General features: G+C 34.8%; 8 protein-coding genes across 9 annotated transcripts in view; 3 read left to right on the top strand and 5 right to left on the bottom strand.

Annotated features, from left to right (window-relative positions):
* Nucleotides 1-1,750: 1,750 nt before the first annotated feature.
* Nucleotides 1,751-5,894, top strand: LOC121254664 (protein argonaute 7). The gene is made up of 3 exons (XM_041154786.1): nt 1,751-2,367; nt 2,865-4,101; nt 4,242-5,894. Exons 1-3 carry the CDS (start codon nt 2,028-2,030, stop codon nt 5,701-5,703), a joined length of 3,039 nt encoding a protein of 1,012 aa, XP_041010720.1. The 5' UTR covers nt 1,751-2,027; the 3' UTR covers nt 5,704-5,894.
* A 5,272-nt stretch (nt 5,895-11,166) lies between these two features.
* LOC121254663 (LL-diaminopimelate aminotransferase, chloroplastic-like) lies at nt 11,167-17,235 on the bottom strand. The gene is made up of 10 exons (XM_041154785.1): nt 16,801-17,235; nt 16,461-16,540; nt 16,082-16,149; nt 14,983-15,099; nt 14,431-14,493; nt 13,637-13,741; nt 13,419-13,469; nt 12,181-12,501; nt 11,879-12,085; nt 11,167-11,687 (listed from the first exon to the last, which is right to left on the bottom strand). The coding sequence occupies exons 1-10, from the start codon at nt 16,878-16,880 to the stop codon at nt 11,394-11,396; spliced, it is 1,386 nt and encodes a 461-aa protein (XP_041010719.1). The 5' UTR covers nt 16,881-17,235; the 3' UTR covers nt 11,167-11,393.
* Nucleotides 17,236-20,127: 2,892 nt separating this feature from the next.
* Nucleotides 20,128-20,993, bottom strand: LOC121255029. Its single transcript, XM_041155325.1, has 3 exons — nt 20,863-20,993; nt 20,454-20,549; nt 20,128-20,247 (listed from the first exon to the last, which is right to left on the bottom strand). Exons 1-3 carry the CDS (start codon nt 20,974-20,976, stop codon nt 20,128-20,130), a joined length of 330 nt encoding a protein of 109 aa, XP_041011259.1. The 5' UTR covers nt 20,977-20,993.
* A 2,956-nt stretch (nt 20,994-23,949) lies between these two features.
* Nucleotides 23,950-25,647, bottom strand: LOC121254662. Its single transcript, XM_041154784.1, has 2 exons — nt 25,422-25,647; nt 23,950-25,315 (listed from the first exon to the last, which is right to left on the bottom strand). Exons 1-2 carry the CDS (start codon nt 25,427-25,429, stop codon nt 24,175-24,177), a joined length of 1,149 nt encoding a protein of 382 aa, XP_041010718.1. The 5' UTR covers nt 25,430-25,647; the 3' UTR covers nt 23,950-24,174.
* A 2,918-nt stretch (nt 25,648-28,565) lies between these two features.
* LOC121254661 lies at nt 28,566-30,816 on the top strand. 2 transcript variants are annotated; one of them, XM_041154781.1, is made up of 2 exons: nt 28,566-29,806; nt 30,543-30,816. In XM_041154781.1, the coding sequence occupies exon 1, from the start codon at nt 28,776-28,778 to the stop codon at nt 29,793-29,795; it is 1,020 nt and encodes a 339-aa protein (XP_041010715.1). In that variant the 5' UTR covers nt 28,566-28,775; the 3' UTR covers nt 29,796-29,806; nt 30,543-30,816. The 2 variants fall into 2 exon arrangements, with proteins under 2 accessions (XP_041010715.1, XP_041010716.1); XM_041154782.1 differs by having other exon boundaries at nt 28,568-29,806; nt 30,547-30,816.
* A 6,395-nt stretch (nt 30,817-37,211) lies between these two features.
* Nucleotides 37,212-44,371, bottom strand: LOC121254660 (probable protein S-acyltransferase 22). The gene is made up of 9 exons (XM_041154780.1): nt 43,672-44,371; nt 43,452-43,565; nt 41,643-42,044; nt 41,257-41,325; nt 41,095-41,166; nt 40,329-40,457; nt 40,046-40,126; nt 39,606-39,794; nt 37,212-38,425 (listed from the first exon to the last, which is right to left on the bottom strand). The coding sequence occupies exons 1-9, from the start codon at nt 43,711-43,713 to the stop codon at nt 37,649-37,651; spliced, it is 1,875 nt and encodes a 624-aa protein (XP_041010714.1). The 5' UTR covers nt 43,714-44,371; the 3' UTR covers nt 37,212-37,648.
* A 16,267-nt stretch (nt 44,372-60,638) lies between these two features.
* Nucleotides 60,639-66,239, top strand: LOC121254659. The gene is made up of 11 exons (XM_041154779.1): nt 60,639-61,045; nt 61,878-62,041; nt 62,572-62,975; nt 63,315-63,398; nt 63,488-63,802; nt 64,133-64,268; nt 64,358-64,520; nt 64,789-64,917; nt 65,012-65,206; nt 65,608-65,730; nt 65,909-66,239. The coding sequence occupies exons 3-11, from the start codon at nt 62,693-62,695 to the stop codon at nt 66,020-66,022; spliced, it is 1,542 nt and encodes a 513-aa protein (XP_041010713.1). The 5' UTR covers nt 60,639-61,045; nt 61,878-62,041; nt 62,572-62,692; the 3' UTR covers nt 66,023-66,239.
* A 683-nt stretch (nt 66,240-66,922) lies between these two features.
* The window catches only part of LOC121254658 (probable WRKY transcription factor 4), a 4,802-nt gene continuing 4,795 nt past the window's right edge, over nt 66,923-66,929 (bottom strand). The window contains exon 4 of the mRNA XM_041154778.1: nt 66,923-66,929. This exon is cut by the window's right edge and continues 600 nt beyond it. The gene's annotated coding sequence lies outside the window, so the exon portion shown is untranslated.

The raw sequence follows: 66,929 nt of genomic DNA, 5'->3' as shown, positions 1-66,929 counted from the left end.
AGAAGTATTTTTGGGGGAAATGCAAGGAAGCACATGTGGTCTTTTTCATTTGTCACAATGATGAAAGTAAAGGGGAGAAAGGGTGGGAAATAAAAAGAGATGAAGCCATCATCACAACTTTTGGGGGGGCTGGCTAGCTGGTGATTGAAGTCTAGGATTTTCCACTCTTAATTCAGTGTGGATTAATTAACAACTACTGCCTAATTTCATTATGTTGGGTAAGTTTCTTTTCCTCTTGGCAGGTAATTGTAATAAGCACATGCAATAGTGAGGCACATTGTGAAACATGTTGCAATGTCAGCAACTGTTTTGGGCTGACTAATTAATATTTCCAAGTCTTTTGTCAATATATATATATATATATATATATATATATATGCTGTATGATTCATAAAACAAAAGCATTGGACATTAGTGGATATGATGTGGTCCAAATCTTAAAAGGAGTTGAATATCCTTGAGGCTCCACACTAATCATACTGTCCCATTACCGCATTCCAACAATGTTTATCCTTAAAAATTCAAGAGAGACCCACCTTCCCAAGTGCATCAATGGCCCCTTCTCATCTCCTTCCACTAGTCATGTTGACAAAAGATGCGGCAAAAGGTAGGCAAAAAGTAGTAGCAGACTAGCAGTGGTATAAATTAATTGTGGAAGAGAGAAAAATAGCTAAAATAGACAGGAAAGAAAGACTTTTTTCTATATCTTTTTTAGGAGAGGATGGTTTTTATCACCTGAAATCTCAGTTTTGGTTGGAGATTGGGTCCATGTAAAGGTGCCTCTAAGGAAATAGCTAGGCAGAATAGAAGATTCTCAAACTTCAGTACTTAACAGTTTTCACACAGATCAAATGATACATATATAGGGGCTTTAGGTAGGCTCATTAGACCCTTATCAAGTAGGCTTTGAAAACAAGCTGCAAAAAAACTTTAGAAGATAATTAAGCAAGTTAGCAGAAATGCTATGCTTGTTTAAGCTTGTTTTGGATTATTAAATTTCCCATAACTAATGATCCCCAGAATATGAATGAAACCTCGTGATGATGAATTTCCCAAAGTTGAATACTACAATTGTAGGCATGTATCATGTTCCTATTACCCCTTGCCGACCTACCTTTGTTGATGATGTTATATACCCTTTTCTTTTACATATAGACCTAGAGGATATATTCTGTAAAAAAAAAATTATATTTATCATCTCTTTTCTTATTATCTTCTTATCAATTCATGATGTAGTATTAGATGATAGGTTCACAAATAAAATATAATAAATAGTTTCTAATCATTCAATACCACATCATAAAATGATGAAAATTAAGATGGTGAATAAAATGACTCTTCTACAAAGTGACTCATGTAAAGCTGTCTATATTCAAAGTTCTTATCTTATTTTTATTTTTATTTTTTGTGAAGGCAAGGGGGAAGATGAGGATAGTGAATACGATGGCGTTGTATTAGAGTCATTTGACCACAGTAGAAAATTTGGAATGAGACCATGTCAATGACAAAAAGGATAAGCAGGATTACTGTGCTCTAAGATTCTTAAGCAAGGTAGGGGTTGAAGGTCCCATCGCTATCAGCACAATGCTAATTTTCTATGGCAATACCTTTATTTATTTCCCTCCTCATTTGACTTGACAAGCATTTTGGAAGGGAAAAAAATAATATATATGGGATAGCCTTAAACGTTTGACAGGTAGTCAAAAGGGTGTTTTTTTTAAAGCCCTAACAAACTCTTAAAGCAAAAATATATTTCGCAACTCCAAGTAGACAGTACACCTTCATTGATGTTCTTTATAAAGCAATATATATCCAGGCGTTCCCACATTCCTACAGAACTAGAGCTGGACACGGTTAGGAACTAAAACCCAAACTTTCTTGCTGTAACTACAGTTTGCCCAAACACCTTTCTCAGTTCCCAGTTCCCAGTTTCCACTGATATCAAAATCAGAACCCTCTCACTCTCTCATGTCCATTACCCCCCTTCGCTTTTTCTCCATCACTCTTGTTTTGTTTTCAAGTAAGTGATGGAACAGACAGAAGAGTCCAATGCTAACAAGAAATGCACCAAAACGAGAAGTTTCAGGGACACAGCCAACCCTCACAAGCATCAGTATCACTATCAGCATCAGCTACTACAGTACTCAAATCAGTATGGGTTCTGCAACCAGAACCAGTATCAGAGATACTACCCAGCTCTGCTTCCTCTACCCACTCAAATGCCATTTCAGCTAACTTTACCTCCTCTCCCTCAAAACCACGGCTTCAGTTCAAAAACCCATCTCCACAAACCTTCATGCAAGCTGAATAACCCTCCTCTTGCCGCCTCCTCAGATACCCAGGTCCAAAATGTCGCAATTTCACCGGGTAAATATCACAACCCTCTTCTTTTATTTGTTATGTTCCCTCCCCATCCCCAACCCCCCATTATTTGCGTGCTTCTTCTTTGGAAACACAAGTCTGGTTAGGGGTTAAAGATTCTGTGGAGGATATGCACTCTGCTTACACAGCGTTTCAATGAGAATCTAATCAATAGAGAAGGCTGAGAATTGAGCAGCAGGAGCTGTTTTACTCTTTATTATCTCTTATTTTTGTTTTGTTTTGGTTCATTCTTATCTCTGCTCTTTTTGATCAAAATATGACAATAATAGTAGTTGAGCATCTACAATTGATATATACGATAATTGCTCAAAATATTTTTCCTGCTGATTTCTGATTTTGAAATCTCCTGTATTGTGACGTTTCTCTTTTGTAGTTTTAGGTACTTAACAATCTATAGCCGACTTAGCCTCAAAATATCTGAATTTTGTGGTTAGTGGAGTTGAATCAGTCTGACTCGTCTTTTTCTCTCCTTATCTAATCAGCTCCAGAGGGACTCCAAAGGCCAAAAAGCTTACCCCGTAAAGGAGATAGTGGAAGAGGTGTCATAGGTGCAAGGCAACCTCAATCACTAGTGGCTGCAAGGAGACCAGATTCTGGCGGCATAGAAGGGCCAGTTATCTCTCTCCTCGCCAACCATTTTCTTGTCCAATTTGATTCATCACAAAGAATTTTTCATTACAATGTCGAAATCTCACCTAATCCCTCGAAAGAGGTTGCCCGAATGATCAAACAAAAACTGGTCATGGAGAATCCAGTTATGCTTTCTGGTGCTTTTCCGGCCTATGATGGTCGAAAGAACCTTTACAGCTCTGTTGAGTTCCAAAATGATAGGCTTGAATTCTTTGTAAGCCTCCCAATCCCCACTAGCAAGACAACTTTGCCAAATAGAGAATTCAATGACTTGCTAGATAAGCATCAAAAGCTTAAACTATTTCGGATAAACATCAAACTTGTATCAAAATTTGATGGAAAGGAGCTAAGTAGTTACCTAAGCAAGGAGGGAGACGATTGGGCCCCTCTTCCTCAAGATTATCTCCATGCTTTGGATGTTATTTTAAGGGAAAGCCCGACTGAGAAGTGTATTTCTGTTGGGAGATCACTGTATTCGAATTATATGGGAGGAACTAAAGAAATTGGGGGTGGAGCTGTTGGGTTGAGAGGGTTCTTTCAGAGTCTTCGCCCAACCCAACAAGGGCTTGCACTCAATGTAGATTTCTCTGTGACTGCTTTCCATGAGAGCATTGGAGTAATCCCCTACTTGCAGAAGCGTCTAGAATTTCTTCGGGACCTTTCTCAAAGGAAGACTAGGGGTTTAACTGGTGAAGAGAAGAAGGAAGTGGAGAAGGCATTGAAGAACATCAGGGTCTTTGTTTGCCACAGAGAAAGTGTTCAGAGATACCGGGTCTATGGCTTAACAGATGAAGCTACTGAAAATCTTTGGTTTGCAGACAGGGATGGGAAGAACCTAAGGCTAGTGACTTACTTCAAGGAGCATTATAATTATGATATACAGTTCAGAAACTTGCCGTGCTTGCAAATTAGTCGGAGTAAACCATGTTATCTTCCTATGGAGCTTTGCATGATCTGTGAAGGTCAGAAGTTTCTCGGGAAGCTTTCGGATGATCAGACTGCAAGAATACTTAAGATGGGTTGTCAACGACCAAGAGAGCGAAAAGCCATTATAGACGGAGTCATGAGAGGACCTGTTGGGCCAAAAAGGTACAGTTAAACTCGGGAATAAATTCTGTCTTTAATTACTTGAAAATTTGATTCTTTCCCGAGTTCTTCTGCTGCTATTAGAACTTTCTTGTTTTGCCTATGAATTGGTTTGTTAGTTAAATATTTTTCTATCTTGATAGTGGGATCCAAGGAAGAGAATTCAAACTCCACGTATCAGGAGAAATGACACGATTAAATGGAAGAATTCTACAACCTCCCAAGTTAAAGCTTGGTGATGGTGGCCATGTGAGAGATCTTACTCCCTCCCGCCACGACCGACAGTGGAACCTTTTAGATAGCCACGTTTTTGAAGGAGCTCGAATTGAAAGGTGGGCACTGATAAGTTTCGGTGGCACCTCCGATCAGAAGTCCTACATTCCAAAATTCATAAACCAGTTATCACAGAGGTGTGAACAACTAGGCATCTTTCTCAACAAAAACACGATAATTCGCCCTCAATTGGAATCAACCCAAGTTCTTAACAATGTCTCTCTTTTGGAGTCTAAACTCAAGAAAACACACCGAGCGGCATTAAACAATCTTCAGCTGCTTATTTGTGTAATGGAGAAAAGACACAAAGGTTATGCAGATTTGAAGCGAATTGCAGAGACAAGCATAGGGGTTGTCAGCCAGTGCTGCTTATATCCGAATCTCAGCAAGTTGAGTTCTCAATTTCTGGCAAATTTGGCACTCAAGATCAATGCCAAAGTTGGCGGATGCACAGTTGCCTTATACAATTCATTACACTCTCAAATCCCACGTCTACTTCAGTCTGATGAGCCAGTGATTTTTATGGGTGCTGATGTGACACACCCTCACCCACTTGATGATTTCAGCCCATCCATTGCAGCCGTGGTTGGCAGCATGAATTGGCCGGCAGCAAACAAGTATGTTTCAAGAATGAGGTCCCAAACACATCGACAAGAAATCATCCAAGATCTTGGTGCAATGGTTGGGGAATTGCTCGAGGACTTTTACCAGGAAGTAAACAAACTCCCCAAGAGAATAATTTTCTTCAGAGATGGGGTTAGTGAAACCCAATTTTATAAAGTGCTCCAAGAGGAGCTGCAAGCAATTAGAGGGGCATGTTCTAGATTCCCTGATTATAAACCTCTCATCACTTTTGCTGTAGTCCAGAAGAGGCATCACACAAGGTTGTTTCCCTTCGAAACCGATCCATCTTCCACACAAACACCGTTTTCCGATGAAAATATTCCTCCAGGGACAGTGGTTGACACTGTGATTACTCATCCAAGGGAATTTGATTTCTATCTTTGTAGTCATTGGGGGGTGAAAGGAACAAGCAGGCCAACCCACTACCATGTCTTGTGGGATGAAAGCCAGTTCACTTCTGACGAACTACAGAAGCTCATTTACAATCTCTGCTACACATTTGTGAGATGCACAAAGCCAGTTTCTTTGGTGCCCCCGGCTTACTATGCCCACCTTGCTGCATACAGAGGCAGGCTTTACCTTGACCGCTCAGAGCCCTCAGCTTACATGAGAAGCACTCCCTCCACACTCTCCCGAGCTGCCCCCCCAAAAGCAACCCCTCTCCCGAAACTTAGTGAAAATGTTAAGAAACTCATGTTTTACTGCTGATTTTTCTTGCTGCAATTGCATTCAGAATTCTAACTACATATGACCTATATACACTTTGGATTCCTCAGAGATGTAGGCTAAGAAGACTCGATTCGAGAAATGTACGTGTTATGTTCGGCCCTCTTGATTATGCAAACCGTAGGAAAGCAAGCATTCTGATCATCTTTATCAAGAAAGTTACAGTTTGCAATATCTCTCTTAATGATTTTTAATATTGTTGTGAATGATTACATTATCATTTCCTCCCAAAAGAAATATCAAAGAATGTGCCATGCTTTAGACTAAGGGCAAGTTTGGGGATGGGATGAGACATAAAATTCTCATCTCATCTCATCATTACACCTTTTTCAAATCTACATACAAAATATAATAAACAATTCAACTTTTTCAAATCTCAATTCACCTTTTTCAAATCTCAATACAATAATAATATTAAAATATAATATTTTAAACTCTCAAATAAAACATAAAATTCTCATCTCACCCTCCAAACCTGCCCTTAAGTCCATGTTTGGAGAGTGAGAAGAGATGAGATAGTTTTAGATGAAAGTTAAAAGTTAAATAAAATATTATTAAAATATTAATTTTTAATATTATTATTATTTTGAGTTTAGAAAAAATTAAATTATTTATTATATTTCGTGTGAAAATTTAAAAATATTATAATGATGAGATGAGATGAAACTGTTTTTATATATAAACGGAGCCTAAAGCTGAACATGTGATAGCACACAAACACACAAACGCCTCATAGAGCCTAAAGTTAAAAGATAAAACCAACCCAAATGGTAACAGAAACATTACGTTTTGGCTAATTATAGTGATATTCGCATATTTGGACCCGAATTGGTTGTGCCGGATACCTACAAAGGTTGTACACACTGTCCCAGTGCCAACAACATCGATCATATCGATTGCCGTCCATGTAATTCAACGACTTGCTCTATGATATGAGCCCAAAGAGTCAGGCTAGATTAATGGAAGATTCGGAATGTAAGACCAAATCCGGTCAAGGATAACAAGAAACACATATATTGTACCCACCCAAAGTGCAATAAAGGGGATATAAGTAACCTTAATGACGTGATCATAAAATAAAATAAAAATAATAACTTTAAGGGCCACACCGCTCCTTTACCCTCAAAGTCTATGGACACACATCCTTGGTAGGTGAATATAGACAACATTATACATTATTTAGCCAAAATCAAAAAGCAGACAATTTACAAATGAGTAATGATATCCACACAATATATTTCACAATACATATTTTAAAGTAATAATTTTTTGTAAAGTGATATTATTTTTATAAAGTATTTTACTAAACTATATTTCATTTTAAAATATGATTGTGTAACATATTGTGAAAAGTGACGTGTGTTTATCATTTTTCTTTATATATATAAAACAACGACTACAGCATATTCACGTGCAAGCTGTAGTACCATCCCTAGTATTTTCAATGTTTTCTGAGAGGATGTTTCCACCTTGGATGCTAACTTGAGAACGGACAAGGAAGACATCGCTTCCTTCGTAACTCAATGGAATCAGTACTTTTTGTTGTGATCCGCATTGAACAAAGGAATAAGGATCAACAGGTCATCAATCATACACTTTTGTTTTCCCAAAAAAAAAAAACAAAAAAACAAAAAGACAACTTTAATTTGTCATTCACACAGACAAGGAGGAAGTAGAGCGGAGAAGGATCCAAGTAAAATAACGAAGAAAAGTGATGTGGGAGGAATAATATTTAGGATGTAGGGGGCAAATAAATTGGGAGTGTTAACTGTTGAGTGGGTTTCTGGAGATGACAGAGCGAGGGAGGGAGGGAGGGAGCTAAATTGCCACCAATTACATTTTAAAAAGTAAATCTATTTATTATTTTTTTATTATTATTTATTTTTTTATTATTTTATAATATGACATTAAATAATAAATTTATAATTAAAATATAATAAATAATTTTTAATCATTTAATGATATATAATGAGATATAAGAAAATAAATTATGAGTAATATTATTCATTTTAAATACCTACAGTACCAGCATATATATATATATAAAAATGTCAGACGTTTAGAATACGTATGATCCATGCATGCAACACCATTAAAAGTATAGCAGAGTTAAGGATTGAACACAAAAAGTTAAAAGGTGTTCTTGGGGGTCCCCACAGGAACTGAATGGTACTACACCAACTGGATCACTGCCCCAAGGCCAGAGCAGTGCCAGCACCATTTGAACGAAGAATATATTACAGTATGAGAGAGAAGAGATAGACGAGAGCGAGAACCAAGAAAAGATAGGATTTGAATTGTAAAGCCAGTGAAGTCTGACTTTCGACTTCCCCTTTTGTCTCTTCAGCCTTCTCTCTCTCTCTCTCTCCCGTTGGTTCTTTATTACCATCAACCTCTCTCCCCTCTCTCCCTGTGCGTCAGATACTACTTTTAAGTACTACACGGCCATGGCCATGGGAAGGGACAGAAAGACTGGAAAATAAACGTGGCCTTCCACAGCAGTACAGCAAGTGGTAGGAACCACAATATGGAACTCACCCTGTCCCACACAAGTGTACGTGCTATTGGAACATGCAAAAATGACCCCCTTTAGTTTTTTTTTTTTTTTTCTACTTTCATGAATTATATTATATTTTAATAATATTTTATTTAAATTTTTATTTTTATCTCGTTTCATCTTATAACGAATTCTGAATAATAGTTTGAATAAAGTTACGAATAAAGTTACACACAAGTTTCAAATAATTTTTTTTTAATAAGAGATAGACTATTATAAAACAGTGTAAAAACTTCTTTTTTTCTTTATAACTAATTTTTATAAAAGATTTATACATTTAGTACTTATCCCTGACGTTACTTTTATAATTTATGCCAGAAAAAAATAAATATTGAAATAATCACTATATATATAGAAAAATTTTATTTGCATTCTTGAGTGAGAAATTACGTGTGCAGTCTCATTGATGAATGATGATAAAAAAAAAAATATCATTTTAAAAATAATGTTATTGTAATTTTAAAATTTTTTTAAATATAACTGTATAGACTTGCATGAATAATTTTTATTTATAGATTATATATAGACTAACTCATATAAAGATAATTTTTCTACCTACATAATGAAACAACCTCTTAAATAATATGGACCATTCCTTTTCAAATCAAATCACATAAATTATTTTAATAAGAGAAGTATTAGTTATTACGAGACAGAAGTATCAAGTTTAAGATTGAAGTTCAAGTTCAAATAAATATAGCGTATTACTTATGTTATTTATAAATTTATTTTTATGAAATTATTAAAAATTATATTTTATAAAAATGATAAAACTCCATAAATAATACGATAATAATTAAAGTGAGGTGTGAATACGGTGGACACGAGAATCAAGGCAACGTAATGAGACTACGAAACTACATAGAAGTGGTTCCTGGTGTCTGTCTGTCATAGACCGATGCTATACGGCCTCGTTACGTCGCAATTCCCCACCAATCAAAACAAACCAACCAATTTCAACAAGCCCTTTCCTAGGGTTACCCAATTTCTTTCTTTTTTTCCTTGGGCTGGAGTTTCTGTGCTGTCCCATCCCAACAACTTTTTGGCACAGTAACCATGGCGTCCACGTTGGAATTAAATCAGAGTTTAACCCAAAGTAATTAATATATATATTTTTTTTTAAGTAATGATATATGCACAATATATTATATAATAATATTATAAAATGAAGATATTTTTATAAGACATCTATTTTTGCAGGTGTTAAGATTCTGTTTGGTTTGCCCTTATCCAGAGCACTAGCATTGGATTCATCAAATGAGTCTAATCTTTAAATTTTGATGATTTTGGCTTTAAAATCTTGGCATTAGTCTAATATTCAAAATTTGATGACTTTGGCTTTAAAATCTTGGCATTGGATTCACCATATGTTTAAATGTCAAGCTTTTAGCTACAGTACATTCATCTTCATCTTCAAATTTGAAGATTCACTATTCACACTCTATAACTATTATTTTATTTGTTTAAATTATTATTTTCTAATTTTGAGCCACAATATATTTAAGTTAGGAAATAATAATTTAAATATCAAATTAAATTATTAATTAAAATATAGTTAGTGTAATTGTAAAATATGAAAAAAATAAATTAAAAATATTATTATTAACAAAATAATATTATATTATTATTTTGATGAATCTAATAGTTAATCCAATGTGGGGTTATGGATAGAAATGTTTTTTATTTATAAACAATATATACTCTTCATCAAATTTTGAAGATAAAAATGATGAATCCAATACTAATGCTCTACCCAGAAGAAAATAGATTGTCTTTCTTCTTCTTCCTTTCCTTCCATGTCATCTCTATGGGAACCAAGAATTAGAAAACAACAGCATGGAGCATAAATTTCAACATTTTAGCAACTTTCATGTCTTTTATACCAAAGGCATCCATCAATTTTAGATACTATTATTTTTACTATGTTGTTTTATAAATCAATCACGTAATTAAAAAACTATTTAAACGTGTTTCATTATTTTTGTAATTGGAGATGATAAAATATATATATATATATATATATAATAAAAATATTTTTTACCCAAAAAAAAAGGTTAGGATTGAAATTAGAATTTCAAATCAATCACTGTTCATTCTCCTATCTCATATTAGATCCTTTCTTTTTTTTCATATAATGAAATGTAAAATGATAAATAATAACTTATAAGAAGAATTATTCATGAAACTATAATTCTCATGAGTGGATGGTACAGAAAAAGAAAAATGGAGAATGGGACTGGAAATGGCAAGGCCGGGGCCCGCACTCGGCAGTAAAATAACAACAGGTAACATGGTACAATTGTACAAAAGACCAATGGGGTTTCGATTGTAATCTGTTTTGAGACTTTGGTCCCATGTCCGGTCACTTTTTTTTTTTTTTTAACTTTCTGATCAATGTTTCACGTGTGAAAGTAAATAAAGAAAAAATATGGAACGATGGGAATGCCAAGATCAGGCCTACCACTGAAAGCAACACAGCTGTAAAAAAAAAAAAAAAATAATGAAAATCGTACACTCTGACTCCTCCCATGAGCTGTTGGATTTTTTTTTTTTTTTTCTCCTCTTTTTCTGTTTTGGTACCATCCCCAGTGATCTTTTCAGTCTCTTCCAAGTACAAAATTTGCATATGTTGACATATCTTTTCAGTCTCTACTTTTTGTTCCTTCTTAATGTTCTATCACTTCTATTTTCTTTAGGCTAGTAGCTAGACTCATGGTGGCATTGTGATGTAAAGCAATTACCTCCATGCAGCCTTGAGCTTGAGCTTCTTGATTGGAGTTTGATTCCTTTTTCTTCGTCTCAAAGTGGTTTCTGGCTCTGGACTGGATCTGCTGCATTTACTAATACAAAATTTCTTATGCTGGAACTGCACTTAGTCTTGGACCTTACCAGGAGGGAGGATTATTGGAACATTTGCTTCAAATTTATGATGATAAAATAAAGTCTAGATCACAAGGTACACTCGATTTCTACAGTTGATGAAATAGATGGTGCAACCTACTAATAAGGATCCCAAATGCTAAACGAGCTTGGGTCTAAGAATTGCCGAATTCGAAGCAAATGGTGGGAATAGATGTGTCCATTTCTGCTCCAAAGAAACTAGTTGAATCCAGCTTCATTTGTATAACTGCTTGAATCTTTTACAAGCTTCCAAAATATTGCTCCTGTGACCAAATGCACTAACCCTGACAAACCCTTCGCCAGCAGGTCCAAAACCACTGCCGGGGGTGGTAACAACGTGAGTTTTCTCCAGAATCTCACTGAATACATCCCATGAACTTCGGCCGGGGAAGTGGACCCACACATATGGTGCATTCTTCCCTCCATACACATTAAAACCAAGCGAATTAAATGTCTCTACTATTATGTCAGTATTTTCTTTGTAGAAACCGATCACCTCATGCATTGCCTGCAAATAGAATAAAATTAGCGTATCTTGTTATATAAGTATTTCAGAATTTTATTCGGCCATATGGCTAGAGAAGAGGAACGTGAAAAATGGAATAATTAATTGAAAAAAAAAAACATGATTTATAATGATAAATATTGCATTTTTTTTTTGTTAGTAAGGAATCACAGGAATGAGAACAGAAAACAGACCTTAAGACCTTCGGGTGAAAGGCAAGCTAGACCACCAGCTTGGGCAATGTTGGATGCACCATTAAAACAAGTACAAACAATGCGGCTGAAGTCCTTGGCTACAGGAAATCCATCAGAAAATAGCAGTTCCTTTGGAACTACAGTCCAACCTAGACGAACTCCAGTGAACCCTGCGTATTTGCTAAATGATGATGTCTCGATTGCAACCTACAATGTGCATAGTTATGAATTCATGGAAATAAATGTCTGTTGCATTGAAAGTGGAAAAAAACTCAAAAATGAATTTTCATCAATAAAGTTACCTCTTTAGCTCCAGGAATTTCAAAGATGGAACGGGGGTTGTCCTCCGACATGTACATGGCATATGCAGAATCATATACTATGATTGAACCGTTGTCCTTGGCAAACTTTACCAGCTGGGTCAGTTGCTCCCTGGTTGCAGCAGCACCAGTAGGATTGTTCGGTGAACAGAAAAATATGATATCCGTTCGACAAACACCTGACAGATCAGGAAAGAAACCATTCTCTGGAGTACACTTCATATATTCAATGCTCTCAAACTTTTGTACATCCTTCTGAAACTGTCCAGTCTGGCCCATGATAACACTCGAGTCCACATAAGCCTGCACTTTAACCCATCTCTTGTAAGGAATTGATCCTTAAACCTTTAAAAAGTTTTATCCCTATGAAGACATTTTCCATGCCACGTTACTAATAGCTTATCTAACAGATGGCGCCATCGATGAAAAACATTGTTTTCCATATTGATGAAAGCAAGGTAGATGGTCAATATGATTGAAATTATGAAATGACATGCTCAAACAAGCATAACATCCTTCATGTCTTGCATCTAAGTGGCAAGACCACCTAACCAACAGCCCAAGTTAACTATCAAAATTGTAAGGTAGCCCTAATAAACAACAACAGATGTTAGATCTATGGTTTTTTCTAGGGACTGAAAGTGAATTACTAGGTAGAAACCTTGTGTTACTTAATAAAATGACTTCCCAAGTAAACCACTTTTTCTTGTAGGCAACTTCCCTGGTAAACCCTTTTCTTCTAGGCGACTTCCCAAGTGAACCTGGTTTTATTCATTTCTAGATAATTATTATTGCTCATCCAAAAAATATTAATTTCCACAGTGAACCAATTAAATGTCTCTCACATGCACCTCTACCACTTTCTGTATAAGATATTGCATGGGGGTGTTCAAAATAAATACTACAGTAGATCTCTGAAGGCCTTTGGCAGGTAATTCCTGCAAAATTAAGCTAAAAGAAAAAAAATACTATCACAAATTATTACCACTGGCAGGTAATTTCATGCAAAATTAAGCTAAAAGAATAAAAAAATACTATCACAAACTATTAACAAGAAATAAAATCTTAAAAAAATTGACAAAATGAATACTGGTAAGACCAACTCAACCTTTTCACTTAATATATATCACAATGAAAATAGATAATTAAAAGAGAAAAAACGGAAGACAGGTCAACTGGAGAATAAATTTTATTCCTTATTTTGTAGAAGAATAAATTACAGGGTATGACGGGTCTTGCACTGCCATTGTAACATCAGCCCCAAAAACAACCTGCCAAGAGTAGAAAGAAAGCAAATTTAAATAGTGCTACAATTAAAAAAAATTAATTATGGAATACTTTGCTGGTAAACAAAAACCATCAGTACAAGCAAACAAATATAAACAGAGGCAAAGATCAATGCAAGGAATTCAAAACCAATGTGTAAATCTAAACAAACCTGAAGGCGGGATATATCACATTTCGCACCATCTGAAACAAATATATCATCGTCCTCTATTCCGAGGCTGGTATAAAAAGTTGAAGCAATTGCAGCTCTCAAAGACTACAGATCAGCAACAGTGTTAGTCTTCAGCTATCATGCTATAAATTTCAATTGTCTCATGTGAAACTTCAAGTAATCTACTTTAAGTCATGTCGATTCTGTGTTTGATCAGATCAATTTGAACCTAGAGGATGATTGCCTAAGGTCAGCAGCCAGAGTAGAAACTTCAACCATACCTTTTTTTATAAGTGAAACTTAGGCCATACCTTAAATCAGCATGAATTCTAAGACTCGGTGAATGGCAACCAAAAAGTACTTTTGTAGCATGTTCACAAAAACATATTTGGTTATTGATGTATTGTGAATAGATTAACAATAAGAAGCACAAAAAATGTCTAACCATATGAAATGGTTGTGTAACCATTTACAATTACTTTCTAAAGAAACAACATCAGTTTACATTTAAATCTATTCGCTTGATTCTAGATGTGGTGCCGAGGTTACGCATAGTGACCATATATACTTTGAGTTCTCATTTCAGACTAGAAACGAACATGAAAAGGCGAATCACCATCTTCAAGTCATAATTTTGAATCATAAGAATTACTTATCAAACAAAAAAATTGAATCATAAGTGTTAGTTCTTTACCATCCATGATGGGAGAATATATTGTAATAGAAGTATCGACAATTAGCAATGAAGTTCAACTCCATGAAACAGTCAATCACAAATCAAGAATGCCTCATACCTTTTCACCCTGCTCAGCTCCATAACCACTGTAACCCTCTAGTGTTGATAATTCCTGTGATCTCTGTCAAAGTGAAAACAATTTGATTCAGTAGCCAGCAAAGCAAGGATTCTACTTAATCAGATAAGCGGTAAAAATGTGCAAAATTTCATAAAGACATACAATAACATGACCATGGAATGGTTTCAATTATGTCAAGCAAAAAGCAATCCTAAAAATGTTGTTTGGGTCAGCATTTAAGCAAGGATTCTGTAAGTTGTAAACTATAACCTTAATTTTAATTTTTGAGTCAGCAATCGGGAGGGAGAGTTAAGCTTCATAAATCACACCTCTCGCCCCAGTTTCGACTGCCTTTGTTGTTATTTTTCTTCTTCTTTTTTTTTTCTTTTTGTGATTCCATTTGCTAAGTTAGTTATAGAAATATTTTGAAAGAGAAAAAAGCATAAGGAAGCATAAAAACAGAGAACATCACCACGAGAGATGTGCAGAATAAAACCAGGAGCGCGAAAAAAATGAATGAAACAGTTTACAAGAGGGGTAAAGAAGTCGTACCTTTCTCATCGCAGAAGTTATAACTTCTGGAATAGGCTCAGTAGTATCACCAATTCCAAGGCTTATAACTTGTGCATCAGGGTACTTCAGCAGGTGTGCAGCCCTCCTCCTGCCTATCTATTCACAAGAATTATAAGACAAAAATAAGATTACTAAAACACTGTTCAAAATATAAATAATGAAACAGATTTCTTCTGTGGGTTGGCTGAGGACCAGAGGTGGGGGAGGCCAGAGAGAGATAGATCATATCACTAGGACTTTTGGAGAAAATACAACAAACTGACAAAAGAATGTCCTCCGAAGTCCCGGCTTTATGCACTTTTTATAAGTGACAAAATCACTAAGAAACGGAAAAAGTAGGGCTTAGTGCACACACAAAGTATACCCAAAACCATCAAATCACCCAGAAGAGAATATCATCAAAGACACAAAACATTTGAAAGCTAACCCCAAGGGATTGGCCCAAGTGGTGAAGGTCTTGGTCTTGGGGTATCACTCTCTTCAAGGTCCAAGGTTCAACATCTCATGGGTACAAACAATATTTTGGTTATCCATAACTCCACATTGAATTAGCTATTGAATTCATCAAAATAATAATATAATATTTTTTTTTAATAATAATATTTCTTTTATATTTTATAATTACACTAATCATATGTTAATTAATAATTTAATTTGATTCTTACATTATTATTATAAGACAGTTAGAGATTAAACGTGAATAAAAAAAGATCATTGGAGATTAAAAGTGAATAAAAAATAGATTTGATGAGTAAACAATAACCCTTCAAATTTGAAAAAACATATCCTCTGTAGCTCAAAGTTTCACACTTATCTCTTTGGCTAATCCAATGCAGCTCTCTTTTGATGAAATTCATCATATTTTACATTTGGCTAAGCTTTTGATGAAGCCAATGCCAATGCTCTTAGATGAACTAAAATCCATGAAGAAGGCGAGTCAAGAAGCTGATAATATAATTCTATGGTTCTACCAAAAAAGAAATCATGTACCATAAGGTCAATCACAGTCGAGTGAATGGAGATATTTAGCAATAGTAAGATTATAATAATAGAAAATAGGCGCACGTGCATTATATACCTCTGGGAAAAGGTAACCCGCTTGAAGTTTGGCCAAGTTTCCATTGCGAGAGACATTTGTCTTGTAAGCTTCAAAAGATACAGAATATATTCAGCATTATTGAATATCAAATATCCACAACGGGCATGGTAAGAAGAGATGCTTCTAATTCCGTTTTGGTTTAAATAGATTTTTCACTAAGGTGGCAATTTTGTATGACGGGACACAAATTTTCCATGTCCAATAATTCACAATTCCAGCTACAACATGGGCCCCGTATATCATAGCTCCACTGCTACACAAACTCCCACTAAAACAAAATATGTCACACAAAATTAAAGAAAAAAAAGAAAACAATATCCAAAATTAGAATTGAAATGAAGGAGATAAAAAATGGTACCAGTCTGAGATTCTTTCGGCACCGCAGCAACGCATTTAAAAATGCTGTTTCTTTTCGCCTGAAGCGAAATGTTCTTAGTCCTGCAGCATACAAACCATAAAAGTTCATTCAATCGGATCGTTTGCAAAAGAGACGGAACACGTATATATATATATATATATATATATATATATTTTAAAGAAAAAATATTCTGTTTAGTTGCTGAGAGAAGTAAGAAACCCGAAAAGAACAAATGTGATCAGGTGATTAATGATGGGAAATAGAAGTTTACAACTTTGGGTGCGTATGATTATTTTTTAGGAACTTTCTAAGTAACCAACAGCAAAAAAGAAAATGGTACCTAGAATTAAAGTTGGAATGGGCCAAGAAAGCAGAAGAAGACGAAGAAATTGTAGTGGAAAGGTGTTGCAGTAGAGACATTTTCAGCTCAAGTACGAGGATGGCGATATCTTTTTTGAGGAACAAGAAACCTTTTTAGCAAATGAAGGCCTTATTAAACCCTAGCATCCAGTCAAACGTAAACTTCCTTGCGCAGCTTCTAAGCCCTAGCAGTCGCAGCCTAACACTGTATATCAGACTAGGTCGAAAATGGGGGAATCTTTGATTTCTCTTCTTCTGCAGGACCATTCACCGGTCGTTTGGACTGGGTTGATGAGGTTTGGGTTTCAATGGCTTAAGCTCACACAGGGGAAGCTGACGGGATTTTCTCAAAGCGGGGAAGGGGCATGCGCTTGTTTAGGGGTTTTAGGAGTTTTTTTTTTTTTTTTTTTAGGCTTTTGTTAGAAATGATAAATTTTCAAAACTTCCACCGATTTTATTTCCAAACATTTCCAATCTTTAATTTTTTTTATTTAATTATTATAACTTTTAATTTTAAAAAAATACAAAGTCAATATAATCTTTTTAAGCTTTAAAATAAAAATAATATAAAAAATTATGTCAAATAATTTTATAATTTTTAAACTTTATAATATTTTTATTTAACTATTTATATTTCTTATCTTAAGACCTAATAAAGCATCTCAATTGAAACTATTTCATTACTATTTATAGATCATTTCACTACTATTTATAAAATTCTAAAATACTTCAAGCATCAAAACATAAATCCACTAACCATCAACTCGAAATTCGGTCCGCATTTTTTAGAAAAATTCTATTCCTAAACCAGTCTAAGGATCACACTTCACACACTTATGAGACAACAAATCCGGTCTAGTATCCTAATCACTCTCCCCCTTGTTTCCTCTCCCTCTATCAAATCCCTCAATCCTGTTGACACGAAGAACTCTCGCCCAAAAATGTTGGGCTTGGTAGAGGAAGAATCCTCAGTCGGTTAAAGGCTATACATTTTGATTGGGACTCAAGAATTTCTGAAGTGGTTGGACTAAGGCATAGCGAGATGCTCGTGAGGGTTTTTCATGATGATGCTATGGAACCCATATTCACACTATCTCGACCTACATATGAGGGAGTAGGTAGACACTTTGCCCAATGTGCTAGGAATTTTTCTTCTTTTTAGAGAATGGTCTTCCCGACTTCATTCAAAGTTTCTAATAAAATCTAGATTTCGTGTCCCATGGCCATAGCCATCTCCAGACTTCATTCAAAGTCTCTTGTCCCATGGCCATCTCCTAGAAGAAGATCCCAAGATGGTTTTGATGGACATCCGGAATTGATTCATTCAAGCGGGAGGCAGCTCAGACGAAGGAGTGAACCTAGCGGCGGCCCAAACGGTGAAGCTGGTGGAGGGGTGAAGCGGGAAGGAAGAAGATGCTGGGGGAAGGAACAAATTTCGAAATGCCATCAAATCTATTTTGGATATGTGAACCAAAATGCATGTGTTTTAAAAATAAATAAATAAATGCCACTTCATCATGTGTGTGGTGTATGTAGAGTAGATGGGCAGATGAGTAGAACTACTCCATTTTTTATGCGTAGTTACTATATTTTTAAAAAATATATATATTTCAAAATTTTGGAAACAGAACAGTTTTTATCATTTTTAGTTTATACCAACTTGTAATAGCATTATCATTGGTTTGGATGAAGAGGTGCCCTAATTCGATCTCATCTCATCATTATAATGTTCACAAATTTGTATAGAAAATACAATAAATAATTCAATTTTTTTAAATCACAAAATAATAATATTATTAAAAATAATATTTTATTTAATTTTCTTCTAAACTTATCTCATTTCAACGTACTATCTAAACTCTGAGACAATTCGTGAGAGGGAATAGTTATTTTTCATTATTATTAGACCATTGATATTGAATTATGTAAAAATCTATCCAAAAAAAAAAAAAGCCACTTTTCTAGTTTGACTTACTAACCTATTAAAAGGCACCTCCACATTGGATTAGGTATAATTTTTCTTATTAAAATATTATTTCCTCACCATTTCTTTAAGAAATGGGCATTACAGGAAAAAATTGTTGAACATAACATTACGAGCAATGGAATTGGCATTATATAGATTGCTGAACATAATAAATATAATTACAAAACAATAGATTGTAAATTTGTATTCAAAATAGATTATTGAATTATAATTATAATTATATTTCATTAACTAATTAGACTAGAAGGAGATGAAGCAGAGAAGAAAAGAGTCAAAGTGGTAACAAAGTTACAAAAGTATTAATTTATCAGATAGCTGGAATACAGTAACAAATATATTTATCTTGTAGCTAAATGTAAAATTTCTTTTAACTTTTAGATAAGAGAAATGATTTGCCTACAAAAAGATGTCATAAAAGTAATTTTACAAACTGACGTGATTTGATATGAGATAATAGATTGTAAAACTAATTTTATTAAAAAATAGATATTAAATTTACTTTTATAATTTTTTTTTTTTTTTTTTTTTAGATGTAGCACTTATCTTTAGATAAACTGATGCAAACCCATTTAAACTAATTATTGGCTATATTTTAGCCTCCTGAATGTTTTACGGAAGCTGATACCAGGGTGAGAACAAAAATGGGCCGCCAAACCAAGTTTGGGTCGGTACGCCGAACGAACGAGCGAACTTGCTTCATTCACGTTGACCACCAAAGCTTGGGCTTGGAATGATGGGCCCTGTATGTTGTACCCTGTTCGGCTCAACTAGATGAGCTCGTGCCAACATGTTTATTGTTTGGCATTCAATTTCACTAATTTCTCCTCATTACAAATTTGAGATTTGTCCAAAGAAAGAGCGAAGTGTACATGACATGGAACAGTCAAAAGTGCTAGAAAAGCTGTTTCCTACATCCAAAATCATGTTTAACTCTGCTAGGGACAACCGGTGTGTGGAACCGAGAGATAACCGGTCGTATGTGAAACTTACGTGGAATTATAAAAGAAAAAAAAAAGTCAAAAAACAAAAAGTAAAAGGCATCTCTATTTATCTTCTTCACCTCAAATCCCTCTCTTCCCTCCATTCTCTCTCCACGCTGCTGCTTTGTTTCTCCCAATGCAACATGGACGCTGCCATAGTTCTATATGCCTGTGCAGGCAGAAGCCACCTGACCGATGTAGAGCTTGGCAAGCTCATATTCCTCTAGTGGCGGATTTCTTACCACCCACAAGAACCTTTGGCCACTATTTTCTATTCCTACTGCTGTTTCTTTCAATTATTCTACCAAAAACAATCTCATGCTTCCAAATGAAAGAAACACTACGTGAGAAACCAAAACCGAGCAACACCATTCACGCTGTGAGCCTCTCCTCCATAGATGAGCAACCGATGGCAAACCGCAGCAACCATAATGTCGTAAGACATGTTCCACCGTGTTCTCTGTTTCGGGAAGTAAAAAACAGAGCAAATTCTCTTGGCCCTCAGCCTAGCTTCACCTCGCACAGAAACTTCCGACCACCCTGTGGGTTAGCTTCTCAACAAACCAAGCCAATGAATACTCATGAGAAAAATCTAACAGGCAAAAAAGCAAACAATCAAAACCCAACATTCAGAGTAGGACAATAAACTCATTCAAAAAATAATACCTTAATGAAGCCAATTTCCTTGGCGTTGCTGCGGAAGCATTGCCTACAACACATGAGGCCGTACTTCCTAATCAACCCAACTAGAAGGCATGAGCCCTAAAAATCCAATCCACGGAAACTAATTCCTTTTAAATCAACATTTTTCTTGGTAGCAAAAATCAAAATCTTTTAACATCATATTTGTTTGAAAAAAAGTTATCTTTCTGATCATACTATAAGACATATATATTCTGCCAGAGAAAAGAATAAACTTTTTCAAGCGATCTTAGTGAGTTATATGATTATTTCTGTAAGTATCAGAATAACAACCAATGGCACAAAACAAAACCGAATAGGAAAAAAAAACTCTCTATAAATAAATCAGAAGCCTGACAAGGATCAGAACAAGTTAGATTTCTTTCAATCAATGATAATTTCTCGGGGACCAAACAAGTTGGAAGAGAAAAGGCGATATTCCGTACCAGGCGCGGGAGCCAGGGCCGTAGTTTTTAGGGTGAGAATTCCACACATTGGAGTGCCCCATGATCTTGTTCTGTGTCTCGGTGACAATGGTTTTGCAATGGCTCATGGTAGAGAGCGGGTGCTTTGTGTTTTGGTGGAGGAAACAGAGGCTTATGGTGGCTTGGGTGTAGTTGGTGTCGGTTTAAAGTAGGTGGTCGTGTGTGGGAGGTATCTGGGCTGAGAGCACAAAATTGCTCTATTTTGGCGCTTTAAAACAAATGAGTAATGGCAACGGAGAGGTTTACTAGGCTGTTTTTATGGAGTCTCCCGCGTGAAGTAGTGCCTTGAGATGGTTGGAGTTGCCTTGCTTGAAGGGATTCATGTGTGGTGACGGCAACTACAAGGTGGAGATGCTTCACTGAAGCTTAAAGGTTTGCAACAGTGGTGGTTTCTTTGCTCAGAAAGGGGGCCATACATGTTTGTTTCCTTAAGGAGACAAACGTGCATGGGGCACTAGGCGTCTTCAAGGGAGAGGGAGTAGTCCGACGGAGATAGAGATGGAGGGAGGGAGAAATGAAATTTCGAGCGGGAGAGGGGGAACGAAACGGAGAGGGAGAGGAAGGAAAAAATAAAACGGGTGACATGGACACGCCGGTTGCACCAGACGGTTGTATCTATCATTTATATATATATATATATGACCATCTAGTCCAAGAATCTAGAGGTGCTACCCCCATGGTGTGGGGCGGGGGCACCCCTCCTAGCCCCCCTCCCCGATACAGGGGGGTGGGGTTGAAACCGCACCCCGCCCTGCCCCCCGCTCAACTCAATGACACATCGGGTCTAAAAAAAATTTTAGACTTAAAATTTTTTTTAAACCCAAATTATAATATAATTTAAATTATAAATTGAAATTTGAGTAAAGCTATAAAGCAGCCCACTGTAGCACCTTAGCCGTAGCACCTCAGTCGTAGCACACCTAAGTTGGCTTTTTTTTTCCTTCCTATATTTTTTTCCTCTACACAGCACATCAGTCCAATGTAACACATCAGCTTTTTCTCTACACAGCACATCAGTCTACTATAGCACATCAGCTTGTCCACTGTTACGGTTGAAGCCAACAGTAGGCTGATGTAAAGATTTTTATACATTTTTTTTAAAAAAAAAACTCATTAGAGTTGTATTTTAGATTGTCTCGGCCTCCTAGACCAACCATTATATCAAAGGTCAAGGTAATACAATAGTCATACTTAAACAATGTGGAACTTACTGGCAATGTGGAACTTACTGTTAAGTCCCACATTACTTAAATATGACTATTAACTTGAATTCAATTTCAAATTTTTAACAAATTGTATATATCTATATACAATATATTTATATAAATATTAAAAATTATAATTTTTTATTTTAAAAATGGGAGGGGTGTGAAGCAGGGGGCTGGGGCGGGGCGGATGGGGGCGGGCCCCCACTGCCCACCCCTACAAGAATCTAAGAATCATACCACATTCATAGAAATGTGGATACTTAGGCCTGTTTGGAACTTGGATTGAATTGATTAATTCATTCTAATTTTAAGTTGAGTCTAACATTCAAATACTTAACTCTCAAATCACTAATTAAACTTAATTTAATTCAAAACTTTTTTACACATGGAACTCACACCCTCTTTCAACTCAACACCTTTTTACACGTGGGATCCACAGCTTTTTTCAACTTCTCATAATACATCTAAACTCATATTAGGTGAGCTCCACAAAACTCACTCCACCATCTTAACTCACTACTATTCATAAAGAACTCAACTAATCTCAATTCAACTCAATATTAATAAAGAACCCTTTAAGATTTGTAGAATATTAAAGGGTAAGTTTCTACAAACCTTTAATATTCTACAAATCAAGCGGACTAATTATTATTAGCATGTAATGGGAGGAGTTTTTTTAGTTCCTTTTTGTGATACACTTGTTGAAATCTTAGTTCTTTATTTATTAGGATGATATTGTATCATTAATTAATTTCATAGATGCATATTATAACTATGACTCACAACAGACTTGGCGTGCTTTGCTTGTTACGAGCAACTCGGGGTGACTAATGCCGGTTTGTTCTTCAACTATCATTTTGGGACCTTCAGTGCCCATTGAAAAAAAAGAACAGAAATATATTTCAATCGTGTAAGATGCATTTCAAATTTATTCCTTAAAAGGATTACAAGCCAATTTTTTTTTTATAGGTAAATAACATTTTAATTATTGATCATAAGAATAGACAGAAGTCCAAGCACACGGTCATATACAAAAGCAACGCTTAAGAGTGGTGTTCTAGTTATACAAGAAATTCAGGAATGCTCGTGCCATTAAAATCAATTACAATCGATCAATGGAACAAAGAATTAAAAATGAAAGTTCTAATAAATTCATCCATAGACCGCTCACGATTTATGAAACTTCTCTGATTCCTCTCACTAGTATCATCAAAAGAGCATTAATGAGCCATGGAAACTAGAACACAACACAATTGAAGCAGCAGAATGATCTAGTTATGTTGTCGGTAGATGACTGCAATGACTATTGTTCACAGCTTCAGACACGAGAACACAAATGTAGTAGCACACTCAAGATCTTGGACTGAAGCAGGACAACTAATATACCATTTTTTTTTTCTTCTAGGCAGCCGAAATACCATATTACTATTTAACTATATATGTTATGTGCATTACTCTTGACTATTCATGATTAGAATTATTCTATTATCAAGTTAGTGTGTAGAGCACATCATCCACGTCGCTTAAATGGTAAGATTTAATTTGTAAGATTTAAATTTTAAAATTTATCTTCTAAATCAAAACAGAGAGACAGCTTAAAATGACTTTAAAGATTACACTGTATGATGTATAATGACAGAAATATATGCATTATACATTATAAAAGCAATAATGATTGTAATTTCCAGAAATTTTCTAACATAATATAGCTCCAACAATGTAGCAATACAGAGTCTTTGATACCTTCGTTCAATCCCCATGCATTGTGATCAGCAGGATGCAACTTTATGTACTCAAAAGTCAAATATCCATCCAAGAATCAGGAGGCATTTGTGGCTACCACCTGCTACAAATTTGCTTGTGAAGATACACTCTCATGCCATTACACTGATCCTCATTAACGGTGCTTAAATGCATGGCATCAATATCATAATTATCTCTATGTGCTCCAATTTTCATGACATTCAAACTAAAACTCTTACTGATATATCATATATTTACAAGGTAATATCATTAAATGCCCACCCTTTCAGCAGAAGTAGCCATTGTTTCTGTTATGTCAGCTTCTACATTGGAAGATATACAACTGAAGTAGAAAACCGCACTCATTATAGAATCAATTAGCAACACAAATGAATACATTACCACCAAAAGAGGCCCTTCCCAAATCCTTGAAGACCCATCTCCATAGCTAAGTGTCTTCACTCTATGCTCAAACAACCCCTCAATAAAAGCCATCCCAATAGTGGATCCGAGAAATATCAAAAGACCCACTTGAGTCTGACCCTTAATCAACACACTGGACCGCAGCATTGCATGATGTCCTGAAACATCCTCCAACACTGAAATCACAATAGCAATGTTGCAAATAATGATTGCATTGGCAAAGATGACCGAGAAAACAAGCCCTGCCATTACTGCAGCGTAGACAATCATACCCGGAGACAACCCAATTACAGCAAATGCATTGCACACGGCAACAAGTAGAACACAAAACAATGTGACACAGCCAACAACCAAAATGCAGACCCACAAATAGGTCGAAACTAGACGCCTCCAAATCTTGGCAATGATCACGTAAAATTTAGACACAGAGAACTTCTTCCTGGAATAACTACAATCTACCGAATAAACCACTGCAGCTTTTGATAACAAAGACATCGTGATGTACAAGGGGAAGCACATTGCTGATGAAACAACCATCTCTGCGAAACGCTGGCATGACTGTTTCACAAGAGGCGTGAGAGGCAGTCCACTGGACTTGGCCACCAACAAAAGCTCAATAATCAGTCTCCTCACAATCGAATGATTTGCTAACACGTTGGGTAGAAAAACGGCAGCTACGGGGCAGATGAGCAATGCAGTAATCATCATAAACCCCGACAGATTGTAGCGGAGAATCTTAACTGATTCTCTTAAGATCTCCAAGGCATTCATTGAACGGAACTGGGAATTAGGCACAGTGACGTTATCAGAGGAATCCAACTCCAATTTTCGCAAATGGGTCTTTTCGGATCCGTCTTTTTTCAAATGATCCAATCTATTTCTAGGTGGTGTACCATAAGCAACTTCCATTTTCATCAATTTCTTCTTTACAAACTCAACAACTTCCAGAAACACAAAGGGCTTGAGAGAGCTAGAGCTGGCTCTGTAACTGAAAATCAAGGATGCAGGAAAAGTACATACAATGCGAATAAGATCTGAGAAGGCAAAACCAGTGAAAGAAAGTGAGTGTCACGCAATTGATAACGATAGAATACCTGAACATGTGGGTTCGCAGTGATGATCATGGAGAGTAGTTCACATGGGAGGAAGCCATGGACGGGGGCACTGAATGCGCTAAAGGGTGTTAAGGAGGGGTCTCGTGGTGGAAAATGGGTATGATTTGCGTGACTGTGTGAGGAGTCGAGAGTAGAGGCGTGTGGTGTGGCTTTGGGTTCTGACAGCCGACAGGAGATGTCGATAAGTAGTTTTGGTGGGCTCAAATCACGTGCATGCAATTGTAAAATAAGATTACGTTTGGATATTGAAGTTAGTTGAGTTGAGTTGAGTTGAGATGATAAAATATTATTATAATATTATTTTTTAATATTATTATTATTTTAAATTTTAAAAAAGTTGAATTATTTTTAAAATTTAAAAAATTTATAATGATGAGTTGAAATGAATTATAATTCTAAACGAAGCAAAATTGTCATTTTTTAAAGAAAGATGATACCTTCCAACCGGTTTACAATTAAGGCAATAAAATAATTTTATAATTTTATCGATTTATAATTGATAAAATTTAAATCGATAAAATTGTTTTTTTATAACTTTTTTAAAATAACTTTTTAACATTCATAAACATTACGAAAAAATTTTAAAAAAATATACAATTTTATTAATAGTGTTAATCATTAAGTAAAAAAATAAATAAAAATAAACGAAATACTCGGATGATAATTTTGAATAGTAATATTGAAGGGGCTAGTAGCATTTTTCTTTTACAAAATTATAAAATATTTTTTACATAATTTTTTTATTAGTATTTCAAATTTTTTAATATCTAAGTTGTGAACTAGTTGTCAACCAGTGGTAAGGCTATCATTTTTCTTTTATAAATAAGAGAAGTCGAGCAAAAGATTTTTTACAAAAATAAATCTATAAATAGAAATAATTTTATATAATATGATAAATTTATTTTATAATAAAAATAGTTTTACAGTCTAACAGTCTAACGTATCATATCGAAACATATCAGTTTATAGATTTATTTTAGTGAAATATTTTTGTACCTAAAACATTTCTTTTTAACAATAATGTACATATAATAAGAATTTACCACTCAATTATAAATAAGGAAAAATTTATTATCCTACTTTTTATCATAATCTTCTCAACATCACTTAATGTGACGTTAAATGATAGGCTCACAAGTGAAATATAATAAATAACTTTCAATCATTTAATATCATATCATGGGATGATGAGAAGATGATGGTAAAAATAATGATCAGTAGTATTATTCTCATATCCAATCACTTCACTTGAAAAAAATATGAATAAAATTGTTAGTGTTGGAATGGTGGCTTGATTTCTTGTTGAAAACATCATTCTAGAGACTTGACTTGACTATGGCTCGACCCTAGCTCGACCTTGGCTCAAGCTAATTAACTTTGGCTCGACACTTTGCTCGACATTCTGCTCAAGCAAACCCTAGACAAATTATTCGATCGACATCCACACGAGCAAACCCTAGGCATAGTGTTCACTCGACACTTGCTTGACAATCAACTTGAGCAAATGCCAGACAGATTGTTCACTTAACACTTCGACACGACACTCAAACGAATGTTCATAAATAAGAATTTCCATGTCGTACAATATAAATACATATTATTTTTCATTGTATTGGAATTTTGAGTAGCCAGAATAAAGAGAGAAAGAGATATTCTTTTGTGAGATTTCTAAGAGTTCATTGAGTGTATTGGGGCTCTAGGATTGAAGATTTTGTAATTAATCTCTTGTACTCTATCTTTATTGATGATAAATTCATTGAAACGGACCCCGCCAACAGATGCAGGCTCATATTGAGTCAAATCACTTTAATGTTGATGTTATGTGTGAGATTATTGATTTTTTTATTTGTTTTTACTATTTCACTTTAACTTAACTGCTTATAACCAGTTAATCTCAACAGTAAGAATTATTTCCTGTGTATCATTATTTTTTTAAAATAAATGATTTGATCTGGTGATTTAATATCGAGATATTTCTTTTGCCATGAAGGGGGAAATAGCGTCAAACTATAAGACCATTGATTATTGTGCTGACTTTGGATCCGATACCGCCACACTATCAAAGGTGGCTTATTGGCATATGCTGAGTTCTTTTATTTATCTACTGTTGGAAGACATATTTCATATGCCACGACAATATTTGATTTACAATAAAATCACTTTGAAAATTATGTACCTCTATCAATCTCCTATTAAAAAATTAAGGGGAGGCAAAAAAACAAAAATGCTTAGTAGATCAATGATTTGCAAATTACAATTTAATTTAAGCACGTAAAAGTTAGGACTTGTTTGAGAAGTGAGATGATGTCATCTCATTTTATAATTTTTCATAATTTTTACCTCAAACATCAGATAAATATAAATATTTTTTAATTTTAGATTTTTAATTTTTTTATCTAATCATTACCTAATTATTACAACTTTCTTAAACTTCCAAATGAAATATAAAAAATAATATAATTTTCTTCAGATTTTAAAACAAAAATTATATTAAAAAAATTTTTTAATTTTATAATATTTTTATTTAACTTTTTCTTTCTTATTTTTCAAAATCCAATATAACATATTAACTTAAACTATTTAACTATTATTCACAAATAACTTAATTTATCGATATCTTAAGCTATGATACTTTTAACTCATATAACCATGATGAGAAAATTAAAAGAAATATAATATGTTATTCTATTATAATATGGGACCATTGGTCCACTACGCATATTAATCAAAGCCATTTTCTATGGCACGTGAACATAATCAAACGAGCACATTCTAATTTTGTTGCGTTGTGTTTAAGCCCATATTTGGGAACATAGTTATTCTTATATCTTTTAGATTATTTTATTATTAATAATAAATAATTTACTATTATTTATATAAGAAAACTTTGATATAGAGATGGAAGATTATTCTTAGATTTCGAAATCAAGCCTTGTCTAAAAAATTTTAGTTATTATTTATAAATTATTCACTATTGATAAATACTACCATATAATTCTATATTCAATAGAAATATTCATACAACGGAGCCCGGTTGCGTGATGGGAACGAGGTTGTCTTTGTCTTTGACTTTGTCTTTGCTTGTGGGTCTTCTTTTTCTTTTCTTTTTATTTAATCCAAGAGACAGACCATTTCCACCTTCACAACTTAACAAGCTGATCACTGAAATCAATCCAATCTACCTTTCTCGAGAAGAAAGATAACAAACGACAAACGAATCTCGCCGCCACCGACTCGTCTGTCTGCTTCTTCTTCCTCCTCCATCATCACGCTTTTTCATTCATCTCCAAGCTCGCTAACTTTTTACACTGGGACAATCAATTCGATTCCGGCATGGCAACCCCAGCACCGCGTCTGGGCATCTGCACGGTTCTCTCTGAATCGAAGCGCATCCTCAATGCACACGCTCGTCACTTCCTCGCCCTCTCAGTCCTCTTTCTCCTCCCTCTCTCCTTCTCCCTCGTCGTCTACCCGACGCTTATACAACTCCTTACCGATCCCACGCCTAACAACTCGCAAGTCCTCCTTAGATCTCTCCCTTTTAATTTCCATGACCATCATCATCAACAGCAACCACCCATCTCCTCCAACTCCCCTATCCTCTCGCTCCTCTACTCCCTCTTCATCTTAGCCTTCTCTCTCTTCGCCTTCGGCTCCATCACCTTCAGCGTCTTCCACGGCTTCTATGGCCGACCCGTCAAGCTTGTCTCCGCCATCAAATCAATTTTCACTTCTTTCTTGCCCCTCTTGGTGACTGTCATCATTTCCCAGGTCGTTGTTTCTCTGCTTGCCATTGCTTTTGGGCTTTTCTTGTTCTTCGTAACGAGAGTGATCGAGCTGTTTGGGATTGAGGTCGAGTATTCTTCACCTTATTTTGTAACGTTTTACGGGGTTGTGTTGCTTCTCTTGGCTATGGTATTTGTATATTTGCAAGTGAATTGGACCCTCGCATGTGTGGTTGTGGTGGTGGAATCTAGCTGGGGTTTCGAGCCGCTGAGGCGGAGTGCGAGTTTGATCAAGGGTATGAGAGGGGTAGCGCTGTCGTTGTTGTTGTTTTTTGGGACTTTTGCGGGGATTGTGATTTGGACGGGTGCGGTTTCGGCGGTGGGATCGGATGGGGCAAGTGAAGGGTGGAGAAGTTGGGGGTTTGTTGTGCAAATTGTGGTGACCTCCACTTTGCTTATGCTACTTCTGCTTTACAATGCCGCAGCGAACACGGTGTTGTATATGTATTGCAAGGCAATTCATGGGGAGCTAGCCATCGAGATTGCTGAGGAGTTTGCTAGGGAGTATGTTAGCTTGCCCTTTGATGATGGGAAGGTCCCTCGTGTAGTTTCAGTTGTGATAAGTTGATTTAGGATGAGGTTAGTGACCTCTATAATTGATGCTCCAAACCTTTATTTCAATTACTTTTTCTCTTTTGGGCTGTCTTTTCCTTGCTACATTCATTTCTGGTTTGTAGTATGTGAAGCTTTCCATATGAATGAATGAATACCCTTAGATGAGATCTCAATTCTGAATTTGGTCTTATTTGTTGTTTTTGATCGACAACAGTGCGGTTCTTTTTTGTTACGCATTATAGTTTGTTTTCATTCTCATGTTCCTGATAAAAGTGGGATTTGTATTGGGTCTTATTGTGCTCGCATTATCATTCATGATACTTATTTAAAGCAAGATCAGGTATGATATTGAATGACTTTGTTCCAATTCAGTGTAGCAAGTAAACTTTTTTTTAGTCAGTGTGGTAATAATTGCGATGTCGCAGTGTCATTAAGCACTCATCCATGTAGCCGCAGTATTAAATTTACTGATTACATCCTTCTAAAGAGTAAAGACCTTGGGATCCTCTGAAAAGAAGGCATTGATTGACTCACGTGTGCTTTGATGTTCTTTTGAATTTTGTAATCCTGTATTAGCCTATATTATAAATGGGTGAGGGGAACTAGCTCAAGCGTTCACTTAAACTACTTGATGAAATAATGTGACAGAACTGACAACCCAAGATAAAAGGCCTCCTGAATTGCACTGAAATAAATGGCCCTGCTTTAGCAATATTATCCTAACATTTCTGAATGTTTATTATTCATGTTAATTGTTAAGGAAGAAATCAAGGCCAGTCACGTTTCTGCAATACCAAAGGAAGCTGCTAACAGCACCAATGCAAGCAGCAACTCAGTCACAGCAGAGGACAGCCACGCACAGCAGAGGAGCAAAGATTCTTCTAGAAATCAGAAACCATTTCTGGTAGGACAGGTGTCAATTGATCCTAAAGTAGTGGAAATTTGTTAGTTGTAGAATTGTCTATGTAAAGACTGTAAAGCCACGGCAGAATGGTATGAAAAAAAAATGAATGCAAATGAATTTTTCTCGAGTATTCTGTCAAGCATTTGGTATGCATACGGAGCAGTTATCTCATTATGGTATCTAGAGCCTTGTGAGACTCGCGTCCATTTTTTTCCCTTTCTGTTCAGTCACAGAGCCGAATTCTCCATCTCCACTATCATTACTACACAGAATGGCATCTATTGTTATTGCTTTATCACAATAACACTCTAAACTACACAGAATGGCGTCTGGTGATTCATCTCCAGTCTCCACTACACAGAATCCTCCATTTCTCGTTACTTCTACTACTCTAAACTCGGCAAGTCATTTTATCACAATAAAACTCACCATTGACTCTTTTATGGAAAGCACAGGTGGTGCCCTTTCTCAAGGGACGCCAACTATTTGGTCATGTGGATGGCTCCTCTTCCATGCCTCCCCCCATGCTTGATGATCACCCAAAAATCCCAAATACACTCGGTGGTTATTGCTTGACCAACTCCTCTGGTCTGCAATTAATTTTTCACTATCTGATCAAGTTCTTGCTCAAGTTCTTGAATGCACCACTGCACAAGAGGCTTGGAACACTCTGCAAACCTTGTTTGCCTCCCAGTTCTCTGCCCATGTAATGCCAACTCACTATCAGCTAGCTACCCTAAAAAAAGGTTCCGAGTCGATTACAGATTATTTTCATAGAGATAAAACCCGTGCTGCCTCATTAGGTGCCACAGGCCAGCCTCTCTCTCCATCGAAATTTGCAGTGTATTTACTTGCTGGGCTTGGGACTGATTATGACCCCCTAGTAACCTCTCTTACAATTCGGGCTGATCCTCTTTCTTCTCAACAAATATATAGTTTTCTTTTCACCCATGAGTCGCGTCTTGCCCATCAAACCCAGTCACTTCTCAGCGGTCATTCTCTAGCCGCTCACAATACTACTGTTAAATCACCTCCTGCCTTTGTTCCATCTCATCAGAGAAGAGGAACTCAGATTTCTCGTGGTTGAGGTGGAGGAGGTAGGCATAATCCTTTCTTCTTCTCCCCTTGACCAGATAATAGGCCTATGTGTCAAGTTTGGAATAAGCCAGGGCACATTGCCCTCTCATGTTATCATCGATTTAATCACAGTTATCAAACTGCTCCTCCCCCCTCACTCTCAACCAATATCACCACTATACCTCCAACCCCACATCATACAAATTCCTGGTTTTCTGATACTGCTGCAACCAACCATTTCACACATGATTTCAACAACCTTAATTTGGATTATTCATCATACCAGGGCTCGGATCAAGTGAGCATCGGAGATGCCTCTACTATGCCTATTCAACACATGGGTTTTGCACATCTTCACACCTCCTCTTGACAACTTTCTTCTTTCTCAACTTATTCATATTCTCTCAATTACAAAAAATTTGTTATCAGTTCGTAGTTTTGTTATGATAATTCTATCTATTTTAAGTTTCACTCTAATTGTTTTCTTATGAAGGATTTGCAAACTCAAAAGGTTCTACTTTAGGGCACCGTTAAAAATGATTTGTATGTCTTACCTGCAGATGCCACGACCTCATCATCAATTTCGGCTTCTCCCCAAGCACATATTGGTGAATGAACTTCCTCCTTCCAGTGGCATCTCCGGCTTGGACATCCATCCCCAAGAACTACTGCCTTTATAATTCATCACTTTAATCTTCCCATCAATTCACACACATTTGTTTCCCATTGCTCAGCTTGATATCAAGGCAAAACACATGCAGTTCCTCGCTCTCCATCACCTTCTTGGCCCACACATCCATTTGAGTTACTGTTTCTAGATGTTTGGGGTCTAGCTCCACTGTTATCATGCAATGGTTGTAGGTTTTTCTATTGTTGATGATTACTCTAAGTACATTTGGATTTTCCCAATTCAGTCAAAATCATATGTTTCCTCAATTTTTATTGCCTTTTTACAATATGCCAGTAATTATTTTTCTTCTAATATAATGGCTATTCAATTTGATTAGGGCGGTGAATTTAGACTCTTTAAAAAAATTCTTCAATCCTTTGACATTGTTCATCGTCTTACATGCCCTTATTTGCATGCTCAAAATGGGATGGTTGAACGTCGTCATAGGCATATAGTTGAAATAAGACTTTATTTTTTAACTCAGGCACAATGCCAAGTCAATACTAGTCTGAGGCATTTCAAACTTCCGTTTTCCTTATAAATAGAATGCCTACCCCAGTTTTAAAAAATAAGTCTCCCTTTCAAATTCTTTTTAAAAAATCTCCAGATTATAATTTTCTTCGGACCTTTGGCACTGCTTACTGGCTAAATTTATGTCCATATAATTGTCATAAGATAGACCTTCAGTCAACACTTTTTATGGGCTACATCCTAGATCATAAGAGATATTGTTGTCTTCATATCCCATCGGGCAGGACCTACATCTCTAGAGATGTAATCTTTAATGAAACTCATTTTCCTTTTACCTCTAAGTCCAATTCATCCTCTCACACTCACCCATTTCCATACCTACACTCCAACCCACTGGCCCCTTTTTACAAACTCATCACATTTGTCCAGCACACATGCAGTTACAATCATCCTCAAATTCGTCTGGCCCACTCCCTCAATTCACTCGGCCCACTTCACCTACAGCCCAATCTATCCCACTATCATCAACTCTACCTTCGGTCTCTCCATCTGATTCACATCCAACGTCTTTCTCACCCTCGAGTTCCTCTCAATCCCTAAATTCCCAAATTCCAGAATTCATGAGTCCTTCCTTTAAGCTTCCTTCGGCGTCGTCTATTACAGCACAAACTCACAACTCTCATCCAATGGTCACACGTGCTAAGGTAAACACTAAATGCCCTCTAACACGCACAGATGGCATTGTCCCTTGGCCTCAACGAAAACCCTCCCTTTCACTCACCATCTCTGCACACACTGATGTTCTAGAAGAGCCCACCTCCTGCACTGAGGCCTTTAAATTTTCTAAATGGCGAGAAGCCATGAAAATGGAGTTTCATGCCCTTTTACACAACCATACGTGGGAATTGGTTCCCCCATCACCCTCCTTCAATGTTTTGGGTCCCAAATGGATACTCAAAACAAAGAGGAAAGTTGATAGCACTTAGAAAGGCGTAAAGCACGTCTTGTGGCGAAAGGCTTTCATCAACAAGCCAGAATCGACTACATTGAGACTTTTTCCCCTATCATTAAACCCACTAACATACGAATTCTTCTCTCCCTTGTTGTTACTTTCAATTTGCCATTGTAACAATTAGACATACAAAATGCCTTTTAATACGGTGATCTGGAGGAAGCAATTTATATGCGGCAACCCCCAAGTTTTGTGCATCCTGACTTTTCCTCTCATGTGTGCAAATTGAAAAAGACCATTTATGGCCTAAAACAGGCTCCTCGAGCATGGTTTTCTAAGCTCAGTACTAAGCTGTTTTCGCTTGATTTTTAGGAGTCACAGTCTGATACTTCTCTTCTTCTTTATCGTAATGCATCTCATATTGTTTTCATTCTTATATATGTTGATGACATTATAGTTACTAGGTCTAGTTTACATTTACTTTATAAGTTCATTTCTGCACTCGGCATGTCCTTTCCCATCACAGACTTAGGCCAATTGTATTACTTTTTAGGAATTGAAATCTGCCGAGATGATAAAGGGTTGTACTTATACCAATCTAAATATATTTTGGATCTTCTTCATCGTACAAATATGCATAATGCCAAACCAACTTCCACTCCTATGTCATCCTCTCTTAAACTCACGGCATTTGAAGGAACTATTTTGAGGACCCTCACTTATATCGTAGTGTGGTTGGCAGCTTGCAATACTTATCCTTCACTCGCCCTGGCATCTCGTTTGCCGTTAATAAAGTGTGTCAATACATGCATAACTCGAAGATACCAAACTGGCAGGTTGTCAAAAGAATTCTTAGGTATCTTAGACTCACCTCTCATTTTGGTCTTCACTTCTCTGAGTCTTCCAAACTCACACTTTTCGCTTTCTCCGATGCTGACTGGTCTGGTTGCCCAGATGATAGAAAATCCACAGGTGGGTTTTGTGTATTTTTTGGGTCACACCTTGTCTCTTGGGGTTCCAAAAAGCAACCAACTATTGCAAGATCATCCACTGAAGTCGAGTATAAGGTTGTTGCCAATATTACTTGTGAAATCTTATGGATTCAATTTCTTTTAATGGAACTTGGAATTTTCTTAACTGATCTACCAATTTTGTGGTGTGACAATTTGGGTACAACTTATTTATTAGTAAATCCAGTTCTACATGATTGTCCAAGCATGTAGAATTAGATTATTATTTTGTAAGGGATCTTGTGGAGGCCAAGACTCTCAATGTTTCATTTGTGTCCAACAGAGATCAACTCGCTGATATACTCACAAAACCATTATTTACGTGGATCCAAAGGTTTTAACAATGGTTTAAGACTTATACTTGCAAGCATTTTTTTTTTCAAAAATAAAATAAAAATCATTGGTAGCCCTTAATTGCTGGAAGTAAATAATGAAGCATTTTTTCACATACAGAATAGAAAAATAAATTAAATTCTCATATGTGGTTTATAGTTTACAAAAATTCCACACAGACAATATTAAATACCGTAAGATCTATTTATTATATTTATCTCTCTCTAAATTAGACCATCGAATTAAATAGAGAATTCGAGTTATCTCTCTATCTTCAGAGACGTGTTAGATTTTCGATCTTTTTAGTATATAATGAAAGGAAGGATGTTGCAGTTTAGAGTAAGCAATGATGTGGACTACTTACTCGAGCTTCACCTCTAGTGTTGGAGAACATGATCCATAACGTCAGCTTTCAACATTAAAAAAAAAAAAAAAAAAAGGTTTGATGTCGGTGTCATCTATGGGCACCTCATCATGATGAATGGCTATTGCATTTTTTTTTCTTCTAAACGATGGCTATTGTATTATCCATTAGATAAGATTTAGATGTGTTGTTGAACTGAGTTTTACCTTTAGTTTTCGAAAATGGACATAAAACCGTTATTTCAGACAACAATAGGCATTGGATATTGGACCTGAGAAGTTGTCACCTATGGTCTCTGACTATTCCATGTCCAGTTTAGATAGTGATTTTGGTGTCTCCAGGCTAAAAATCCAACCGGGTTATGATGCCCTTTTACAACCTGGTTGAAATTTGAAAATAACTATGCTAAGAAACAGCATCAGTTTATTACATCTTGCCACCACAAAGCAGTCTTGTTGAGTTTCCCATTTTCTGGTTGTACTCGTCTGAATACTGATGAATGAGCTGTCTTATGGTCTAATGATATTTTTCGTCCTTGAAACAAAACAGAGTTCTTGAAAGAGAAAAGTTTGATCTATTTTATAAAAGTAAATGTACAAACTTATATGACTTGACGTAATACATCAGATTGTAAAGCATTGCAAGTTCTTTGTAAGCAAGTTAAATATGAATGACTGAATTGTATTACGCACTCGGGTGGTTCGAGTGCATGGCTGACTGAAAAATAAATCATATGATAGTAGAGAAAAATGAGTTCATTTGGAGAATGAGAGAAAATTACCGAGCGTTGGGAAATGCATCGATTTTATGACGAGGGTAAATTACATAGAAATGAGGTCTTTTACTCTGAGAAACCCTACAAAATAAGCTGTCTAGAATGTGTTCTCATCATGCTCATTCAGGCAGGTAAAAAAGAAAACTACTGAAGTCTCCATTCAAAATTGCATGAACGGGGAAAACAAAAACTTTATTAGACTATTAGAAGTGTGAAAATGCTAAAAACAACAATATTATTATTATCCCAGTAATCATCTCCCTGGTGACAAAACAATATTGTTAAAACGATGTAAATGTTTCATCTCATCTCATCATTACAACTTTTTTAAATTCTCACACAATATAATAAACAATTCAACTTTTTCGAATTCCAAAACAATAATAATATTAAAAAATAATATTCTAATAATATTTTATTCAACTTTCAACTAAAAACATCTCATCTCATTTTATCTTAAGTAGAATAGTTGTCTAGTTCTAAGGTTAGTCTTAAACGTTTTAAGAGATTTGCAGGCTTTTCTCCAAGGCCACAACCTCTTTCCGGATCCAGAACCAGCGACCTGGCTTTGATTATGAATAACCGCCGGAGAGCCCCTACTTTTCTACCATACTCTTGGTTTCTAACTTGCTTTTAAAGTTTCTCAGCATTACGCTGCATTCACGATAGGAGAAGTTAGAGATCTGTTTTGCCACAATGTGGTGACTGACAAGATTCTATGCATGTTTTGTATATACATGCATATGAAGTGATTCATCATTCATAACAGATCCAGAGATTATACAGACTCTTTAACATTTAAACAAGCAGACTTTGATTGCAGCCTGCAAAGACTAGCAATTGCAGAAAGCGTGAAACGATCGAGATATATAGCAATGGAAACACGAAATTTTTTAGTCTGTCAAGAGAATTGTTAGTAACAGTAAAAAGTTGAACAAAAGCCATCCAAGAGGAATTGATTTCTAACAAAAACCACACAAGGATGACAAATGGAGTATCGTAAGCAGTATACAGCAAACTCACGATGTTGTCAATCCCTGAAACCCACCAGACAAAGCAATGAAGCTCAAGCAAAATACAAAGCATATTCATCTTGGTAGAACTCAAATTTTAATATTTCTGTACAGCCTCATCGATGTCCTCCCCATGAAGCACCCTGATTCGGAGATCTCAAAGCTCATTACCAATTCACTTTGGCAAAGCAGTCTGTCACTTGGAGCTTGAAACACCTTGGCCAATAAATGAAAGAATGTTGAACTATTCCCCTTCAAGGAATCAAAATGATTGAAACTTCATAAATTCATAATTGGTCAAAGCTTTCTATTGTAAGCCTGGGTAGAAGATGAAGCATTCATTTTAATAACCCTCTCATCATGACCAGAGCTGAAGAGAAGGTTACTCCAGTTTGTTGACCTCTGCACAATTCTGGAAGGAACTCGGTCACTATCTTCCCCACCGGAAGCTTCATAACCATCACTGGTAGACCTTGACAGCGGGATTACCCCCTGAGCAACTGCACCAATGGTAGGCAGACCTGTCAGCCGCCTCGCCTCTTCAGCAACCGATGAAGAACGGAATGGATGAATGTCAGGTGAGTCTAAACTACTCTCAGGAGAAGAAGAAACTATCCCAGCCGAGCTTGACATTGCTCTGCTTGTTTGGAAAGCACTGCGTGCTTCAAGCTGAAGAGGGGCCAGACTAGTTGATGTCTCATTGAAACCTTTCTCGACTGCTTTAACAGAAACTGTTGGCAGGGGCCCAAGCGGTAAGTCAGCTGGGAGGCGCACCCGCTTATTTGCTCGCTTTCTATTACTCTCAGGCCTCGGGACCATTCGACGGCCACTGCTGCCAAAGCTACTTTCGGGTTCTAGTCCGAAAGGGGCATCCCGTCTGAGTACAGGCTGCAAGATTTTGGATTTTTTTCTTGCCTCAGCAGCTGCCTTTGAAACCTCTTCTCCATTTAATCGTGCTAATGTCCACGGACTGATCTTCACAGCCCCAGGGTTTTTTTTCTTCATTGGTTCCTCTCCCACCATCTTTTTCCCGAACGAACTCACAGATACAGTTTCTGGAGGAACAACGTCAAACTGCAAAAAATACAGAAATTATGGCAGCATTGACAAACAGAACCATATGATTTGTGTGACCAGATAATAAACCTCCCAAAAGTCACAAAAGATTGCAAATACTTACGCAGTGTGCCCAAAAGATGAGACAGCTAACAAAGTGCATAATGCATAACCCACAACTAGAAGATTATAAGTGACTTCGGAAATCATATATAACTCAACATTCTGACAATTTTAGCACATTCTAAATTTCTAACAGATAGTGGTTCATTTAAATGCTACAGAAATGTGCATCCTGGCGATACAGATGAAAATACAGTTATTCTTGAAAACTAGATCACAATACGACGGCTGCATGAATTAATTAAATAATAAATATGCATTTGAAGATCTATTCTAGAATATTTTTAGATTTCAAAAAATAAATAAGAAATAAGGTAATTTAAAAAATATACATATATGGTAATGATATACATTCATATATGGTAACGATATACATTCATACTCACCAAATGACATTTAGAGCACAAATAAACAGGCATCAATGTAGCCAAGTATAATGACAAAAACCATCCTTCCACCCCAGCATAATTCCATTACACAAACTTCAACAAAGTCAACAGAGAGTCCACATTCAAGAAAATTTTTTAATTGCCAGGCATGGATCCAACCGTGTCTGAGCTGTATCCATGTCTGATGCATGTTGAACACCAATAATCTAGGGATTTTGGAGTACTTGCTTCATAGATGCATATAAATTATTTAATCCCTGAGGCATACACAAAGAATGTTGATGCATAATTATAGGCAATATACCACCCAAGAAGTTCTAGTATGCTACATTTTAGTTGGTGAGATAAATTGTAAGCAGCCCAGACTGCCTTACTTCCATCGTTCTTGTTCCCGTTAGCGACATTACCAAGGCAATCAGATATGAAAGAAATACAAATATACGCATGAACAGGACAGATTCATCATTTGGGAGATGACAAGCCAATTGCCAGGACAGTGCTGCCAATCTAAGAGGCAGACTCTCCAAGTAACTACCCTTTTATGAGTAAGATTAATTTTATTAATGATTGAAAAGGCACTATCCAAGTATACCAGGGTTGTACATCAGATACACCAAACTAGAAAAGCAAAGAGTTATCTCCAAGGAACTACTATCTCCAAAAAACCGAAGATCAGTCAAAATTACCTGGTCTTCAAGAAATAGGCGTGGGGGTGTGCACCATGCGCCACGGTGGAAAGTTGTAAAGGAGCTTGCACTGCTTAATCCAGTAAGTGAGCTCGCAGGAGACATTTGGGGACTCTGCTGAACTCCAACTCCTTGTTGCTCTTGCTCCTGCTCCCTCAGAGCTATGATGTAATCATATGTAGTGATTCCCTGTCCAATGCAGAAATTAAATTAGCTGATTTAACTTCTGAATTGGTGGGATACTGCCCAAGGGAGTGAGATGACATATGAAAAAAGAGACTGTTTGATTCATGTACAACAATAAAATGCATGACTAAAACAAGTAAATAAGAATAAACGCTAGTCAATAAATGGATTTATCAAGCCCAAATAAAGTAAGATAGGGCTAGTGTTGAAATTGTATATCTCATAATGATGCGTAAGACAGGTTGCAATTGTACCTTCTTTATGAGGAGGATGTGAAAGAAGAAAAGCTGAGCGAGTGGTAATGTAGCAATCATGGCCAACATGGTGCAGACTGCCTACGAAAAGTTAACTTAAGAGTTAATTTGAGAACAGAAACAACCACCGATAGAAACAAGCTATCAATGAATTTTCTTGTCCCAGTTACTCATTTGAGTCCACAAAAATAAAATATCGAGTACCATAAGGCACAAGTGGACAAAAACAGTAATAGAAAGATAAATTGTTAAAAAAGATATAGAAAGTTAGCAGAGCACTCACCACTACAATAACAAAAGGCACCAAAGAGAAACTGCTCCCCAACTTGGCAGAGATATCTGCAGAGAACCGCTTCCTCTCAAGAAAACAGCAGATAAGCACAAGGATTCCAGTCGACCATTGTAAAATAAGCTGCAATCTCAAGCCCAAGGTGGACAAACCATGTATATACCTGTCAATAATCAATTAAAATGAAAATGACTTGAAAATAAAATGCTTACTCTGGGGTGATCTTCAGGTCCTGGCACGAAGCTTGAGGGAATTGTAATAGCAAATTCAGGAAGGGTGAAAGAGATGGCATAAGGTATGGTTCAAGAACACAACGATTGATCCAAAGACTAAATATTTATGGAAGCTAAACAGCTTTGGCAACAAGCACTTCGCCGAGTGAATGGTGAATTCTAGGAACTAAAAGAAATGTTCACTGTTTATTGGTTTTTTAATACAAATGGTAAATTTCTTCCATGAAAGGATGATAAAACCAGATAGGTAATATAGCATGTCAGGATGCTGACATAAAACATTTCATATTACTCACAGCTTTACAATAGTGAGGATGGCCCCTTGATGCCTGGTTTCCTTGATAACTATAGGGTTTTGCCCCTAAAATTTTTTACTCAAAAAAATTAGTGAGGATCAGGGATGCTTGCACAAGGCTAGAAGCGAGGCTAAGAGCATTCTTTGACCTAGATGAGCTACGGAAATAATCTAGAGTGGTTGGTAAAGGTTCAATAGGGTTAAAAGAAAATGCATGGAAGCTCATGCTTACCAAGAGAAGAGAGGTAACCATTAGGGTGAAAAATTGTCGATAGTTCTTTCTGCCTATACAGTTGTTAAGCCACTACAAAAAACAAGATTAAAAATAAGAGGAATTAGGAGAATTATCAAAGAACAAGAGAGAAAAATTTTAACAATTCAAGACTTTTTATACCCTGCAATGATGATCAAAGCGGTCAACACATTTATCACAAACTCGACAGTGCTTACTGTACTTGAAAACCTACATCCAAAAAACAATTTGAATCTCATAAAATTCATCAAGTATCAAAGGAAAAATTCCAACAGTAAATCTTAGAAGCAATTATCAGATGGATACAATCAACTTGTGTTCAATGGCATGTTTACTGTGGATGATAGCAAAACATTTCACTTTTCAAAGCAAGAGATGTACATGGTGGAATCTGTAAACAGCAAGGCCAACTTGCACATGCCATGCCATTGAAATGATAACTATCATTTTTTCATTATGAATTAGCACATAAAATATTTTTGAAGGGAAGTTTTAAGCTTTTTCTCACTTCAAATGCGTCTACTCACCTCTACTTCACACAAACTGCAGTAGAACATGCCTTCTTCACTCATTTGTTGTTCAGAAGACTCCTCACTTGAGCTGCAGCGGTTGCAGATAAAAGCACAGGGAAAGCAAGCCAATGAGAAACAAGACGAATGCTTTGAGGATGCATTCTTCTCAATTTTAGTAATATGCTCTTTTGAAGCAGCATCTTTGTCCACTACATCCTTATCCAGAGGTTTTCCCCCATCTGTTGCAGCATTAGCATCAACTATGGAAGAAGTTGATTCACCACCTAATTTAGAATCCCTTGGTCTTGAATGCTTTTCATGGTCTGGGATATTTAGGTATTTTTTGGACTTAAAAACCCCAGGGTCTGCAGGATCAGCTGCCGCACACCAAATATATAGGCCGAAGACACATGTGATCTAAAAATGAAAGATGTCACTGAAATTTCTTTGAGAGAGCATTGAGTGTCAAATGATCTAAAAGAAAAAAAAATAGTACTGACAACAGCACTTATCTCACTAACTCACATTTAGTCCAACACTCCAACTTGTGGAAAGATTAAACCCTGGATATTTGTACTTGGAAATAGCAAGCATATACAACATGATATCCAACAAATGCACTTTAGAATTCAGCACCACTTGGAGTTACCTAACTTTCTGTTATTGAGAATATTAATGCATTTACTAGCTATTTTTACTTGCCCGGTAAACCACCTATCAGTAGGTATATCTACTACTACTTCAAAACCACTCAAAAGGATAAAATTCAATTGACTCCCCATAATATTTCATGAAAAAAACATACCACCTTAAACAAAAAAAGAAACATGCATAAGATAAAGACACGAGTTCAAAGGATTGCCTTGCTTCCCTAATTATCAGCCAAATTGTACAGTTCTAGGCTATGTCATATTAGATGTCGAGAAATTATTTGTTTGTATCAACAATTTGTGGGGACAGACTGGACCAAATTGCTATAATGACAACTCGTTGGACAGTTTATTGCTGGGCCATGTGGTTGTTTGAAGCTGCAGTGCATCCTATAAGCCAATTACAATTGGAAACCTCTGGCATGTATCTGTGAAATTATGAAAGGTTGTTTTGAGGGCTTAATTATCATATAATCTTACGTTTCCTGAAATAAAAGCTTTTTAGCTCCCATATAGCGTTCACTAGGCATAATGTGATTTATTTTTCAAATTTTACCACTCAAATTACAACAATAACATCTGAAATGTTAATCGGTATTTGAAAGGGGATTTCAGGAAAAAAAAAAAAAAAAACACAGAACAACGAGAATTCTACTTCTAAATGAAATATTAATGCAACAAAAATATCATGAATTGTTAAATATTTGAGCATGCTGACGATTCTACCTAGAAATGCTTGTAAGTGAATACTTTCCGCTGCATTATATAGGTCCTCGCGTCAAGAAGACAATAAGACGTAACAGAAGAAACTCAAAATTATGCTCGAGTTAGAGTTCTATTCCTCTATTTGATCAAATTTGAGATTATGTAATAGCTCCTAAAAGGCACGGTACGAGGGTAAAAGTCGAGCAAGATATTTACTCTGATCAAATAAAAGTCGAGCAAGATACATACTTTAGAGGATGAATGGAGAGATTCGACAAAGATTACATTGGGAACAAAATTAGAAAGGAAAATAAACCGAGCTGGGAGAAAGAATAATCTCCTTTATAAACAAATACATGAGTGAGAAGCTAACAAGCAGATGAATCACAGATCTCATTTTTTTCAACCATCCAAAAGGGTAAAAAAGAAGAACACATTAAAGGCAGTGATATAAATAAAAATGGCTTACAAGAGGAGTGTAGAGACCCATCACAATATACTGCAACAGTTTCTTCCCAACAAAAGGAGCAAAGAACACAAAGAAAGCAAACCCCAATGCCAGAAACACAGCAACAGCTACCACCTTCACAAATATAAAATAAGCACACTGAAATCAAAATTCTGAACGAAAGTGGAAAAACACTCCCACAACTCACAAAGGAAAAAAGTTAAAATTTTTAGATCAAAACCTGGAGAGGGTGGTAGGGAAGTTGCCATCCATGCTTCCTCATTTTACACTCAGCAGGCAGTGGACCAGAAAAATAATGCAAGAAAAAGAAGGACCTGGGTTTCTCCCTTTCTTGTTTGGGTTTTACTTATTTTCTTCCACTTCCCTCATTTTCCAGGAAAGATGAAGATCACTGATTCACTGTGGAAACTAATCAAACGATGGTGGGGGCGGGGGGTGTAATCAGAGATAAAAATGTAGGAGAAAAGGCATCAACAAAGAGAAGCTTGAGCTTAGAGACATAACTGGTATGGGGTAGTAGTGGGTGTGAAGGGGAATGGGACAGTGAGGAAACTTTGTCTGGTTCACTCAATCAGAGCCTCAGGCCATGGGAGGTGAGAAAAAATTCGCTTGGTTTGGGTTTTTGTTGGTTCTTGCAAACTTTTTACTTGGGCATAGATCTGTGGCTGCAAGAGAGAGAGACTCTGGTTTTCTTTTCATGCCTATAATTACACCCTTGCAACTTCCTTTTACTTTTTCCTTGTTTCTAGCGTTACCTTTTTCCATGGGCAAATCATGTGTCACACAGGCCAGTGGAACAGACAGTTGTTTGGTTCTCCTTTTGTCATTGCCATTTGCCAACAACCCTAGCTTTTTCAAACCCTTTGCGCTCTCTCTCACTCTCTCTCTTCTCTCTGTGCATATGCTTGTACTTATCCTTTGTATTAGAGGAGGGGTTACGCTTTACGATTTAAAATATAACCGAACTGTCTTATGTTGAAAGGAATAACACGGTTGGCACTTACCCAATGGAAAGAAAAAAACAGTGAGGAACCATACAAGGCAATTCTAACTATACGAATTACGACCCCTCAGCCATACTGGCATTTCTCCATTTGAGCGCTGTATCTATCATTACCTGAAAAGCTTGCTGTTTAATCTGAAATTCCCTTTGAAAATTTTGGAGAAAAAAATCCTATTTTTAAGTTGTATTTGAAAGATGAAATCATCTCAATTTATCTCAAACTAATTATTGATAAAACTCATTATTTTTTTAATTTTTCATAAAAAGTTAAAACACATCTCAACTCGCTTCATACGTTCAAACATATATTACAACTTATTTACATTCATATGCATCTCAATGAGATTTACAAAATCTATTTACATATTAACTCAGACCATTTGAGATTATCTTAACATCCAAACATAACAGTATTTCTCTCCCACTTGGGGAAGAATGTTGTTCTTTGGAAAATATAGCTGTTCTTTCAATTAAAGGTTGGGGTGGCTGATGCCTGGTCATCGGGCTCAGACTCTTTGCCTATATGTCACCATTATATAGGTTGATATTGGTTTAATTTCTTCCTTTTAATCTCTTTCCATGGATAAAATGCATAGCACTCACTTTTGGGCAAAATCACTCTTTCATCTGGTTGAGAAGGGAAAAAGAAAATGGGTCCTTGGAGACTTGCTTAAAAAGACACCTATCAAGGATCAACCTTTCAGCGAGTCTTCTTCCCTTACTTGCACTTTATGTACTGAAATTAGTGCAGTAAGACAGAGGTAAACATGATTTAGAATATGTATTAGTGGGTACTAACTTGGCATCAAAGCAAAAGACCATGAATTGACTAATTATTTCATAGAAGAAATTTCAAGATACAATGATAATAAAAGTCAAAAAGGTGTTGCCTAGTCCGACTAAAAACCAAAATGATACATCTTTTCTTTTGTTTTTTGTTTTGTTTTGGTCGAAACTCGGTATATAGAGGTCACAATGTCTAACATAATGTTAAAATACGAAGAAATAGCTCATAAACAAAGTTGCCATACACAAAGTTTATCATTTTCCTAAGCTAAAATCCATGGTCATGGTAAGAAATTCCTTTAAGTAAAACTAAAAGAGTAATATTATATACAAATCTTAAATAGACAAATTTTACATAAATCTTTTATAAAAAAAAATAGGTCTCATTAATAATAAAAAAAATTATATTTTTTTAATTAAAATTTACTTTTTTATAAGAATTTATATTAATTTATCTATTTAAAATTTATATAAATGGTTTCTCGAACTCAATAGGCAAACGAGGCTCTCGAGCCATCTGACCTGTTGGCAATGTGGGGAGCCAGCCCCAAACCCTCTTTAACAAATTGCTCAGAGAGAGTGACATAACAAAGATGGTGAGTTGGCTATCCATGGTGTCTGGTGTGTGTAGTGTAGGGACCGTATAGGGTTTCTGAAACCTTGTGAACTTGCATTTTAGCATTTTCTTGTCAGAAAGAAACTGGACTTTAGTGTTTATTTTCCAGCATATATTGCACTTCTCAATAATGAGAAAAATAATCCCATTTCAACCATCATTCAGTTTGATTCTCCTGGAGATCCACAAATTTGGAGATTACAAGAGTGTATGAGAATAGAAATTCAATTAAATATATTTTTAAGAAGAAAATAGTAACACTTGAATAATAAACTTTGTAGCAAAGCTAAATATTTTCTCAATTTCAAGAGCTTGTGTGGTTTTTTTTTTTATTAGGTTCTTTAATAAATTTCTAGATGCAATAAGTAGATTTATCTATTTGTTTTAGTATTAGAGTCTATATTATTCACATATTAAGTAAAATGAGATAAGATAGTTTAGATGAATTGAATAAAATATTGTTAGAATATTATTTTTTAATATTATTATTATTTTGAAATTTGAAAAAATTAAATTGTTTATTATATTTTGTGTTGAAATTTAAGAAAGTTGTAATGATAAAATTAGATGAAATGAAACAGTTTTTGTATCTAAACGGGCCTAAATAAAGTCTCATTTGGATTGAAAAATCACTTCATCTCATCATTATAACATTTTCAAATCTTCATACAAAATATAATAAAAAATTTAATTTTTTCAAATCTCAATTTAACTTTTTTAAATTTTAAAACAACAATAATAATAATAATTAATATTTTAATAATATTTTATTTAATTTTTAACTTTTATTTAAAATTATTCCATCTCATCTCATTATCTGAATAAGGCTTAATGTTATTGAGTGTCTACTCTATATTTTTCAAATTATAAAATATTATGAATTAAAAAAAAAACTTTAACTAAATTTATAATAACATCATATTTTACTTTATCTAACTTATAAAATGATAGATTAGAAGAAGAAAAAAAACTTATAAAATGATAAAATGAAATTAAAAAATAAATAAATATAAAATGATATAATTGAGACAGTACTTAAATTAGTTTTTTTTTTTTTTTTTTTTGTAATGTAGGTCTGACAAGGTAGTTGAACTGCATTTATTAATATTTTGGACCTCTCTCCGTGTCGTTTCTTCACAGTAATTAATGGATTCAAATGCTGCTGCTGCTATTATATCACGCATTCCAACCCCACCTATTTTCTTATTACGTTGACCCTATATCTTCGTACAACCGTCGATTTCCACAGGACGGTACTGTTGTTCGGTTTCATGATCGAATCTGACGGTCATAACCAACGCACATTCTGTTGTACAACTTTATATTTTTTCTGTTCTGTACGAAAAAAGTTTTACTATATATAATCAAGTTTACGTATCAATCTACGTATTATTAAATAGATGTATATATTAGTACACAGAATCACTTATAATTAAATTTTTCTTATTTTTATATTCGTGGATATCTGGATCAGTTTGCACATATCTCGATTAATTTCATAAGAATCTGAAGTTAACGATCATGTAAACCTCCAATGATCCTAATGAAACTCGAACTAGTGATTATTAGATAACAAACTTAAGGACGGACCAGCTGACTACCCCTTAGGATTAGTCGGATCAAGATAACCTATAATTTTTTTTATTAAAATATATTTCAAAATAAACAAGAATAAACTGTAAACTCTAATATATTAAATATTGAAGGTTATAATATTTATAAATAGAAAAATTTTATACATCAGTTAATATTCATTATCTCACACTTTATATTTTATAAAAAATAATCTCACGTCTTATGAAAACGCCCTCACACCTTATAAAAAATTTATAAGTATGAGATGTGAAAGTAAAAAGTATTTTATGCATAGAATTCCTCTTCATTGATAATATTTGATATAGAGAAATTCATATACTTCATTTATCTTTATTCAAATTGTAAAAAATATTTAATTTAAAAATATTTTAAAAAAGTCAATCATATCCCTAAATAATTTTGAATCAAATGACGGAGTTTCAATTAAGGTTTTAATAACTATTGACAGATCGACTATATATGATGAAAATCTTAAATTAAACTGATTAAAAGCATTGTAACAAATTTCATACTGATGGAAATGAAAGAAATATATATTCTCAACTGTTTTGAGAATTATCAAGATTGATAAATATTTCACCTTCAACTATTAAATAACATATTCGTTCAACTACAATTAAAATAAGAAGATATAAAAAAAATCTATAAAGATAAACACATCTAATGAGATTTATAATATTTATTAGATATTTAATATTAAAAGATGCTAAATAGACCAAATGGAATGACCGAAGAAATGCACCGTCCTTTAAGCTTAGTTTAGATTGAAAAATGCTTTCAATCCAATTCATCTCATTATTAAACAAATTTTAATATTATTCGCGTGTAGATTAAGTAAAAAATACAAAATTTTTAATATTTATTATTATTCGTGTGAATTTTCACCCCATATATTATATATATATATATATATATATATATATTTGATTTCTAGTGTGAAGACTTGCAACTTAAGTACACGCAGCAAAACGTGTCAAGTAGAAGATGGTTTTCTCTACAAGAAAATCAATCTCTTCATAAAAAATTGAAATGTTATAAGTCTAGATCGTTTAATAAGAAAAATAAATTTTTCTCAAGATATTACTTACAGTTCATATAAGTTTTTATTTATTTATTTAATATCAAAATATCATCCACGATCCCTAATAAACAGTTGCAGTATTGGGTAGATCCTAAGTGTCGATAATGCAAAACTTTTTTGTGGTTTTAAATCTTAAAAAAGTCCATAAAATCTCAGAATGTAATGACTTACATTAGTATATAATTATATAATTTTAAGGCCTGATTTGGTTATACAAAATCAAATTATTTCATATCATCTCATATTATATAATTATTATAACTTTTTCAAACTCCCACACAAAATATAATAAACAATTCAAAATTTTTAAATTTCAAATAAAAATTATATTCTAACAATATTTTATTCAACTTTCAACAAAACATCTCATCTCATCTCATCTTATATGAATTGTAAAAGTTGAATTGTTTATTATATTTTATGTAAAAATTTAAGAAAATTATAATAATGAGATTGAATGGTTTTGTGTATCCAAACTGTGCATAGGAGAAGTGTTAGCCCACAAAATAGAACTAAGAATACGTTAAAGATAAAGTAACAGTCAAACGTGCATGTCGTTGCTTACAAAATTGTTTTTTTTTTTAAATAAAAAATATTAATCAATTAAATAGAGGAGGAACATTATGATTGCATGTAGGAACACAAGAGAAGAAAACAGAATTAATAATAATAATAATAATAATAAAAGAAAAGAGGATGGGTGAGTCTCCTAGAGAGATGAGGGGGATCAAATTAATAAAATGAGGAATTGTTTAATTCGCATAAGGTTTGAACTTTGAACAAAACGTGATTTTTGTTGTTATGTAATTTGGACAGACTTGTGTTGTATTTGTATATAGGTCAGAGAGTCTACTACACAACACATCATCTCTCAATACTTACATAGTCATAGACATGGAGATTTGGCCCGTGAAGTTTGAACACTCCCCCATCTTTTTCTTCGTCTTTACACCTCTTTGGCCGCATCATATTCCTACCCGTGACCCATTTTCGCAGTTCTGTTTAAATAAAGATAAATAAATGTCTAATGACGTGGCACCAAAAAATATATAAAATTATAAATATAGTTTTATTGTAAAGTATATTCAACATATTTTACGTGTAGCCTTGAGGTAACCAATCTCCAGTTCACACGTGTGTAGATGGGATAAGGTGGATCCAGAATTGTAGAAGATGAAGACTGTATTACAAGTGTAATTAATTTTATCTTTAAGTTTTTTTTAAATTATAATAATATTCTTATTAAAATAGTATTTTTTTTTATTTAATGAAGGGTTTGTACATACAATCTCTAAATAGAGACTTTACATAAAATTTCTCATTGGAGAAATACTATAAGAAAATGGTTTTAAACCAAAGAAGTAAATAATAGGACCAAAATCATTACAAATTTAAGATCTAGTTGCTTTAATTGGGAGGAAAGAAAGAGTGATGATCAAGAACAACAAGGACAATTCACGTCACATTTATTTATGTATTTAGTTGGATTTCACTTGTGTTTGGCCCAATGTTTTGTCCCAAGTCTTTCTCACAAAATTAGTGGGATTACGATAGGAGTTGAAAATGTTGCACAGAATAAAGCAAATTATAGGATTAATAAGAATCTTAAAAAGATGTTTTCCCCCCGCTACAAGTTATCCACAGCACCTAACTAAGCAACTTTTTGTGACCTTTTGATGCACAAAATTACTTTTAGTAACAAGGCAAGTAGGTTTTCTAGGAAGAATATGGGAGTCCAGATTCTCTTCAATAAAGATAATTTTAAAATTTCAGATCTCATTAGATGATCGGGAGAGAGTGACAGATTATCTGAATCTTACCATATTTAATGTTATCTACAAAAGAAAATTTACAAACTGACGTGGCTTGATGCGGAACGTCAGATTGTAAAGTTACTTTTTATATAAAGTAGATCTAACGCATTATATAAAACTATATCAGTTTGTGAGTTTACTTTTATGTAATCTTTTTATATTTGTAGTTATTCTCTATCATTATGTGATTTTCAGATGACGTGAATCCCACGTGGGCATGCATATTTAATGCCAATATCTCAATTGATCTAGATGGATCTTTGCTGGGTAAGAAGCAAGAGAGAAGTTGGGCACTTGGGCCTCAATTTTAGGTGAGTAATTTGTGCACCAAGTATCATATGAATACTGAGAAAATACATATACATAAGTCAATCATGCTGCTTGCAAACATTATGCTGGAATTGATTGCAAAGCAGTTGTTTGTAAATTTTTACTTTGAAAAACACTATAGACACAAAATGATTCTACAAAGGAATCTCACACACTAATGTGGCACCACGTCTCTTCCTATTTTATTTTATTTTCCTTTTCCCCCTCCCCTCGTTCCCACCCCTTGCCATCTCCCTGTGCTCACTCCTCATGCCGATCATGGTGGTCGGGGACCACTTCATGGTGGACAGAAGACGTCGGTGGTCCAAGTGGCACCGTCAGCGTGGAGCGCCAATAAGGAGGCGCTTTATCGAGAGAGGGAGGTGCTGCTCAAGGAGAAGGGAGAGAGAGAAAGGCTTCGGTGGCTGGAGGAGAAGCTTACGTTGATGAGAGGCAGGGTGCAGTGGCACAGTTGGGCTGCAATGGTGGCACTGGCAGCGGCGAGAAGGAGAAGCCGTGTGAGAGGGGTTTGATTTCAGGAGGAGGAGAGGGAGAGGGGATACACCATGGAGGGTTGGGTCCGGTCGGGAGGTCATCGGTGAGGGGGAATGGCCGCTAGTGGTGGTCGGCGACGAGTTGCGGCGGCACTGCTGTGGTTGGGAGACAGAGTCATGTGAGGCGCACGGCTGAAGGGGGAAAGAGGAGAAAGAGGGAAAGTGTTTGTGTCTCTAGCAATCCTTTTTTACTTTTGTATGACTTTCTCGAGAACGGGCCAAGGCCATTAAGGTGACTAGATTTACGTAATTTACGTGCCGATAAGAAAATTATTGATTATTATTATTATTATTTTAAAAATATTTAATTATGAACAGATTGAAAATTATATAAAAATAAATTTATAAAATGATATGAATTGATGTGGTATGTTAAATTATAAAATAATTTTTATTATAAAATGAATATAACGTATCATAAGAAATCATATCAATTTGTGGATGTAATTTTATAAAATCTCTTTATTGTTGTACAACTCTTTCTTATTTTGGTTGGTTGAAAATAGAACAACAAAAGGGGCAAATAAATAGTGAGGATTGATATTTCAAAAAAAAAAAAAAAAATAGTGAGGATTGAGGAACTTAGAGAAAGATCGCCCATTTTAGTTAGGCTGGTAGGGGTTTGCGTTTTCGCACAAGATATTTCAACTGAACTGTGCCTATATCAAACTATAATTTTTAAAAACTTAAAAGGATATCTTGATAGGATAAGATAGGATAATTTAGGTGTCGTTTGTGAGTTACGATGATACGATATGAGTTGAGATGAAAATTAAAAGTTAAATAAAATATTATTATTATTATTTTAAAATTTAAAAATTTTGAATTGATTATTATATTTTATATAAAAATTTAAAAAAATTATAATAATAAAATAAGATAAAAATAAATATTAAACAGGCCAGAATAATCTCTACTCCATTCCAAAAAAAAATTAGATTTTCTACGCAACACGATGGAGGAATCCAATTTCCTCCGAATTTCAGGTCTCACCTATAAATAGCATTATAATTAATTAAATATCAATATAAACAAACATTAAGCACTGTCTGGTCTAATGAACACTTGTCAGCAATTGCCTCGAAAGTGTGGTTTTGTGGCATTGTTTGTGAATTATTTATTATCCCTTCCACTGAACTCAGCTTTGTCATTTGTTGAGACTCCAAAGTTGATTAAAAAAAAGAAACGAACCCTTTTTGTTTCACATCCAACAAGAGTGGGAGCAAAACTTGGACTTGTCATAAACCCACTCAACTTATTACTTATTAGTCACCAATTATAGTGTAAAAAGTTGTAGAGTTATGGGTCCAGTTTAAGAATCCTTATCCATATTTGTAGGGATAAAAAGATTTTAAAATATGAGAAATCTTGAAAATTTTACATACTACATCATCATTATACTCGGCTTCCGACTATCTGATAAGATAATATTACTAATTCTCGTAAAACAAAATATCTTATTTATAATAGATATGATACGTAACATTACTCGAAAAATATAAAAATACAGGTAGGACCAGAAAGATCTTCTCAATGGTGCACATGTTTGTTACATTAAAAGTTAGAATCGTATAGACTACCGGGTGTCTCTCTATCTATCTATCTATCATAAGGAGGAGTGGGGGGCGCCATGAGGAATTAAAGGCCGACCTTTTCTTGATGGGAAGTAAAAAGGGGTGAGGGTGGGTGTCATTCATTATGCTACTTTAGACAAACATGTGATGCATTTAATTATACCTAAAGTCCCCCGCCCCCCCCCCCCCCCCCCCCCCCCCCCCCCCCGCGGTCCCATCATTTCCTTTTTTTACCTTTTTTTTTTTTTTTTTTAATACCTCTCTCTATTTACCGTTGAGAATTAGCTTGGCCATCCAAGACAGGCCTTTGAAAATTGAAACGATGATGATGAGATTATAAAATATCTCTTAATTTATAAAATTTATTGTCCATTTATTTTTATTTTTGGACTACACCTTTTTGCAATAAATTCTCTATTTAGACCCCCATTTTTTTTTCTCTTAAATATTTTTAATTATACTTGTTGATGTGGTACACATGTTAAATTATTATTATTTAAGTAGTTCACATATAAAATCATTCAAAATTGTTTACATAAAAAATATAATTATAAATGATAAGATTATTCTCTTTACCTACTTTTCTCCATTCCCCATGGAGAGGTCTTGCCAGAATTTGGTCCACTTCATGGGCTACAGTCCAATCACGAGCTGGGACTCGTGGGCTAGCAAAACAATACATGGGTTCGGAGTGATCACATCAGAGGGCAGTCATATATTTGGGCTGGGCCTGGTCGTACAATCTCCTCCATTATTTTCGACTACTTTATATTGGTTGGCAGACTTATAACATTTGGAAAAGGAAAATGCTTGGATGATCGAAGGCGATGAAGGCTGATCGATGCATATATTTGACTCTTTTTTTTTTTTTTTTTTTTAATTTTTAAATAGTCGGTCACCCGCCCATTTAATTGAGGTGTAATGGATCTCAAACTGCATGCTAATCCTAAATGCAACGAGGAATATTTCGACTCGTTTGTTTTCATAATTATTTTTAACTCAATTCATTTTATCTTATCTTATTTAATTATTATAATAAACAGTATAAAAATATTTGCATCACTAATTGCATATCTCAATTGATTTGAAATGGGACTCCAGCTTCAAATCCGACATATCACCGGTTATAAATTTGAAGAACACGGTTGTTTTAATGCTTGCCATCAATAATGATTATGAGGTTGCTGTGCTTTAAATTTTCCTGTCTTCTTGTTTTTTTTTTTTTTTTTTCTTCCTTTTCTATTTTCTGACTTGACCTTACTCCCGCTCAACATCCACAGCTCCTAAAATGAAAAATAGAAAGATTTGAAATTAAAAATTATTTGTATTTAAGTAATATTTATAAAAATTATTAAAATTTTTTAGATGAGATGAAAAATCTATTTGCCATTCTTCGAGTATGTCATTTCGACATCCATAGCTGGAGGATGATACAATAAAGACTATTGCATATTAATGCTAACTCCATTGGTATGCAAGAGTTATGCTCTATTTCACAGTACAATACTTATTTCATTTTTATTATATTATGCCCAAGAATGTTACCCATCAACTATTAGATCAACTCTTTCAAAATATAAAATTTAATTGATGAATAATCTTGTTATAACAATATGATTTGTTGGGGTATATGTAGAGACTGGTTTTGGGGTTGAAAAAGTGTTTGTTGAAAGTTCGCTCGACGTCGCTCGACAGACCGCTCTAGCAAAGGCAAGTCAGAGAAGTTCGCTCGAGTCGCGACACTCCGCTCGAGCGAGACGCAAAACTTAGTGTTCGCTTGACTATCGCTCGACACTTCGCTCGAGCCAATATTCATTTGACTATTCGCTCGAGTCGCGCTCGACACTCTGCTCGAGTGAAGTACGCAGATTTTGCTAGATTAGGTTTCCAGCGCCACTCACTATATATTCATCATATTAAACTTGTGTTGGACGGCCTCAAGTATATTTAGAGAGAGAACAATTGTCTAGTGAGTGCATATTGTGTGAGAGAGCAAAAAGCCCTAGAGAGTGTGAGTTAAGATTGAGTTATTGTAATCTCTTCTGGTTAATAAGATTTCTGCAGCTCCTGTGGATGTAGGCAATTTGTCGAACCACATATATTGTGTGTTGTATTCTTGATTGTGTTGCTTTTACTTTATTTGCCATCATTAGTGTGTGTTTTGCATAGTATTTCACAACAACTGATATTAAGAGCTAAGGTCGGATCTGAAGGAGAATAATGGCTGGAAATAAAGTAAACGCACCCTGGATGGAGAAGTTTGACGGCATTAATTTTGGATACTAGAAGATGCAGCTTGAAGATTATTATATGGGAAGAGACTCCACCTTCCACTATTAAGAAATCATATATATATAGTCCGGCATCCATTGGAGCTCACATTCACTACCACCACTTTTACCCCAAATCTAATAATTGTAATAGGGGTAGTAGAGTAGTAGTCGCTGATTATGATGCTATACATTAATTATTAGACTGTCATGACAATATATATATATATACATTAATTACTCCCGCTCAACATCCACAGCTCCTAAAATGAAAAATGTAAAGATTTAAAATTGAAAATTATTTGTATTTAAATAATATTTGTGAAAATTATTAAAAATTTTGAGATGAGATGAAAAATCTATTTGCCATCCTCCGAGTATGTCATTTCGACATCCATTTTGAGATAGCTGGAGGATGATACAATAAAGACTATTGCATATTAATGCTAACTCCATTGGTGTGCAAGAGTTATGCTCTATTTCACAGTACAATACTTATTTCATTTTTATTATATTATGCCCAAGTAATGTTACCCATCAACTATTAGATCAACTCTTTCAAAATATAAAATTTAATTGATGAATAATCTTGTAATAACAATATGATTATCATAACAAAGCTGTGGGTAGGTACCATTAAGACCTCTCTCTTTGTTTTCTCTTTAGCCAAGACTCCCCTTGCCTCACCCAGGAAGCTTTTCTGTTCATCGGGGGGAGGGGGGTTGGTGCTTTGGTTTCACCCACCTCCCCTCCTCGTCGGCCACGATCTTGTCTATTTTCTGTTTAGTTTTGTCTATTTTCAGTTGATTTTCTAGTTTTTTTTTTTCATTAGCACCGTCACTTGTCGATCTGTTGCTTTCTGGTGATATAAGACCGACACGCCCATTAGCTTCTCCAGGTGCCGATCGTCCAAATAGCAGAAGAAATCCGCTCATATGTGCAGCGTGTACGCCTCATGTGCGGCTTATGCCACATGTGAGATTCACGTGTTGCCGCACCTTGGAGAGCTCTTTGCCGCCACGCTGAGCAGTTTCAGGACCAGCGGCATCGAATGTTCTAGATTTGACTGTTCTCTTCAATCCAGATGTGGCGCGTTGCCTGCACGTGCCGCCACCACCAATAATGGCCCTCACCTGTGATTCATCATAGTTTCCGATTGCCACGCTATGTTCATATTTTTCCTAATCAATGATGGCGTGAAAGTAGACGTGAAAGTTTCTTCCAGTCAGTCTAGACCAACAAGTTGCAGCACACAACCCTTTACTGTAGCTTCTAGTCGCAGCTCTATAATTTATTTATCAAATTATATAAAAACTGTCACCAAGCAATCTCCCTTTATGGGAAATGAGTGGGAGCCATAGTTTTGACTCTAGATCTCTCTTTTTCTTTTTCGTGTTATAATATATTATTTTGAGAAAATTGTAAGAGAGTCTCATCTCATTAAATCTTATATTTTGTAATCATAAATTTATTGTTATACTTGTTTAGAAAAAAAAAAAAAAAAACAGTATGATTGTCATGGCAGTCTAATAATTAATGTATAGCATCATAATCAGCGACTACTACTCTACTACCCCTATTACAATTATTAGATTTGGGGTAAAAGTGGTGGTAGTGAATGTGAGCTCCAATGGATGCCGGACTATATATATATATGTGGTAGTGTTGTCGTTGTGTGCCAAAACATAATAATTAGGATAACCAAAAAACAACATGTCCAGTCTGTTTGGTTTTGGTTCGCTTTGTGATTCCTAATCATGTTTAAGCGACAATATTGTTGCAAGCAACGAGTTCTAATATCATGACCCTCCACTTTCTTTCTTTCTTTTTTAAGACATTAAATTCGGGAAAAAGCCAAGTCATCGTTGGTCTATAACCCTGATAACTTGTTGCGAAAGAAGATGATTAAAGAATTATTTTTAGATTCTCTGCCTGATTTTTGGTTTAGTTAGAACTTAGACTTAGATGTACTCCACCCCCCTTAGTGTGTTTGCACCTAAGCATGTTGAAAAGGTCTAAACCAATCAATAAAAGATCAATTGTAATAAAAATAAAATAAAATGGCTGTTGAGTTATTTTATTCTCAAATCTCAAGCTTGTGTGTAAAGTATATCACCCACATAACTTAAATAATAGTAAGATTTGATTTATAAGATTCAAATTTTAAAATTTATCTTTCTATTCAAATTATGTTATTTAAGTATTTTATTCGGTCTGCTCTAGACACTAAGTTTTATAATGTTAAGATATAAAATAAATAATAAAATCTATCTCTTTCTATCAGTTTAAAGTTTTGGAACAAATAGTGATTCACATGATATCAGAGTAGAAGTCCTGAGTTCGAACCCTGACTCTACACTCTATTTTATTTAATTAAATATTCAACGTCTCGAGCCACTCATTGAGGATGAGTCTGACCCACACGTGAGGGAGAGTGTTAAAATATAAAATAAATAATAAAATTTACCTCTTCCCATCAGCTTAAACTTTAGAGACAAGTGGTGATTTTACATATAATATAATTCTCACTATTGTTTTATTATCAAAGAAGTCTTCATTAATGAACAATCATGTTGAAAAGTTGCAATCAGATGCACATCCTTCTCAAATATTTGGTTGGTTTCTTTTTCTTGACCTGATTGAACTCAAATGAGTTTGAAAGAGATAATTAAAATTATTTAAAGGTATGAAATTTACCTAATCTAGTTGTTATGAAACACGAGAGAACTCTCCATGATTTGATTGTCTTTCAATGGTAGGTGTGATAGGGACAAAGCTTGATCACTTGAAGCACACGGATTTCTTAATCACGGCCTAAACTTCATAATTAATCATTGTTTTCAGTACATATGGTGGGGTAAGCATCCCATTCCAAGGACCCCCACTTTGGGTACATTGCATCAATGCTATTTAATGTTATATTTTGCCTATATATATATATTTTTATATTTTAGTGCACACCCACACCTTTTATGAAAACCAACCATGCTTTTCATGCTAAAACATTTTGATGGGTGGAGAATTTAATTTGTCTTATTTTGAGTTACTTTTTCAGCCCTCAATCATGCAAAGTCATGTTATCTTATCTACATGGAGATATTAAAACATGACAGATAAAATATTTAGAGTTTTATTTACTTGCAATCTAGAGTGTATACACATCATTTATAGCGATCGATATTCATTAAAATTATATATAAAAAAAAAGTTAGAATATTAATACTTATTATACTAATTGATGTGATCAGAGACTTTCATATCAATGATGTGTTAAGTCCGTGAATAAATGAGCTTGTAAATATAATTCTTTTTTTTTATTATTATTATCATTAAGAAGTTGGCAAAGTGGAATGAATGGGAAAATTTGTAATCCATAAAGGGAACCACAAACTAAGAAAAATGTGGTTTAATAAACTCATGCCAGCTAATGAAGATTGCTTTTGCTTAATAAAATTGAGAGGGTGGAGGGTGCCATGAAATGGTTCTTTTAGAAATAGAAAAAAATTATTCTCATCAATCATTATTTATTATTCCTAATCTCATATTCAATAAAAAAAACTGTCAAGTGTAAAATGTGTGAATGAATAGTAATTGATACATAACATTTTTCTTAAAAAGAATCAGTATTTACAGACTGTCGCACACTGACGCACGCAAAGAAGCCATAATTTTCACTTGCCATGATGCTGACCTTCTGCGCTTCATGTATATGTTTGCTTCCTGTGCCAACTTCTCATCTCAAAAATCCCTTTTTTTTCCCCCCTTTTTCTGAAGCATGATATCTAAGAACTTGGAATTTTGATGTATGTTTCTGACTTCTGAGCTTTCTTGGAAATTTAATTGTGTCTATAATATATACACACACACGTAAGTTGCAAAGCTCTAGGAGGTTGGAACTTCTGCTCCATTTCTGTTGGGGCAGCAGAAATCTTTTTTCTTTTTGACCATATTTGGTGGGAATCAAGTAGTTAAAATTTATGCAAACCAACTTGGTGCACTTGTTTTCTTTGTATCTTTTTTGGGGGTCCAATTGATTAATTAACCAATAATTCATTAAAGAAACTTCATCACGCAATTACTAAATATTAAATTATCTAGAGTTGGTTTTTTTTTTTTTTTTTTTGGCATAAAGGTATGAATATTTTTTGCGCAAAAGATGAATATTTATGTGTGATTTAGACGAAAATATATAATTGTAGCATTTGTATATTTTTCTTTTTTTATAAAAAAAAATAGAAGTACCTTAATTTATCTCTTATTTCATTTGTTTTCGCAAATGAGATGAGATGAGATGAGTAGATATAAATGTTGAAAATTAAATAAAATATTGTTAGAATATATTTTTTTAATGTTAGTTTTATTTTGAGATTTGAAAAAGTTGAATTGTTTATTTTATTTTGTATAAGAATTTAAGAAAATTATAATGATTAGATGAGATGAGTTATAAAAATTTTGTGAAAACAAATGAGTCGTTGATCTTATTAAATCTTTGCCTCCCCTGATCAGTGGTCAAATCTTAAACCTTCAAGAGAGAGAATATATTATAAAACTATAAAATCATTTTTTATTAAATAAAAATGCTAAAAAAATGTTCGGATTAGAACAAGAACGTGGTTGTTCTGAGAGGTACAAGTTTAATATAGTAAAAAAAAAAAAAAAAAAAAAAAAAAAAAAAAAAAAAAAAAAAAAAAAAACTAAGAGCAGCCAGCAAAGATTTGCCCTCTATAAACCTTCCAAAGATCAAATCTACATTCTATTTATGATATTAATTTGCAAGATATTAATAACTCTGTTAAAACTTCATATATATATATATATGATATAGACTTAATTCTAAAACTATGTTTTTATACCTTTTTTTCATGTTAATCTTGTATGCTTCACATTTGTTATATGAGACCAAATCGATATACAAATTATTTTATCGTAGTTTTTATACCCTCTTTAAGACATATCAGACTTTAGTGTACTCAAAATATTCTCCATAAATACATAGTTATAAATTCAGACCATGATCCTCTTTATAGTTTTGGTGCAAAATAAACATTATAGACTCCAAAAATCTAGTATTAAATACTTGATAAATACATGAATAATGTTATTTGATCATCTGAAACTTACTGCTCAAATGACTCTCTTGACATGTACTACCCAGATGATTTATTAAAAAAACAAAAAATACAAACACATGAAAAGAGAGAGAGAGAACTTAGCATTTCAATATTCTTATTCTTGTATTTTCGACGTCCTTTTGATTTGAATATTTTTTTTTTTTTTAATAAACCTTGTGATATTACATGATGGTGCGTCGAGATAAGCAGTAAGTTTTACATGGCTTAGTAATAGTACTCTAAATATATTATGACTCCCATATTATATCTATTTCTCTCCAATTCCGAATCACCAAGCCGTTAAAATTATCTGAAAAAAATACAATGGATTTTTTTTTTTTTTTTTTTTTGGGCAAAAGTAGATTATCTTAATTAAGAGAAGAATATGAAAAAAAAGAAAGGTCACTAAAATCAGGGCTGTCATGAAGGAGGGTGAACAGAAGGGAAGGAAGAGGAAGCGTGGAGTGGGGGAAGGAGAGCTAATAATATAAATGGTGGGCAATGGATGCGTGGAGTGTGCCTGAATGTGTGATTTGGAAATAGCTCTGAGATCACCAAAAACAAAGGGAGAAAAACAAATTACCAACGTTGGACTTTCGGAGATTAGATTTTAAAAGCGGCGGGGAATTAGTTGGGAATAGGATCCGAATACAACGGACATTGTGTGTGTACGCGTGTGCGTGTCTCTTCCTTTTCTATCTTCTGGAGGTCACAGCTGTTGTACGTTGTTGCTCTTTGGACTTCCAGATAGATATAGAAAATACAGAGGAATATTAGATACCGATCAGGAGGTATCGGAGTTCCTCTCCTCGCCTGGAAAGAAGACGATTCTCCGTCCATTCATGCCGGAATTATATATTTCCTGCTTTCTTATCTTCAGGTCTCTCTCTTTCTCTCACTGTACGATCTATGGTATATTGATTCTTGGCATTTCACGTTTGGTTGCTTACTCATGACCTTTAACTCCCTTTTCTTTTTCTTTTGTTTACCATATTTCACTGGCTTGGCTTTTATCGTTGCATTTCATCCTGAATTGTAGTTCTTGCTGTTCTTAGTTGCATTATTTCTCAGCGTTGGCTGATAATTCGTGTTCGTGTTCCACCACAGTGATGAAAACTGACATTTTTTGTTATTTCTGATCTATCTATCCATCTATCATTTTTCACGTTAAAAACCAATTCTAGATTAATTACAGGGTTTCTCGCTTCTCATTTTCATCTTTTATTGGTGCAAGTATTTATTATACGAATAATGTATGTTCCCAAAGCAATATCCCATTGGTGCATTCATTTTGTTACTTCGATTTTCACATGACATGCATTTAATGTTTTTTTTTTTTTTTTTGTTTTCTCGTACATTGCAACTATATTTACACATGCATTTGTTCATATTTTGGGTACATATAAACTTGGTTCTTCAATTAGCAGGTCCTATTTGTCTCTTTGTTATTTTACATGATGGGGAGACTATGGCAGTCATCCCTCCAATTTGTTTTTCCGGTATCTTTTCGTTCTCTCTCTTGCAAACACTTGCTGTTAATTTCTGAAAAACTCTTTGCATATGCTGCTTCCTGATATGTTAGTGGGTATTCATATTGTTTCCGGTCAGAATTTTGCATTAAAATGCTGATGGTTTTGAAATGATCTCGCCATTCAAGTTTCATTTAACAATGATTATGAGTTCTTTGACTAAATTTATATTTAATTTTCTAGTGTGGCATTCAGGTTTTCTTCTCTATCGGAGTAGGACCACGTGATCCGAGAGGAGCATCGATGTGATACTCATCCTAGAATTTCAAATTCATCCAAACAGTAAACTCTTGTGCCCGAAGCCAACTAGAAAGTCAAACGGCCGATCTCTTTGGAATTTGTTGAAGGTATGTACTTGATTTAAGAATGAGAAAGTTAATTTATTATAAGAAAAACAAAATGGAATGGTTTTGATTAATGGAAAACTATAAAGGTCTAAGATATGCGAAATCTTACTTCATATGTTGGCCATTTTGCTTCCTTGTGCGAATTCCAAACTTGTGTAGATCGAGGTTTACCTTGCATAGAGTTTCAGCTGTGTTGTCTGCAATCCTTCAATGGAATGTCAAAAGTGTGTAAACTGTTTGACAATATATTTTGTCGAATGATACATCCATGCCTATTAATCCTTATCTTCTATAGTAAAAGAGAGCAAGGAACTTACTAAATCTTGTGCTATTTCACTATTTCTGCCATCTCCATTCACGCTTCAGATATGCATGTGTTATATTTTCCATGCTTTATCAGTTTGGAAGATGAAGCTTGCTTGGATATAGAATTGGCCAAATCTCCTGCATTTCTTTTTTTATGATTGACTTATTCTTGTGATTCTGTCACTGGAATGCATGACAGAAACTTTTTGTTTTTGTTTTTTCAGGTTGTGTTAATATCAAATGTACCTGATCATCTACCTGTGAAGTTGACACCTTGTATGAAATAATTGAGGCTGAAATTCGTTAACGGGGTGATTTTTCCTATTCAGCAAGATAGTTGTCACAATGGGTGGCTGTGCCTCCAAAACAAATAGAAGAGTTAATACCCGAAGGAAGTACTTTCCCAAATGTGGTAAAGGCCATGGAAAGATCTGCGCTTCCTTTCCTGATCTACCTTTGCAAGGGATTGACGATGCTGGAAATTGCACAAGAGACTTGGCTGTCAGTGAATTTGTTCATCTAGATTTTGAGAAGGGTGCTGCCACCACCCGCAAGAGATCTGAAGTTTCTAACATGACGTTTCATCTCACCCAGCTCCAATGGAACCACAGTCAACGTGATGCAAATGGTATCTTCTTTCCCTCTCTTATTCAGGCAATTAGGTACAACATTAAAAAAAGAAAAGAAAGAAACATAAGATACCACAAAAGGGTACCTAAACCAATGTAAACTTTAGTAAGGAGGTACTTGGAGTTGGTTTAAGCAGGAAGGACAGAAACAAATAGATTTTATTCTTTACAACAGGAATTGTATGATATTTCTCTCTCTTTTCTTGTAAAGGAAAGTTAAATTACATTGTTTTTATGGTAATTCTTAGTTGGTTTAGAACTTGTTGGGGCTACGCCTTATCATTGTGGTGGACACAAATGCCTTCCATTGCTGACCACAAACAACCACTAAATTGCAGGAATATGCCAAGAAGAAGCATGGTTTGACTCGGTTAGTATTCTAGAATCTGATTCTGATGATGACTTTAGCAGCGTATATGGAGGTAATAAATCTGCATTTCACCAGAACAAAGTAATTTTTTTATCGTTATAGTAATAATTGTGAATTAGTGTCGATCTTTTTGGCTGCCAGATTGTATTCCTTCGGTAGGTAATGCAACTCAATTGGTGCAGTATGAAAGTGCCTCCTGCTTTGTAGACAGTGGGTGTAAATATGAGGAATTTTATGGAAGCTACCTCAAAATAGATGGAGGTACTCATAACCCTTTGGAGAAAACACAAGAAAACAACTTGAAGTCTTGCTTACCCGGTTTGCTTCCTCCAGTCATTTTGAATGACAAGAATCAACCTATGTCAAGTTCCCCTCCACCTCAAAGAAAGCAAGCTGCAGTTATTATGTATTCTTATAAGAGGAAATCTGTCGATGGCAATGAAAAGACTGAATATCGTAAGTACATATAGCTTTTAGAGTTCACATAATCCAGTTTTTCTTGAAAGTTGACATATTTGTTAGATTTCATAACTATTGCAGATGTCATTTCCAGTGTTATATATTTGTACCATGTCATGTCGGAGTTGTTTTGGAAGTAATTTATTCGCCATTTGACGTTAGATTTTGAAGATATTTCTCGACCTTTAAATATATTTTGGTAAACTACTTGTATATATAGAAGTGAATATAGAATGTATTTGAAAGTCTTGTTTGTTGATATATAGTATTTATATGTACGGACTGGTCACCACTACAACACTAAACATATAAAATGGATTTTGTCAGGTGCATCTGAGAAATATTTGTATCATCCCAGAGCTGGACTGCAGATTCCATGTTCACCAGGTGAGAAGCTGACCGCGGGATGCTGGTCGGCTGTTTCACCTTCTGTCTTTAAACTCCGCGGCGAGAATTACTTCAGGCATGTCAATGAATTGCTTCTGTCCATTGTAATACACCACTAGCATTTGGTGATTTGATTTATGAAAAACTAAGTTCCCTGCTGTGCAGAGATAAACAGAAGTTCCCTGCTCCAGAGTGCAGCCCATATGTACCAATCGGTGTTGATTTATTTGTCTGCCCTCGAAAGATAAATCATATTGCTCAACACCTTGAATTGCCTTCTGCCAAAGCACACGAGAAAGTGCCTTCATTGCTGATTGTCAACATACAGGTTCTCTCTCTCTCTCTCTCTCTCTCTCTCTCAAAATAGCTTGCTGTATGCTTAATTTATATTCCTCTGCTGGAGAGGGTCTTTATCAAGTATATATATTGTTCTCTAGTTTGTTCTGTTCCACCATTGACATTGGCCATGCTTGCCATCCACAGCAGCGGAGCAAGAAAAGTCACAAAGATAGATACCTTAGATGAAATGTTAGATTTTCCTTGCATATACTGCTCTAGAAATTGTTTATGATGAATCAGTTCTGCTGTTGTTCCAGCTGCCCACTTATCCTGCTACCATGTTCCTTGGTGAGTACGATGGGGAAGGCATGAGCCTCGTGTTATATTTCAAAGTATCCGATCATTTTGACAAAGATACCTCTCCTCGTTTTCAGGACAGTATCAAGGTATCGTCTCCATAATGTACTACAATTTCATTTTCTTTCATTCAACCTTGTGCAATCCTAATTAATTTGATGCCAATGTTGGTTTGATCCTCAGAGATTCATCGAGGATGAGATGGAAACGGTTAAAGGGTTTACGAAGGAGTCCTTGGTTCCTTTCAGGGAAAGGCTAAAAATTTTGGCTGGGATGGTTAATCCAGAGGACCTCCAATTGAGTTCTACCGAAAGGAAGCTTTTACATGCTTATAATGATAAGCCAGTATTGTCACGCCCTCAACACAATTTCTTCAAGGTAAATAAAAGTACGTTTTTTTTTTTTTTTTAAATAAAAATAAAAATTAACATATTGTGTGCGAGTGGATCAAAAGGTGTTTATTATTATTTTCATTAATTTTAAGGACAATATTAAATACTTGATAAATTGATTAGAAAATAAGATCGTGATCCCGTTTGGATATAGAAATACTTTTAACCCATCTTATTTCATCATTATAACTTTTTCAAATTCTTATATAAAATATAATAAATAATTTAATTTTTTTAAATATCAAAATAATAATAATATTAAAAATTAATATTTTATTTAATTCATTTAAAATTATCTTATCTCGTCTCACTGTATAAACGAGCTCATATAAAATAGTGGAGTGGGGTGGCCTAAACTAACTTTTCCCCTGCCTTTCTATTATCCAGGGAACCAATTACTTAGAAATTGACCTGGATATCCATCGATTCAGCTATATATCCAGGAAAGGATTAGAATCATTCCGAGATCGTTTGCAGTATGGCATACTTGATTTGGGTTTAACAATCCAGGTACATCACTTACCCTATCAATTGTCATATTATTTCTGCTCTTACCACGTAATAAGTAGGTTTAAACGTATAATATTTAATTAATATTTAAATTTTATTATTTAATTTACATCCGTACAGATGTTGAACTGCTTTGAAAATAATAACTCAGTTTTTTCTATTAAATAAATGATGGCAGGCACAAAAACCAGAAGAACTGCCGGAACAAGTACTGTGCTGCGTGCGCTTGAACAAGATTGATTTCGTAAATCGTGGCCAAATACCTACGATTGTAACTCTGAAAGATGATTGATGTGGACAGGACAGGTGCACCTGCAGGGTGATGCATTAATAGCCAATAACTCGGGCAGCAAAATACTCAAGAGGCATCTTCCGTAGAAGTTAGATCAACAAATGAGAGGGGAGAGAGAGAGAGAGAGAGAGAGAGAGAGAGAGAGAGAGTGTGTGTAAAATGGCAGAAAATCCAATTTTTCGGATGCAAAAATGAGTTGTTCTTTGTATCAATGTATCTTATCTTATTCAAAAAAAAAAAAAAAAAAATGTATCTTATCGATAACCGCGGATTTATTTTCATAAGTTTCTTAGTTCATTTTATTTTATTTTATTATTATAATTTTTTTTAAATTCTTATATAAAATAAAATAAATAATTTAACTTTTTTAAATATTAAAACAAAAATAATATTAAAAATATATATTCTAATAATATTTTATTAAACTTTTAACTTCAATCTCAACTTAACTTATTAAACGAACCAAACAAATTTTTGTACTTTTTTTTAAAAAATTTATAAAATATATATAGTTTAATAATAAATTCTATATTTTATTAAAAAATACATAGAATTTGCACAATTTTAAATTGTATATAATATTATTTTATCTAATAATAATATGAAAATATCTATTTTGATTCTTCGTTAGTATATTTATTAGAAGATGATCTGAATGAGGACTTGTTAAGTCATTAAAGTCAGCTTAGAATATGGGAATTATTTAGATTTTCCTCATGTGGAGTTCAATTGGTGAACGTTGTTGCTGATACACCATGCAACATGTATCTAATTACTACATTTATTAATGCTTGCAAGCACTGGGTTAGGTTCACCTGTCAGGGCCCCATGCAACAGTTGAGCAACTATAAATTCTTAAACAACAATAACAGTAATAAATGCAACAGTTGAGCAACTATATAGAATA

This window comes from Juglans microcarpa x Juglans regia, chromosome 3D (assembly GCF_004785595.1).
Source record: "Juglans microcarpa x Juglans regia isolate MS1-56 chromosome 3D, Jm3101_v1.0, whole genome shotgun sequence".
NCBI classification, from domain to species: Eukaryota; Viridiplantae; Streptophyta; class Magnoliopsida; order Fagales; family Juglandaceae; genus Juglans; species Juglans microcarpa x Juglans regia.
This window is presented reverse-complemented; position numbering and strand designations above follow the sequence as displayed.

Excerpts from the sequence above, each read along its gene's own strand:
- LOC121254664 (XM_041154786.1), top strand. The coding sequence starts at position 2,028 with ATGGAACAGACAGAAGAGTCCAATGCTAACAAGAAATGCACCAAAACG. Across the intron at positions 2,368-2,864 it reads AAATGTCGCAATTTCACCGG|CTCCAGAGGGACTCCAAAGG; the intron begins GTAAATATCACA and ends TTATCTAATCAG. Across the intron at positions 4,102-4,241 it reads GGACCTGTTGGGCCAAAAAG|TGGGATCCAAGGAAGAGAAT; the intron begins GTACAGTTAAAC and ends CTATCTTGATAG.
- LOC121254660 (XM_041154780.1), bottom strand. The coding sequence starts at position 43,713 with ATGAGGAAGCATGGATGGCAACTTCCCTACCACCCTCTCCAG. Across the intron at positions 43,566-43,671 it reads TTCCCTACCACCCTCTCCAG|GTGGTAGCTGTTGCTGTGTT; the intron begins GTTTTGATCTAA and ends ATATTTGTGAAG. Across the intron at positions 39,795-40,045 it reads ACATCCTCCTCATAAAGAAG|GGAATCACTACATATGATTA; the intron begins GTACAATTGCAA and ends TGCATTGGACAG.
- LOC121255029 (XM_041155325.1), bottom strand. The coding sequence starts at position 20,976 with ATGGGGCACTCCAATGTGTGGAATTCTCACCCTAAAAACTACGGCCCT. Across the intron at positions 20,550-20,862 it reads TTTGGTCCCCGAGAAATTAT|GGCTCATGCCTTCTAGTTGG; the intron begins CATTGATTGAAA and ends TTGGATTTTTAG. Across the intron at positions 20,248-20,453 it reads AGGAAATTGGCTTCATTAAG|AGAACACGGTGGAACATGTC; the intron begins GTATTATTTTTT and ends TTCCCGAAACAG.
- LOC121254661 (XM_041154781.1), top strand. The coding sequence starts at position 28,776 with ATGGCAACCCCAGCACCGCGTCTGGGCATCTGCACGGTTCTCTCTGAA.
- LOC121254659 (XM_041154779.1), top strand. The coding sequence starts at position 62,693 with ATGGGTGGCTGTGCCTCCAAAACAAATAGAAGAGTTAATACCCGAAGG. Across the intron at positions 62,976-63,314 it reads CAGTCAACGTGATGCAAATG|GAATATGCCAAGAAGAAGCA; the intron begins GTATCTTCTTTC and ends ACTAAATTGCAG. Across the intron at positions 65,731-65,908 it reads ATTTGGGTTTAACAATCCAG|GCACAAAAACCAGAAGAACT; the intron begins GTACATCACTTA and ends AAATGATGGCAG.
- LOC121254663 (XM_041154785.1), bottom strand. The coding sequence starts at position 16,880 with ATGTCTCTACTGCAACACCTTTCCACTACAATTTCTTCGTCTTCTTCT. Across the intron at positions 16,541-16,800 it reads CATTCCAACTTTAATTCTAG|GACTAAGAACATTTCGCTTC; the intron begins GTACCATTTTCT and ends TGTATGCTGCAG. Across the intron at positions 14,494-14,982 it reads TAACTTCTGCGATGAGAAAG|AGATCACAGGAATTATCAAC; the intron begins GTACGACTTCTT and ends TCACTTTGACAG.